Source organism: Bos mutus, chromosome 10, assembly GCF_027580195.1.
Source record: "Bos mutus isolate GX-2022 chromosome 10, NWIPB_WYAK_1.1, whole genome shotgun sequence".
NCBI classification, from domain to species: domain Eukaryota; kingdom Metazoa; phylum Chordata; class Mammalia; order Artiodactyla; family Bovidae; genus Bos; species Bos mutus.
The window spans coordinates 50,119,441-50,176,448 of record NC_091626.1 but is presented as its reverse complement, the minus strand read 5'-3'; the positions used below and the strand labels follow the sequence as shown (position 1 = coordinate 50,176,448).

The 57,008-nt window shown below is 41.6% G+C and overlaps 1 protein-coding gene across 1 annotated transcript; it reads right to left on the bottom strand.

Moving 5' to 3' along the window:
• Positions 1-881: 881 nt before the first annotated feature.
• TMOD2 (tropomodulin 2) lies at positions 882-56,743 on the bottom strand. The gene is made up of 10 exons (XM_070377899.1): positions 56,373-56,743; positions 39,805-39,999; positions 38,164-38,320; positions 34,592-34,714; positions 31,787-31,873; positions 25,443-25,573; positions 23,352-23,459; positions 17,522-17,665; positions 10,996-11,140; positions 882-8,713 (listed from the first exon to the last, which is right to left on the bottom strand). The coding sequence occupies exons 2-10, from the start codon at positions 39,928-39,930 to the stop codon at positions 8,679-8,681; spliced, it is 1,056 nt and encodes a 351-aa protein (XP_070234000.1). The 5' UTR covers positions 39,931-39,999; positions 56,373-56,743; the 3' UTR covers positions 882-8,678.
• Between the last annotated feature and the right edge of the window lie 265 nt (positions 56,744-57,008).

Below are 57,008 nucleotides of genomic sequence, written 5' to 3'. Positions count from 1 at the left end.
CTTAAATTCCTAACACTGTCAGCATAAAATGGAGAACTTTGTCATTAATATCCATGGATACTTATTTAGGTTAGAATTTTTCTAATATCTAAGTGCCTTCTATATGCCAGGAACTGCTCTAAATGTTTACATGTGCATCCTCATGATAGCCCTAATGGGAAGCTGGGTTGTGATTCTTATTTTAGAAGTGAAGAAACTGAGGCTGGGTAATTTGCAGAAACTCACACAACTAACAGAAGTCAGATTCTGATCCCAAAGTGCACACCTGTAATGCCTATTCATTACAGCCCCATAGACTGAAAGAGAATTCTTCAAATAATTACTATACTTCCTTGACCATGAACAGGTGTGAGACAGCAAATCCAGAAACTCGACACAGGCCTTCTATGCTTCTTCTTGGACTTTGTCATCAGTCCAAGTGACAAAGAGTTTGAGCATAGTTCAACAGGGCAGCAGAAAGAATAGGTTTTCCTGTTTTTCTAGGATAAGCCTTTACAATGTAACTGTTATTTTTAGTGTTCCCTGTTTTGAATTCCAGCCTACTTTACAAAGAAAGCAATTCCAAAATTAATATAAAAAATTCAAGGTAAAACACTTAAAACCTCTTTGAGTTACCTGTATTCTTGTTCCCATTTATTGTAACAAATGTGAACTGTTTAGCTGAATGTTGTATGTGTGTGTGTATTTTCATTTTGATAATAACGTCTTGTTTCTCCTCTGGCTACTTCTGGTTGTCTGTCTACTTCTTATCTTCTTCATAATAGGGACACTCTAAGGTCCTTTCTAGCAAATGTACTTTTCTAATATGAGAACACGGTGCCAATCATTTATTTTAAAAAGACCAGATGTCTTAAAATTATCCAGATTAAATCAGTCCTTGCTTTCATTTTTAAAAAGAAAAGTTTATTAATTCCTAGTGTTCTGTACATTTTCACTTGGAAATTTCATTCCAGACACAAATGAATACATTATTATCTTTAAAAGCAGAAAGATATTGATTAATTAAAACAGTATACATTTACCTTAGCGTTAGATCAGGCTGGCAAATTCCAAAGAGTCAAACACTGCATCTATTTATGCCACCTGGGATCCTTATTAATTATCATGGGAAAAGTACTTCACGCTTCATACATTTTGCTTTTTCACACATTTCCCACAAAATGTCCAATTTCACATTTAAAAGGCAAATTAGTTTTCAATTCCCTAATGAATATAATCAATATCTACCTTTGGAAAGTTTCAAAGTGAAAAACGAAACTATGTGCATTTTCCAATAACCACTTAGCCAAATAAATATTGCCATTATAAGTTTAAACAGCTTACAAAGTATTATTTCCTTTGTTCTCTTCAAAATAATACAGGGACACATCAAGTCACATATTACAAGCATCTGAACTGGGAAAGTATTACACACTGGTAGCATGCAAGTATTTTACATTTTTTAATGCAATGAAAAATGCTCTTGTTTTCTTTAAATAGATGAAACAGAATTAAGATAAAGTTTTAATTAAAATATAAATATTATTCCATGAATATAATGGGGTTTTTTAAAAAGCAAAGTGGCAGAGATGAGAATTTTAGTTCTGAAGAATTTCTTTCTTAACTAAAGATTGTCACTGGCAAAATTTGGTACTAAAATAAAATGTCCTCTAAAAGTACACCTTCTATCCATCTCACCATATGGCCAATTCTTATCTATCCACATTTAGATTATCCATGGGAAAGTGTTAATCCTGGACAAGCTTCTCTCAGTTGCACAGTGTACTGTGTGATTGGCTTCTATTATTCAGTCGATATGTGCTCAGACTCTCTCCGTCTTTAAATAAAAATCTATGAAAAACATGCCATGTTTACTATGCTCAGTTTCTTTACATTTCCTTCTTTCTTTTGCTACTAATTTTGAGGAGAAAATATATTTTAAAATGTCCTTTTTGAAAAGGCTGCTTCTCTAGAACTATTCTGAAGACAGTAAAAACCACTGAAGAGGAAGAAATAGCTCTGTGGAATGTTCAGACCCCTTCCTCTGAACAAAGCCTACGGAGGAGAGAAGGAGCCACAAGGGAGGCATAGAGCACCCACATTCACAGGTGACAGAAACATTGAGAACCACAGGATTGTAACATTTGGGAGCTGGAAGGGACCTTAGACAGCATCTAATCCACTCACTCATTTTACAAAGGAAATGAAGATTAGATGAAAGACCTGCCCAAAGTCAGACATAGTGAAAAAAGTGAGAGTGTTAGTTGCTCAATTGTCTCACTCTTTGTGACCCCATGGACTATAGCCCCACCAGGCTCCTCTGTCCATGGAATTCTTCAGGCAAGAATAATGGAATGGGCAGCCATTCCCTTCTCAGGGGATCTTCCCAACCCAGGGATCAAACCCAGGTCTCCTGCTTTGCAGGCAGGTTCTTTACCGCCTGAGCCACTAGGGAAGCCACACAGAGCTGACATCGAAATCAGTTTTATTTTCCAAAAGTATCACATGGTGGCAAATGGAGCATGATTCTTGCGGGGCTGGAGGACATTTCGATTCAAGCAACATTTATTAAGCACCTATTATGTACAAGGCACCTTACTAGATGCTACTGAAGATGCAAAGATTCATGAGACAGTCCCTGCCTCCCAGTGCTTATGAAAGTCCCTTGAGGCTATGTTTCAATATCTTAGCAGAAAATAATACTGATCAGGGCTAAGGTTGCTGGTGATAACAAAGCAGCTGATGCCTGGGAGAGCTGACCTTACAAGTGATAGTTTCTCCCCTTTGTTATTAGGGCTCAAGCCTGTTACACAGCTGCTGGGGCCCTAACGACAGTCTTCTTTCCTAGGCCTCCAATCACACCTCAAGCCTTAGCCGAACCCACCCCCTGAGTAGTGACAGAGCTCACTGGAGAGCAGCGGTGCTCCAGACCCTCCCCTCAGTTCTTAATTACTGTTTGTTTCCCCCTGTGTCCAGCCTTAGGCTCTCTGCAAGGGTCCTGACCATATCCCAGGGTGCTGTCAAAATGGCCCAGGAAAATGCGCCACCCCCCCACATACACACTTCACTGGTATGTCTAACACCGACAGCACCTATCTACCACTTCTCCGACTTCTATGTTGAAACTAAAATAACTCCAGTCCCCGACATCATACCCACGCTTCAATTCCCCGTATTCAAAAAGATGTGAAAGATGTAGTTGTTGCTTAGAAGAAAACAGATTCAAGAGGCAGTGGAAAACAGTAGTGAATCGATAATAAAAAATGATCTCCCACTTTTGTGTAGCCCTTTCCAGTATCGTGTTTTCATCCCAATAGCTGATATATTCTCACCACAACTCTGTGAGGTAGTTAGTGAAGGTTATTCCCATTATAGTATAACTGAAGAACCTTAGGTTTGAGAGACTGAGTGACTTGCCCCATAGTCTCCCAGCTAAGAAAGTATGGAGCCAAGTGTCAAGTGTCTTGACTCCAAATCCAGTGCTCTTCCCCCTATATAGTCTATAATTGTCAGGCAATTGAATGAATTGCCCATGATCATATACCTGCTAAGTGTTGGTGATGGGATTAGGAGTCAGTCTCCAAATCTGTTAGTATGGTGCCCTTCCACCATACCAACTAGCAGAGCCAATGTGCTCAGAATGACTACCATGGAAGATGTCAGAGAAAAGTCTAGTCTCCTTCACCCTCCTCCAAGTCAACGATGCATCACAGAACTGGGATAACCTCTGATATGTGTACAACCTTCCTAGAACAGGCAGGTTATAAATTCAAACCTTGCCACTCCTCCTCCATCCATCTTCTGAATGTTTAATCATAGCTGTTACGGGCAGAGGAGAAAGAGGTAAGCTGAGCAGAGCTTACTTCTACCCTTAGGCAAGGGAAAAACATGAATTTCCATCTACCTTCTCCACAGCACCTAGCCCCTCCACACTACTAAACTCCTGAACCACAAAACAAAATTTGATCTGACCTAGAGTTGGGAGCAAGAACAGTGACTACATCCTTGAAATTCTGGGTCCTTTTCTCTCTCCAGCTTGTTACCAGGGGCCTGATCATGTGATTTTCGTCCAGAGGGCACGCCTGATGCTCCCAAGAATTCGCACACCTTTCCTTTGCATGTGTCTCCATCCTTGAGTATTGAGGATGGCACAGTGAGTGGCAGGGATGTTTTAAATTAGGAGCAATAAGGGGAAACTGTTACTGTTACTGGAAGGCAAAGCTAAAATATTTCTTAGTTCTCTGTTCATTACAATGAATATAGCTATCATTGCTTCATTAGTGGAAGAGAAGAAGGAAGCTACAGAATCATGATTTCAAACCCAACTCCAGAAATAGTTCTCCTGGGGATAGGTAACACAGCACAGAACCCAGTGTTCACAGCTCCCTGCTAGTTTTTACATATGCAATCAATACTTGAGCTAAATAATGGTATCTACTTTCCAAAAGAGCACTCTACCCCAAAACCCAGAAGCACAGGTCAAATTATAATAATCTTACACTTCCTGTCTCCTTCACAGTGCCTAGAAGAGGGCTAAGTACATCATGACCACAAAAAAGGAAAATATCCTCAAACTCTTGGAACTTTTAAAGGGCTATCTTACACTTAAAGCATGTTGATGCTTAAATCGGTTTCAGGATTGACTGAAATGTTCTCATGGCAGTTATTCAGAACACACTGGTTTCCTTAATGCTGGTGCCCTGCCAGGGGCCACATTTCTGTCTGGAAGGGAAGCAGCCGTTCTTTTGATTTGATGTGCCAGGCTTCCCTTACGGAAATTGTTTTGAGGAGTATAGGCATTGGGATGCTTTGTGAGTTTTTAAATGGAGATGGGCTTGTATTGTAAGATGAAGTGCGTGCTTTAAGATGGGTGAGTTGCACGAGCCCCTTCAGGTTAGCGATTCTCTACCTAACCTAGGCCCGCATCAACTCTGACAGAGGAGAGGGGAGAGGAACTGGGAGACAGCATCTCCCTTCACTCAGGAGTCCAGCTTTGGCCAAATACCTCCTTTATAGTATTTGGCAATCTTTAATGTACAAAATATTTATATACAATATATCCTACAAAAATTGAAGGAAGGGGCCTAAGCATGTTGATGGAGATGAAAACACTTTCACTCATACACTTCAGGCATATGGAGAGACTTGGTGCTGGAACAATGAAATGATTTCCAAGCTTCCCTAAGAGTTATCTTCCATAGTGCTATGAAATTTGGTGGTTGGTGACTTAAGCTGCAATTTCTAGGGAGTAATTTCATATTTAACCTGGGCCTAAAGCAGCTCTAAAAAGAACAAGGGAAATGGGGCTGGGGAGAGAGTATCTCCCTTCAATCAGTGGTCCAGATGCAGCCAAATACCCAGGTAGATATTTGGCAACACGCACACACTCACATGACATTTATTTACATTATGCCCTACTAAGATGAAAGGCAGGAATTTAATCGTGCTGATGAGGATAAAGCAGCTTTCATTACACACTTCTGGCAGATGGGGAGATGTGCTGGACTAATGACATGATCTCTCTAGACTTCCAGAATATCTCCAAAAAGTTATCTTCCACATATGCTGGGATGGGTGTTGGTGACAGGAGCCTGTAAGTCCAGGTGAATGATTTTACACTTAGGGTGGGCCTGTACAAGTCTAACAGGGGAAAGGAGGTGGTCTGGGGAAAGATGACCTCCCTTCAATCAATTGTCCAGATGCTGCCAAATATCTTGACATAATATTTGACAAAATGCATATGCATAAAGATATTGTATATACATTATGCTCCACCATGATGGATGGTAAGGGATAACCATGCTCAGGATCACGAAGGAACTTCTACTTACATACACTGCAGAGATGGGGAAATGAAGTCCTAGGTTAATTAAATGATATATAGGCCCTCTAAATTTATCTTCTAATAGTTAAGTGAATACTCATGGAAATGCCACCTTTAAAGCTACTTCAAAAACACAGGTAATGATAAGTTGATTAGTAATAAATATTTGATTTAATAGATTCTATATACATTTGACCTAACTATTTTGCAAGCTAAAAACAGTGCTAAGTTTTGACAATATCCCATTATTTTGCTTTAATACTATCAACAACTGCAGCACAGTCACCATCAAGTCCTGACCTTTTTCCTTCTTCCTGCCAGGGTTTGCCTTTAGCCCTGGGACAACAGTATCTTGGGGCTGCAGGGAATACTCTGTGTAGGATCCAAGATTTCTTAGGGGAGAAAGCAAGAAAGAGAGTAAATGAGAGCAGAAAGGAAAAAGCCTTACTTAGTGGGGCATGTCAGGGACTCTGCACTTGAATATATTTGCAACAAATCTGAAGGGAAAGGAGAAAGACAACTGAGAAACAGAAGTGTTCTTCCCTTTGGCAACATGGTAACCAAAACATGTATACAAAAAAAAAAAAAAAAAGAAAAACTGTATACATTTTACCCAGTGCTATGCTGATGGTAGATGCATGAACCAGCAACCTGGGGACAGGTGAGATAGGGGAAAATCTTGATTTATAACATTTATCAATTTCCATGCCATGATCAATTTCAAACTACCAACAAGAAGTATGGAACTTCTTAGTTGGGAAGAACTAGCGAGTTGGGGAGAGATGTATAATAGCATACCACGATACAGTATTTCTGCCAAAAAAAATTTGTGCCAAAAACACAATAGGTGCAAATAATCTCAAGAGTACGAAAATGGCAAAATGTATTTTTGAGTATTACTTTTTTATATATAATTATTTAATTGTAAGTGCATGCCATTTAATTTTTAATAATGGTTGTGCTTAGCAACCAGTTTTCAAGATTCTTGATAATTTAATAATGGTGAAACCTGTATGAGTTGGCTCCAACATACCACACCTAAAGGGAAAGAAAAAAAATCAAATAGTAGTTACTACTTTTTTTTTAATAGATAGGGAAATCTAGCAGAAAACTAAAGAATCTTTGCGATTTCCAAAATTCAATATGCTCTGCTCATTATTCCCTCAAAAAGTATAATAAAATATTCTTACATCTTAAAGGATTTTATTTTGTTTTTTTTCTTTTTTTTTTTTCAAAAGATTTTAGAGCTAGAGATGTAGGCACTTACAAGTAAATATCTAATTTTATTGGGTTGGTCAAAAAGTTCATTTAAAGGTCAAAAAAGTTGGTTGAAAAGATATTACAGAAAAACCCAACAGACTTTTGTGGCTAAAGAAAGGACTTTCTCTCCAGTTTCTGTGCCTTTTATAAACTAACTAGAATTATGTATGAGTTGTTTTCCCATTTATTTATTTTATTGCTATCAAGCAACTCAGGAACACTCAATTACTTAGTGAATTCCTCTGCCTGAGTCAGCAACTCCTTTAGCTCCAGGTGTCATCAAGACGAAGGACACCACCTTTACAAGGCTCAGGATTACAGAGAAGAAAGAGAAAGAACTGGAAGGAAAGGAGGGGGAAGAGGAGGGAGAGGGGCCTAAGGCAATGTCAGAGGGCCATTAATTCTAGCCTTAGGCACTGACAGTAATCAAAGAGCTGGTGCCAGAGGCTGCAGTCACAAATGTCCTTAGCTTAACATGACACTGTTGGCTGCTGGAAAAAAGATTCAAGCATCTATCAGCCAGTCATCGAAGTTGTACTTTCACAGGCTTTGTCCTTGAGATGACAAACTCTGGATAAATAATAATTCACATTTTTTCCTGATGTTTGCAAATGTCTGGATGGATCATGCCATGTGAACAAAATCTACATAATTATCTTGAACGTTCATATCTCATCCTGTGATCTTGTTGCCCTAAAGACAAAGCAATAAATGCTTCTAAAATCTGCCAAAATAATGTAATCGTGTGTAACAGATAACCTTGAAGTGCAATTATTACTGTTTTACTTAGAATGTACTATTTGAAAAGCTTTCCTCTTATAATTTAAAAATTTCCCATCATGGCTGGAAAACTTTAACAGTTTTATAAAATGTTATCCATAGAGTGATGTTAAAGACCGAATGTATGTGCAATAATCAGTAAAAGTAGCTAATTCATTTTGCTATGCATGAATCTGGCTTAAAGCTATATTTGTGGGTGAATAAATATTTCATACTTATTTGCTAAAGCTGTGTTTATGTATCATAATGCTGTCTTCTTTTTATGAGGATGACACCACTGATCTTCAACCAGCAGGGCATTTGCATTTAGTGACTTTTCTGGAACTAAGGGAGAATTTGTGCCAAGCTGGTCACATTTTCTCACTCAGTGAAAGATTGGCAATACTAACTTCTTATGTGGTCAGGAGAACACTTCTGTTGTATTTAGCCTAACTCAAAGCTAAGCATGTAAACAGAGGTAGGCCTCTATCTTAATCACAGTTACAAACACATTTATATATTAAGTTCCTTTCAATGGTTAAAAAAAAAGTTCACATAAGAAAGCAAGATAACCCAATATGAAAATGGTTAAATCATTTTTGATTGCTGTCACCAACTAAGATCTGCATAAATCCATTGGTGCAAGTCGCCAGAGGTGTCCAGGGACAAATAAAGCAGTTGCATATGTTAAAAAATCCAAGACAAATATGTAGCACTAAAAAAGAATAACAGTTAAATTATTAGTTGCTTGGCTAATGGAAATGAACAACCTTTGATAAAATGGTCCCAGTGAAGAAGAAGAGCTTCTGTTTTTAAATTGCTGCCGTGGGGAAACTTCGCCTCTTTTTATGGAAGTTTACCTTCTGTCTCCTTCAACTCGCTTTTTACGAACTAGATGAGAAAGAAAAAAAGGTTTGAAAAGACAAAATGAAGGAGAGGGAATATTCCTTAAATTTCAGACAAACAACAATAATCACACAGAATAGCAATCCCACACGCTTGAGGACAGTTATCAAAAATTTCAATAATTATCCATGGCAACACATGGAAATGATCGAATAGCCCAGTGCTTTGTGGAATTTACATTTAAATAAAGCTATATCTGATAGTTGGGAACTTGAATCTTAGAGCTTTCCAATTTCAACGGAGTAGAAATCTGAAACAAACCCATGAGACGGTGAACCTCTCCTGTTTACTTATCCACAGCACGTCTTCTCAGCTTCTGTGAAACTCAGTCACCAACTGGCTAAAACTAATTCCCTAGGATGATACATTCACAATTCTGATTTTGAATTGAAGACCAGGAAGAGCTGCAAACAGAAGTTTAAAGTTTCTAAACCTGTTTTAAATGGAAACTTCAAAATAGCAACCTCCAAGGAAGGCGTGCTGAAGAAGGGAATGGCTACCCACTCCAATATTCTTGCCTGGAGAATTCCATGGACAGAGGAGCCTGGCAGGCTACAGTCCATGGGGTCGCAAAGAATCGGATACAACTGAGCAAAACAACAACAACAAGGAGGGTGTTATTCAGGTGTCAGCAAACTCAGAGATTAAGGTTCATTTAATCCAGTGTGAGTGTGTGAGTGCTCAAGTCACTTCAGCCTCTGTGCAACTCTGTGGACTGTAGCCCGCCAGGTTCCTCCAGTCTCCTCTGTCCATGGGATTCTCCAGGCAAGAATATTGGATTGGATTGCCATGCCTTCTTCCAGGGGATCTTTTCAACCCAGGGATCGAACCCACATCTCCTGTGTCATAGGCAGATTCTTGACCCACTGAGCCACCTGGGAAGCCCCCTGTAATCTGGTACTTAGTAACAAAGGAGCTAGCCTGACTGCCTATCCCAACTTCTACAACCTTCTTTCCCCTTTCACATCCCTACCTGCAGGCTCCTCTGGTGGGCAGGAAGAGGACTGCTCTAATCTTTCTGGATTTGGCAAAAAAAAAAAAAAAAAAAAAAAAGTGCCTTGGGCTGTGCCCTATCTCATCTCCTCACTTTACATAATCCAGACTGCTCCTGCCTCAGATGCAGAAAATCTGACAAAAGCTATTCCCATGATTGCTGCTCTTGGGCTCAGGATCGCCTCTCCATTTCCTCTAAACCTCCAGTTTTGCCTATTTTTCTTTGTTCAGAGGAGGACCTTCGTGTTTTCCCAGGTATCTTCTGACTGCTGCTCTAAGCATTCCCGTTTGCTGCCCACTGCGCCTCACCCTTTGCACCTCGGAGGTGAGCACCGCCGTATGCCCAGCCACCCTCTGGGTGCCATTCACTGCACCTTGGCTGGGCTTCAGGGCTGAGGGTAAGCATGTGTGGGCAGGGACCTGCACACTAACGTTCACCTGCCTCTGACAGTTCTAACCCTTAGCTTCCACTTTGTCTACCATCTGAACCCTCCCCAAGGTCAGCAATGTACTTGGTGGGACACCTTGTCCAGTTTCTCTAAGGCCTGGCATTCTGCCCCATACCTCTATTGAGGACTGAAGCCTGTTATTGGCAGGCTACTTGCCAAGTGGACTGCTGGTACCTGGATGGTCTTTTTCTACACTGTTTCAGGTGGCTAGGATGTCCCCAGATCAAGCCTTCCCAATCGGTGCCATTCTTTTTCACTGTGGTTGACCAGGACATTCCCCATCTCATTCTAACATAAGTCACAAAAGAGTGGGTAGGAGGAAAGATAAAAGAGGGACTAACTGAAAAAGCTACTTCTGAGTTTAACCGTTATAAAACATAGCTCTACTAGGTCATTTCACATGTAAATCACCAAGGTATCAGACATAACCATACTTACACACAAGTACAAAAACACAGGAGTCAAACATAAATGAACTGGGAATTTCCATGTCACTGTGTCCACTTTCCGGTGTAGATTAACAACAGAGGATGATTACACATAAGAAGTAAGTAAAGGAGAAATAAATATACAAAGGAAACCAAGTAAAAATCAAAGGCTGCTTGGGAAAAAAATTTTCTCTTGAAAGAATGCCACGATAAAACGTAAACACTGTAAAGATAATGTGGATTCCTATGACAATGTAATAATATACTTCCGATGAAGGGCTGACACCAAAGGCCAGTGGAATGGTTATCTATCTGTGAGATGTTATATCTGAAGTGGAGAAATGAATGGCCATCCTGCTCTTGTAATTACTAACAGCACATATTATGCCTGCATTACCCAGGTCATTATTCTTTGTGATGGCAGCTGCCACTCTTGTTCGTGGTCCTTGCTTGGTAAACTGATATCCAAACTTGAGGATCCTGGAATTCTCCTCCAGCATCTGGGCAATTTCCATCTCCACGGCTGTTCCCAACTGCTGTCTCTGATTGCAGATGTGGACACAAACAGAAGATGGCCAAGAAAGAAGAGGAAATAGTTACTCACATTAACTATGCATGGAAAGATGTACAGCTATTTGTTGGACAAAAAGGCAAAAGTCTCAATTTGAAACAAAGTCACTTGAGATATTTTCTCTCATACACCTGTTCCTTGTTTAAAAGCAAAATCCAACAGGCAGCTGAATCTGCTGGCATGTTAAATTGAAAAGACTAGGCAAATTATTTAAGAAAGAAATGACAATTCCAGATATAAAATTAAAGCAAAATTAACATGTGGTGTTTCCACTTTACCCCAGTATCTGTTGTTTAAACAAAGGATTTTTTTTTTTTTTAATAGTGACAGTCTTATAGCAATCAATCCAGTTAAAAAATCTTCTATTCTGGGATCCATATCCAAAGATATCTGAAGATCATCAACTAGATGGGTGGCCATTCTCTCAGAACAGAGTCTCAGTAGAAGATCCTCAAGAGGTTTTATTAGTGTGGTTTGAACCATGGCCAGGTGAATTATCAAACACTATCAAACACTAAATGGGTTATTGGGCTACAGAAAATTCTCTGTTTTTTTAAGTGGTGGAAAGAGTATTTTTGCTTTTGCTTGTTTTTTGAGAAACAGAACAATAATTTTAAAAGTAGGGTTTAAAATGGGGGCATGTAAATATAGGAATCCATAGATAAATTTAAGGAACATAGTACATTTTTTCCATAGTCTATCATTAATTTTTTTAAAAACTACAAAGAAAAGACAAAAAAATATAAAATAAAAAGCTCCCTTCCACCAGACTCCCAATTCCCATGAAGAAAGTCAGTTTGGCATGTAGTCTTCGAAACATTTTCTGTGCATTCATGTCCGTGTAATCACATGTAATGTCTATGTTTTCTTCATATAAATGGATTACACTAGAGTATTATTCTGGGTTTCCCTGGTGGCTCAGACGGTAAAGAATCCGCCTTCAATGTGGGAGACCTGGGTTCAGTCCCTGGGTTGGGAAGATCCCCTGGAGAAAGGAATGGCTGAATGGCTACCCACTCCAGTATTCTGGCCTAGAGAATTCCACGGACAGAGGAACCTGGCAGGCGACCCACAAAGAGTCAGACTGGACTGAGCGACTTTCACTTTCAGCATATTATTCTAGGGTTTTTTATTTTTCATTTAACATTAGGAACATCATTTCATGTGGGTAAATATATGTTTTCCTCATCCTTGTGAACAACTGCATAGCATTCCATTGTAGTAAGTGATCATACTTGATTTAGCTACATCCTACTGACTTACACTGCTTTCCATTCTTACAGTTCCAAACAAGGCTGTGGTGAACTTCCCTTGTACACAAAGTACCAATATGTCCTGGGGCATTTCTGCCAGTGTGCCTGTAGGGTACATGATAGTTGGCTCCAAGAGGAAGCATTTTTCAAATGTTGATAAATGATTGACTTACCCTCAAAGGTTATGACAATTTGTACTCCTGCTGATAGGGTCAGAAAGTTAGTTTTCCCTACTCTAGCCAACATGGAATATTATGAATCTTTTTCATCTTTTTCAATCCAAGGGGTAAGAATGTATTTCACTTATATTTAATTGCTTTAACTTGCACTTCTCAAATTATGACTAAGAACAATTAATTTTCTTATGCATTTGTATTTCTTTGGAAATTACCAACCTGTCATTTGTATATTTTTCTCCCAGCTTGTGGTTCCTGTTTTTAAAATTTATACATTAGGAAATTAGCTTTTTGTCAAAAATGATGAAAAAATTTTGCTCAGTTTGTCTTTTGACTTTCCTTTTGATTACAAGACCATTTTTCATTTTCATATGGTCAAATTAGTGTCTCTTAGATTCTATGTCATGCTGAGGAAACCTCTCCACTTCTGGTTTCTTTCATTTGTTTTATGATTTCATATATTTTAATATTTAAATCTTCATTTTACCTGGAATGAATTTTAGCAGAATGATTAAGATATAGCCCCAATGTCATTTTGTTCCAAAATGCTGGAGAGTCACATTGTAAATCAACTATACTCCAATAAAATTTTTTAAAAATGCTAGTGAGTAGTCCCACCACCTTTTACTTAATTTGTTCCCCTACTGAGTTAAAATGCTACCTTGCTGCAAAATTCTCAGGTGTACTAGGCTGTGTTTCTGGACCCTATAGTTCTGCCAAGACTATGTCTGTGCCTGACTCACGCAATTTTGATTAAATGTATTAAATTACATATCAGTTAAATACATTAAATTATATATTATTATAATACCTTTTAAATATAATACTATATTGAAACATATATTTTAATATATATACCTTTTAAATTTGGAAAATTTAAGTACTGAGTACATGAGGAAGAAAAGTTAGTGAAGGAATTTCTATGTCCTAGGCAAGTTCTAAGGATTAACTCTGCTCCTCTTTTTCATCCAGCAACCTATCAAATGAGTTTTTCCTCAAGAAAAGAACAAAATGTGATACTTCCAGTCAGACAATAACAATTCTGGATATCCACAACATAGAGATTAGTGTGCTCAGCAATCGGCAATGTAAGGTTATGGGAGGGAGAGGCAGCAAAAATGTTAAGAGATACTGACCTCAACGCTTCATGAGCAACTTTAGCTCATGACACGACGCCATGAACTGTAGCCCACCAGGCTCCTCTGTCCATGGGATTCTCTGGGCAAGAATACTGGAGCCGGTTGCCATGCCCTCCTCCAGGGGATCTTCCCAACCCAGGGGTTGAAGACCCAGGTCTCCCGCATTATACAGGTGGGTTATTTACCATCTGAGCCACCAGGGAAACCCACACTTTGGAAAAGCAGGACTGGACTAGGAGTTGAGACCTAGGTCAGGGCTGCCGTAGTTACGACTTATGTGCCCGGGGTACGGCACAGGTGCTAAGGGTGGAGGTAGCTGACCAAGGAGGGTGACATAAAGTCCCTCTCTTTCCTTTCACAAAGCTTAGGCATCTGGAGTCCTAGATTTGGGTAACACACAGGTTGGGCATGCGATGGTGTATATAAAGGACATAAGATCTGAAGACAATTATATTGGGAAAAGGGCATATAAAAGAAGGTGAGGAAATAATACAGCATAGAGCATCTTTCTCAGCCTGAGTCTTTTTTTTTTTGTTTTTCTTTTTTGAGATGTCTTGTGTTATATAAACCTAGGGCAATAAATGGGCACCAAAATTTCTTATAATTTGGATATATTTCTCTTTTTTTAAGTCACTAAATACAAAGAAAAAGAAACAAAATTTAAGCATACGGTTCTTCAGATCACCTTTTTTGAAGTGACCACTTTTCTCTACGCAGATTCATTCAGCAGTTACCCATCTGTTTCACTAATACGCATCACTGATTGTTCTTCTCACAGGGGCACCTGATTCAATCACAGCTTGTTTACCTGGAGCCTAGCCACGGCAGCCACCCCAGTGCAGGATTTTCTGCAGGCCTTAGCTTTGGTGGAGGTGCCTGCTGCAATGGTGCTAAATTGGTCTCAGCTGCTGCTCCTGCCTGAGACACTGTCTTAGAGATTATTTTATTTCAGACCCTTCATCATACAGATAAGGAAACTGAGGTCTGCTTCTAACAGTCTATGCTGCCGCTGCTGCTAAATCGATTCAGTCATGTCCGACTTGTGCGACCCCATAGACGGCAGCCCACCAGGCTCCCCTGTCCCTGGGATTCTCCAGGCAAGAACACTGTGAGTCAACAATAAAATTTGGATGGAAGACAGGTTTTGACTCTGAATTTCCTCCTTCTGGAAATAAAGCAAATAATTTTTCCAGACAAGAACTTAATCCTCTTGTCACAAGTGAAGAGAACCCATTTCAGAGGCAAATTAGGAAATGAAAGTTGAAAAAGGACACAAGTCCCTTCTGAGCTGACTAAGGAGGAGGTGGAGGTTGATGCTTCAGTGCAAGTTTGGACATTGTATGTCAGGGTCTTCTTCACATGCATTAAAAAAAAACCCTTTTATTTATTTATTTATTCTGGCTGTGCTGGGTCTTTGTTGATGTGGGCTTTTCTCTAGTGGTGAGCTTTTCTCTACTCTGTGGTGAGTGCTGCTGCTGCTGCTAAGTCACTTCAGTCATGTCCGACTCTGTGTGACTCCATAGACGGCAGCCCACCAGGCTCTGCCGTCCCTGGGATTCTCCAGGCAAGAACACTGGAGTGGGTTGCCATTTCCTTCTCCAATTCTGTGGTGAGTAGAGAGGGGCTACTCTCTATTGTGGTCCACAGGCTTCTCATTGCAGTGGCTTCTCTCGTGGAGCACTCTAGAGTGGCTCTAGAGTGTGCAGGCTTCAGCAGCTGTGGCACATGGCCTCAGTAGTTGTGGCTCGTGGGCTCCAGAGCACAGGGTCAGTAGCTGTGGCACATGGGCTTAGTTTTTCCGTGGCAAGTGGGCTCTTCTTGGACTAGGGATCGAACCCGTGTCTCCTGCATTGTCAGACAGATTCTTTACCACTGAGCCACTAGGGAAACCCCCACATGCATTCTTAAAAGGTACTCTAAATTTTCAGGATTTCAGCTCATTTACTAGGTATAAAGTTTCTAGATTTAGCAAATAAAAATACAGGACACGTGGTTAAATTTGAATTTCATAAAATAACAATTTTTCAGTATGAGTACATCCCAAATATTTCATGGGACACACTTGTATTAAAAACTCTTGTTTATCTGAAATTCCAATTTAACTATATTTTATCTGGCAACCCTAACTAAGTAGTATTAAATATCTTAAGAGGAACTAGAAACAGTATCTGGGACATTATTTCAGATGAGGGGTTTCACAATGGCCTAAACCAACACAGAAAGTTAAACCTGCTTTGGAACAAGGTATCCACTTCTGTCTTAGCTCTCCTGGAAACATTTACCAGGAGTCCTCTTAACTTCTTCCTGATACTAGTCTATTTGATACACATCCCTGAACCATCACTCCTTTTTACTCCCTTCCTATTTCCCTCTTGCTTGTCTTCCTACTCTCCACCCCTTCATGATTTTCTCTTAATTGCCTAGCAGCTGGACACACATCAGGATACAAGGAGTGAGCTTCCTGAGCGGGTACGGCCACATGTGCACATTCCTGAGGACTCACTCCACATCTCTGCACAGGAAAGCTGTTTTGATGATGCAGCCCTCTGGGGAGGGTGAGACTGAAAGGGTGCCTGTCTCCTGGTGGGGCTCCCCTGCTCCCCTGGCAACAAGCCTCAGGAGGAGTCTAGGAATAGATTAACCTACCTCTAATTAATTAATTCAAATTAAATTTGAATTTCAACTAGACAATGAATAATTTTTAGTACAAGTATGTTTCAAGAAATATTTGGGATGTACTCATATAGCACTGAAACAGCCCATGTGTCCTGGAGCCAAATAAAGGAGAGGAGAGCTATTCATGGGTCTTCCGTGGCTTTCCAAGCTTAGGTGATAGTTTCGGGTGGTGTCTAGACCAGGGATTTTCCCAGAAATGCAGAGGACACTCCCCCCCCTGCCCTTCCCATCACCCCACAGAGGGGATGCTTGGAGCACTAGTCTCCCTGTTCGCTCTTTCTGGTCCATTCCAGGGTTCTTTATTCCAACTATATTGTGTCTAGACCTTTCAGATTTCCTGAATCCCATGGCAGACACATCTCTGCAGCCAAAGGGACAGGGTACGACATCATGCTGAGAACAGAGAGTTGTTGCTTGCAGGCAGGAGCCAGCTGAAGCCGGTAGAGCAACTCCAGAGACTCTGTAGGCTGAGGCTGGGAAAAGAGGTCTTCAGTGTACAGGAGGGGGTGTCTCCAGGGAAAAGCAGCTTGCTTTGGCTGCCTGGACCCCAAGAAGTGCTGCAGCAGAGCTGAGACTGTGATCACACTGTGGGTGTGGCCTGTCACTCTAAACCAGGCTGTCTTCGAGAATCCCAACTCCTTTAAATAGGCTCTATGGTCAGCACCAGACAGGAGGAGCCTGGGATTGCTTCCTGGCTCTGACAGCCTCCAACCCAGGGCAGGGAGGCTGTTTCTGGGTGTGGCTACTCTGCTTTTTTTCCATAGTCCCAGTAAGAGGCAACAGCAAGACTGGAGCAGGACTGCGCCAAGGTTCCTACTAACAGGCAAGGATGACAAAGGCCGAACAAAGCTGTTGTCAACACCTCTGCCGGTCTCCTCTCTCTTTCCTCCGGTGCCTGACCAGCCCAGGGCTGGCTCTTTCTGTCCCAAGCTGCCCCACTAGACGTTGTTTAATTATTAAAACGTTCTCCCACTCACCCTCCACAGGCCAGAAGCTGTCCTAATTACCAGGAAGCCAGAATATCAAATTAAACTTTTTCACAGAACTTTGTCAACTCCCTCCATTATGGTACTCCTCCCTTTCACATGTACCCTGTGAGTTAACTCACCTGGTTGTCGATCTTGATCTCAATCAACGTGTCATTTTCCTTCAGTGCTTCTACAAGAGCCAGGATCCCAGCACCAGTGATGAAATTGGATTCTATGTTTAGACTTTTCAAGGTCTTGTTTACTTTTAGCATATCTGCAAAGGCCTTATGATGTGAAAAAGAAATAACCTTTAGGGTTTCTAAAGATTTATTTACCAAACTTCTCGCCACCACATTAAATATTTTTTTACAGTACTTAAAGAAAACCTTAGTTAAATCATACCTTCAAGTAACAAAGATAATAATTTAAAAATGCAATAAAAATAGTTCGGTTCAGCAGCTCAGATTTATAAATTCCACATACTTGCAAAATTTAAAAAAAAAAAAGATTGTTGTTGTTTAGTTGCTAAGTTGTGTCCAACTATTTTTGACCCCATGGACTGTAGCCCTCCATGTTCCTCTGTCCATGGAATTCTCCAGGCAAGAATACTGGAGAGGGTTGCCATGCCCTTCTCCAGGGGATCTTCCCGATTCAGGGATCAAACCCACATCTCTTAAGTCTCCTGCACTGGCAAATGGGTTCTGTGCCGCCTGGGAAGCCCCAATTAGGGTGTCTCACTACAAACAGGAACAGGTGGATCAGCGAGAGCAGGTGGAGGGCACACCAGCTCTTCCTGAAGCTTCCCTGAAAAAGAGCAACTGCCTGTACAGCCATCAGTGAGAAATCTCCCAGGAAGAGGCTTGGTGAGGGTGCTGGGTCCCAAGAGTAAAGCAGTGCAGAAATGGAGGCACCCCCAGATCTTCCACCAGATACAGAGTGGGAGAAGGGACAGGAGAGATGGCAATGCCCAGGATGGAAATACACTGAACCATGTCCCTCCCAGAGGGAAGCCCTCCCAACTTGAGCAGTTGCCAAGGACTCCCCGGTTGCCTGCTAGCTTCTCATACACACACTACAGAGAAGGCGGCTCATCAACTCATCTGCCTGCTTACAAAAGCACTCACTCATTCGTTCATTTATTCACTCATTCACTTAGAAAAGATTATGTGTCAGGCTTCTGCTTTGTGCTAGCTGTAGAGAAAACAAAATTCCTGTTTTAGGGAGCTTATATTTCAGCAGGAGAGGCGGAGTCAATAATTACTAAATAAAATGTATGGCCTGCCAGATGGTAACAAATGGAGAAATCTAAAGGGGCTTCCCTTTTAAGGGATAGGTCTTTTGGTGAACCAGATCTACATAACTGCAGCGGAAATAGTCCCAGTTTACACAAATCAATTTTGTTCTGTATTTGGAACTATGAACAGGCAAACAATGACTGCTAGACCTAACAGGAAAACCAACATCAGGAGAGAAAAGTTGAGTTCACGAAACAGGTCAGCATGCTATGCAGGGAACACAGAATATTCAGAGAACAGAAATATGTAAAACTTCTAAATGTTATCAATTCTCTCCACCTACTTCAAAATAAGACAGAAAGAAAATAGAGAAAGAAAAAATACTGTGATCTGCTCACAGAGAAACAAGAATCAGACTGCCATTAGTCACTAGACTTTAAGGCCCATAGAACAGAGGCTTTAATATATTTATACAGCCAGATAATTATAAATGCTAGTGATAAGTTCTAATTTTTTTTTTGGTGTCAATCTATACACCTAACTGAATATAATGAGACAAAGTATATAAAGCTCAAAGGTGTGAAACAATAGAATAACTACAATTTAGAGCTAGAAAAGGAAGATGAAGTAGAAAGAAGAGAGAGTAAAGAGTTGCCCAATATTTTCTAATGGAGAATCAAAAACTATCTGAGATAATAAATCAAAAATAAAAGTGCATATGTATTAGTGCATTTCTACCTGGTTGCACACTAGAATGACCTGGACGCTTTAGAAAAATATACCAGTGCTTGGGCCCCACCAGATGAATTAAATCAGAATCTCAGACTGTGGCCTAGACAGCTGCTTTGTTTTGCTTTTTATTATTGTAGTTGATTTTTTTTATTATTATTGTAGTTTATTATTGTAGTTGACTGCATTTTTCAAAAGCTCTTCAGTGACTAATGTTCAGCCAGGATTCAAAATCACTTTAATTGAAATCATATAGACAACAACAAAAGGAATGGAAAACAAACTGCTAACAGTGATTGCTCTCGGGAGAAGAACAAGGAACTGCTGAACTCTGTTTTTATGACAGAAAGGACAAGAAGAAGGAAGAGAAGGATTTCAACTTGGGACAAGAACAGGTTTTCCAACCTTGAGACTATCGACATCTGAGGCTGGAGAATTCTTTGTTGTGGGAGGTATCCTGTGTCTTGTGGGAGGTTTAGCAGCCTCTGAGACCCACAAAATGTCAACAGTACCCTCCCAGTCATGACAACCAAAAATATCTCCAGACACTGCCAAATGTTCCCTGGAGGGCAGAATCACCCTGAGTTGAGAGCCACTGGACTAGAAGAATAATCCTGTGTATTAGTCAAGCACTTGTTTGAACTACAAGGAAAGCTCAAGGGTTTGCATTGATGTTAGTGTACACCATGTAAATTAAAGTGTATTTATTCAGTGCTAGGTCTTTAATTAGAAGTAAATGTACACATTTTAATTAGAGCCCCAAAAAGGAATGTATCAGGTCTTTCCTTATGGATTCTCCAAGCTTTGGGATTTACTTCTGCTATTAGAATAACAAAATGTCAGAGCAATTAGGCCTTTATAAAAAACTTGCAGGACCTATTGGCAAGTAGCCACGATCTTGCCAATTTCTTTTAAACTGGAGAAAACACTTTTCTTATACCGAACAAAACAGGGAAGAGAGACCCAGCCAAACACAAGCCTGGGCTCCAGGCCCAGGTTCACTGCAGTTCAGCAAATATTTGAGCATCTATTACATGTGCTGGGGATAATAACGTTAGTGAAACCAAGACTAGATTTCTTAAAGGTTATATAAATAGTGTAGAAATACATTTTTAAAGAGAAGGTTTGCTTTCTGTACTTCACAGTGTTGTGAGGAAATTGCAGTTTCCTGCTCTGTCCAAATCTGTACCCTCGCAGGCGGTAGCCACAGGACTCACGTGGCTATGGAGGCCTTGAAAAGTGCCTCTTATGAACTGAGATGTGTGTAAATATTAAAATGCATGGGATTTCAAAGATGTAGTATGGAAAAAATACTGCAAAAGACCTCATTACATACACATTTTGAAATGATGGTATTTTGGATATGGTGGTTTAAATAAAATATATTATTAAATTTAATTCCACCCATTTTTTTTTAATGTGGTTACTGGAAAATTTAAAGGTCCATGTGTAGCTTACATTTGTGGTTCTCATTTTATTTTTATTTGATAGTGCTGTCCTAAACTTCTGATTTTTATGTGGCATCCCTATTAATAACAGCATTAAAAAATAACATATTTGGACCTTTTCTCTACATTGGCATTCACTAGTGTGGCAAGTTTCATTAACACTCCCTGCTATAGGAGTGATTATATGGAAATACTTGGAGCATGGTAAACTGAATTTGACTACAGATCACTTAAATTTGCTTCCTGGCTTGGTCACAAGCTGGGTAATCTTAGTTAAGACACTCAAACTCTGAGCCTCAGTTGCCACATCTGTAAAATGGGGATAATGTCATCTCACATCCACATATTTTGTCTGTATTCACTATAATCCCACAAGTATTTTGTAGAGTCTATTTCTGAACCTTACATAGAAAAGAGTCTCCAAGCTCTTGCTTTAATGCTGATTTGTAATTCTCAACACTGAGTTGTTCAGCCATAATCACAGTCTGAATATCTCTGCTGCCTGTGGGATAATCAACCAATCTTCAACCTATAGAACAGTTCTTTCCTGACGATAGCATAGCTGAAAGGGGAACCATCTGGGGTCAGCAGGTGAGGGCTGGACCTTGTGAAGCCATCCAGGTATAAGGCTGAAAGAGGCTTTTCTTTTCATTCTAAAGGATAACAGTTATTCCTTGCAGTTGTATGGTGTGCTTGTCACAAGGCGTACATGCAATACATAGTTGTTGGATTGAAAACTAGATCAAGCAGATTATTATATTTGATATAATAATATATATCTTAATATATTATTAATACATTTGGGCCTATATTATATTTTATATAATAATATATAATATAAATATATTATAGATATAATGTGTGTTAATGTATATTATTAACATATTGGGCTATGTAATGGATATATATATTATATTAGTCCATTTAGCAAGGTATCTATTTGACCTAGAGTAGAAATTAGATTATTTACTAGTGCTGACAGTAAACTATGAACTAGTTGTATCCCTGCCATTTTACTGTAAATATTATATTAAACATAAATTATAAATCATTTATTTATCCCTTTAGTTATTTACATACGAAATGCACTGTGAATGTTTTTGCTTAACTGAAAACAAATCTAGTAAAGGGCAGAGATTACACACAAAATCATGCACAGATAAGAACCCCTAAATTGTTAACTTTACCTCGCCAATGATCTAGTTCTGTTCTTTTTCTATTTCAATGATAGGCTTCAAATTCAAAACTGCTTTCAACCTACAAATTTAGACATGTAATAATTGCTGGTGAAAACATTGTTCTGTAGCTTAGCCCCTTTCTTACATGAGTGCTTACTTCACATTTGCTGTCGTCATCATGGAAATACTGCCTATTGCTCAGAGGTTAGAGGGCACATCCATTCATTCATTTAACAAGTATTTTTCAATACTTGTTTTTCAACATCTACTCTGTACCAGCACCATGGTGGATAGCATTACTTTCTTGCTGTCCCTTTTTAATGCTATTTTAAATCTTCCAAAAGACATGTTACTTTAAATCAAATCATCAAGTCGAGAAACTTTTATTTTTCAAGTGCTGAGCATCAGATCCTGTAGAACCATTGATGTGGCCTAATGCTCAGGCTTCTGACAACTGGCATAGTTTAGCAAACATTACAACAGTGAGGTAATGTATTTAAATATAGCATAGCTGGGTGGTTAGGTATTTTGATTGTGGAACCAGGACCCGGTGATGAATCCTGGCTCTGTCCTTTGCTGATTGGGTTACTTTGGAAAAGTTACTTAACCTTTCTGAGCCTCACACTGCTCATTTGTTAGAGTAGGAACTAATAACAGTTCACACCTCATTGTGTGTACTGAGGATTCAGTGAGATGACCAAGCAAAGGACAGGGATCAGAGCTGGCAGTTACTAATTGCTCAAGAAATGTGAGCTATTAATAGGAGGAATAACAGTAGTATTAATGTAGTAACAGTAGTAGTATTTACTTGGGCTCAGCTCAGGGGTTTCCTTATTTACCTGAATCAACTAAGGCGCATAGAAGAAATAGACCTTTTTGTTTTTTTTTCATCTTCTGGTTAACAATATCAAACAAAAATGTTTTAAGATTTGGTTGTTTAAAATATTTTTGAGACATATGAATCCACTTAAAAGATTAAAATGAAATATATGTTAACATTTTTTCTATGTGCTGAAGGCTTCCTATAGGCTTTCATGGAGGAGGGGTCTCATATCCATTTATTGTGATGGAATGCTACTGCAGGTGCAAACGTTTCAGAAAATTTGTACTAAGAATAGAACAAAATCTAAATATTTATTTAGCTAGATGCCTAATCTAATATCTTTCTCCTAATATTGTAGTGTTAACAAAATTCTAGTGAATTCAAAGTGCCTGACTTGTGGGTTCTTGTTTTACCATCTCATTATAACTAATTTTGTTTATTAATTATACAGAAAATACATTGACCAGATCTGAACATTGTTAATTGATAAAACAAATTACAAATAGCTTCTACTGAATTAAATATCTGAGGGCTGTATTTCTAGGGATTCTACTCACAATTGCCACAGGGTCATTGCTGCGGGTTGCGGCCAGACTGAACTTTTTCACGTGAGTGTTGGTCTCCAGAGCCTTTGCAAATTCCTTCAGGGTTGGAATTGGAATGTTCTATGAGAAAGACACAGATTGTTGATGAATCCTTCTATAGCACCTTCACCCTAAGCTCAGGACCCACAGCTTTTACATACAGCAGGTCCCGGACCTACGCATGAGTTTCGTTCTGAGAGCACATTCCTAGGTCCAGTGTGTACGTAACTCCAACAAAGTTAGCTTAGGTACCCAACTAACACAATCAGCTAGATAATACTGTGTAACAGGTGTATAATACTTTTTCACACAAATAATACATATATAAAAAACAAACAGAAAAAACAAATGTTTTTAATCTTACAGTACAGCACCTTGAAAAGTACAATAGTACAGTACAACAGCTGGCACACAGGGGCTGGCAAGTGTGTGTGCATCTTTGAAAGTTCACAATTTGAAGGTTCGTATTTTGGTGACTTAGATGTACCTTAGATTTTATCCTCTCTAAAAGACATCGATCGTCCATCTCTAGCAACCAACCTATCCAGAGCCAATAGCACCACTTAGTGTCCAATAAGGGAATCTAACAGTGTGACACTCGGGCATCACTTCTGTTTATCCTCCGAATTATGCACACACCACCCTTCCCTCTTTTTCTCTTTCATTCTCTATATTCTAGCCAGACTAGAATTAAACTAGCTCTAACTCATCTTTCAAGACCCAGCAGAAATATCACCTCCTTTGTTTATTGATTCTCTTAGGCAGAATCAACTTCCCTTACCTGCAATTTCGCAGAAATCGGGGGCTTACCACATCACGTTATAATTATCCGCCTAGTGTTTTGCTCCTAATTTAAGTTCTTCAGAATCGAGACTGAATGAATCTTATTCCCCCTTCCATAGCACTTAGCACAGTACTGAGCACCGGAGAGGCAGGCAGTACGGGGCACAGCTAGAGGCTACCATGAGTTCATGGAGCACTACAGGCCAGCTCTGTGACTGGGGACACTGGAGTCTTTTAAAGTCCCACTAAGGATTAAATGAGATAATGAATTTCAAGTATTTAGCAACGTATATGTCACATAGCTAGTAGTCAATAAAAATTAGTTGATATTATTAAATGCTAGAAATTGGTCTAATAAGAAGGAACACAAAAGTGTCAGCTAGTGTTTTCTCTTTCCCTCATTCTTTCTCTCTCTCCCTCTCACACACAACACAATTTCTCCTCCCTTTGAGAGTGCTAAGACATTGTCAAAGCAGAAGTGACTTCAGAGAATAGGCTATAAAAGACATTGTGGCTTTCAGTTTACTCTCTCTTTTTCTCCTGGGTCATTTGCTCTGGGGGAAGCAAGTTGTCATGACGTGAAGATATGTTGGCGGCCCTATTAAGAGGTCCATGTGCTGAGGAACTGAGGCTCCTGCCAACAGTCACATGAGTGCACCCTCTTGCAAATGGAGCCCCAAGCCCTGGTCAAGCCTTGAGACGACTGCAGCTCTGGCTGACAGCTTTACTACAGCCTCATCTGAGACCCTGAGCCACAGCTACCCAGCCATGTCACTCTCAGATTCCTGACACTCAGAAATTATGTGAAATAATAAACTGTTTGTCGTTTTAAGCCTCTAAGTTTTTGGGTAATTTGTTCCTCAGTAGTAGATAACTAATAACAGTTGTTTAACACAAGTACTGTAATTCTTTTCAAAGAATTCTAGAAATAATTCTCTTTTTTTAAACCTACTTAATTTATTTAAAACATTTATTATCATTTTTAACTTTTTATTTTATATATTAGAGAATAGCCAATTAACAATGTTGTGATAGCTTCAGGTGGACATCAAAGGGACTTAGCAATACATACACGTGTATTCATTCTCCCCCAAACTCCCTTCCCATCCAGGATGCCACATAGCATTGAGCAAATAAATCCACTCCTCTGAATAGGATATTTTGCCTCAAAATCAGCGACTATAAAGGATTTAGAACATGTGTAAAGGCAGGCAGTCATCTCCAGTAAGTTTTCTGACTGAACGATAAATCAAGTGACTGACAGCAATCATAATGAAATACCTTAATGTTGTTGAGGTTGACTTCTTGCAAGCTGGGGTCATTGGCTTTCATCTGCTGTAGACTTACTTCCACATTTGTGGGATTGGGTGGTTCCTCAAATACTGGCTTGACCTTTTCACCTTTGACCACATCTAAGACACAAGTTTAAATTTTAAAAATAAAATGTAAGGTCTCTCCCATAAAAATCAGAGACAACTTCTCCCCAAATGACCTTGTTTTCATATGTGGTGATTCCAATAATATTCTAATATCAGTGACAGCAAGCTTATTCTCAACTCAGCAAGCAGAGGAATGGCGTGGCTCTGAGTTACAGCCTTCCAGGTTAGTGTTTTCAGCTGCAATGAGAAGTCTCAGTGGTTGATGCTCCATGGAGCCAAAAGTGCAGGAGGCTCTACAGCAAACTCAAACTCCTAAAAGAATATCCACAGGTAGTTATAGCTGCTCCATACGGACCTCTTTCAAACTATAATAACCAAACCAAAGAATCTAAGATGCACAAAAATGAGTTCCTTTATTTCCTAAACCTTAATCTCCCCTGGCCCATCCTCTGATTTCCATCTTGGAGCTCTAATTTTGAGGATGGTATAGGAAGAGAAAGGAATAGAAGAGAAAAGTGGAAGAATTCTCAAAAGCAGTTAACACAAAATGTTTGCAATGTATGTAACACACAAAGGGTTCATGTCTCAATACACACAGAGCTTCTACAAGGCAGTAAGATAACCCAGTGGAAAATGAACAGCTAATGATCAGAGGAATCTCTACCAGTCAACCAAAAAAATATAAAAAGTAATTAAATTCCGAGAAATTTAAAAATAAGATACCGTTTGATTTGCCAAAAAATGTAAAAAGATAATATTCACAGTCAGCAACAACGTGGATGAAAAAGCATTTTCATATATTGTTAGTGGGAAGGAGAGATATTCCATGTACAGAAATATTCAGTGTTGTCAAGATATCAGTTTTTCCCAAATGCAATGCAATCCCAATCAAAATCTCAGAAATTTAGTTTGCAGATATTAAAAAATGATTATAAAGTTTATATAAAGAGGAAAACTACACAGAATAGCCAGAACAATATTGAAAGAGAAAAACAAATCCAGCAATTCAACCTAAAGAAGACTTAAAGCTATAGGAAGGAAGATAGTGATATTGGTGAAAATATGCAAATATATCAGTGGAACAGAATAGAGAGCCCACAAATAGACCCACATAAATAAAATCAATTGATCTTTGACAAAGCAGCAAAGGTAAAATAGTGGAGAAAAAAGTAGCCTTTTCAACAAATGTTGCTGGAACAACTGGACATCAACATGAAGGAAAAATAACAGAATCTAGATACAGACCTTATGGGCTTCTCAGGTGCTGCTAGTGGTAAAGAACCCACCTGCCAATGCAGATGTAAGAGCTGGTTCAATCCACGGGGTGGGAAGATCCCTTGGAGGAGGGCATGACAACCCACTCCAGTATTCTTGCTGGAGAATTCCATGGACAGAGAAGCCTGGCAGGCTACCTACCATCCATAGGGTTGCAAAGAGTTGGACACGACTGAAGTGACTTAGTACGCACACACAGACTTTACACTCTTCACAAAAATTAACTCAAAACAGATCATAGACCTAGATTTAAATGAAAAACTACAGAACTCCTAGGAGATAACATAGGATAAAATCTAGATGACCTTGGGTTTGAAGATGAAGTTTTAGATACAGCCCTAAAGGCTTAATCCTTAAAAGGAAGAATGGATAAACTGACATGCATTCAAATTAAACATTTATACTCTGCAGAAAATACTCTCAAGAGCAATGGGGAGAAAAAGCACAGACTGGGAGAAAATATTTGCAAAAGACACATCTGATAGACTCACAGATATAGAGAAAAAACTAGTGGTTACCAGTGGGGAGAAGGAGGAGGCGAGGGACACTATATTGGTATAGTGAAAAAAAAGGGTTGTTATGGGATTATTTGAAATCATGTGTGTGAATACATCAAGGCTGTATATTGTCTCCCTGTTTATTTAACTTATATGCAGAGTACATCATGTGGAATGAATGCCGGGCTGGATGAAGCACAAGCTGGAATCAAGAATGCCAGCAGAAACATCAATAACCTCAGATATGCAGATGATACCACCCTTATGGCAGAAAGTGAAGAGGAACTAAAGAGCCTCTTGATGAAAGTGAAAGAGGAGAGTGGAAAAGCTGGCTTAAAACTCAACATTCAAAAAACCAAGATCATGGCATCTGGTCTCATCACTTCATGGCAAATAGATGGGGAAACAATGGAAACAGTGACAGACTTTATTTTGGGGGGCTCTAAAATCACTGCAGATGGTGACTGAAGCCATGAAATTAAAAGATGCTTGCTCTTTGGAAGAAAAGCTATGACCAACCTAGACAGCATATTAAAAAGCAGAGACATTATTTTGCTGACAAAGGTCTATCTAGTCAAAGCTATGGTTTTTCCAGTAGTTGTATGGATGTCAGAGTTGGACTATAAAGAAAGCTGAGTGCCAAAGAATGGATGCTTTTGAACTGTGGTGTTGGAGAAGACTTGAGAGTCCCTTGGGCTGCAAGATCAAACCAGTCAATCCTAAAGGAAATCAATCCTGAATATTCATTGGAAGGACTGATGCTGAAGCTGAAGTTTCAATACTTTGACCACCTGATGCAAAGAAGTTACTCATTGGGAAAGACCCTGATGCTGGGAAAGATTGAAGACAGGAGGAGAAGGGAATGACAGAAGATGAGATGGTTGGATGGCATCACTGACTCAATGGACATGAGTTTGAGCAAGCTCTGGGAGTTGGTGATTGACAGGGAAGCCTGGCGTGCTGCAGTCCATGGGCTTGCAAAGAGTTGGATGTGACTGAGTGACTGAACTGAACTGTGTGAAACTTTTGCAATTTGTAAAATATTATATAATCTAAAAAATCTTTGATTCCTTAAAAAAATCAGAAAAAAGATACATATGATAAAGCACTTATCCAATATATACAAGAACTCTTAAAACTCAATGATAAGGAAACAACATGATTTTAAAAATAAGCCAAAAATGTTGAGAGATATCTCACCAAAGAAGATATACAAATGAAAAATAGGCATATGAAAAGATGCTCCACATCATATGTTATTAGGGAAATGCAAATTAAAATAGTTACACACCACTACATACCTATTAGAATGACCAAAATCCGAAACATTGACAAAACCAAATGCTGGTGAGGATGTGGAGCAACAGAAATTCTCATTCATTGCTCATGGAATTCAAAACCAAACATCTTACCATAAGATTCAGCAATCATGCTCCTTTATGTTTATCCAAAGGAGTTTAAAATTTATGTCCAAAATCTGAACATGGATATTTGTAGCAGCTTTACTCTTAATTTATAAAATTTGGAAGCAACTAAGATGTCCTTCAGTAGGTGATCTGATAAACTGTGGTATATCCAAATAATGGAACATTATTCAGTGTTAAAAAGAAATGATCTATCACTGCCACATGATTTAGCAATTCCACTCCTGGGCATATGTCTAAAATAAGCAAAAACACTAATTTGAAAAGACACATGCATCCCCATGTTCACAGAAGTATTATTTACAATTGCCAAGATATGGGAGCAGCCTAAACATATATCAACAGATGAATGATAATATATACACATATGTACAAACAAATATGGGCTACTACTCAACCATGATAAAGAATGAAATTTTACCACTTTACAACAACATGGATTAACTTGGAAGGTAGTATGCTAAGTGAAATAAGTCAGACAGAGAAAGACAACTACTTTAAGATGTCACTTATATGTGAATCTTAAAAGAACAAATTAGTGAATATAACAAAAAGGAAGTAAACTCACACATACAGAGAACAAACTGGTGTTTACCAGTGGGGAGAGGAAAGAGGGGAGGAGCAAGACAGAGAATTAAGAATTCTCTTAATTAGAGAATTATTTTAATAGAGAATTAAGAAGTACCAATTCTTATGAATAAAATAAACTATGGGATATATTATATAACATAGGGAATATAGCCAACTCCATGATAATATATAATAACTATTAATGGAGCATAACCTTTAAAAACTGAATCACTATGCTGTATACCCATAACTTATATAATATTGTACATCAACTGTTACTGTTACAATAAAAAAAAAGAAAGACTCTATCAAATCTTGAAAAGACACAGAGGAACCTTAAATGCATATCACTAAGTGAAAGAAACCAGTCTGAATAGGCTACATACTATATGATTCCAATTATATGACATTCTGGAAAAGGCATAATGATGGAGAGAGTTAAAAGATCAGCAGTTGCCAGAGGTTAGTGGGGAAGGAGAGATGAACAGGCAGAGCACAGAGAAGTTTCAGGACAGTGACACCACTCTGCCTGATACTGTAGTGGTGGAAACCTGTCATTGTGCATTTATGCAAACCCACAGAATATACAAACCCAGCAAAGAGCCCTGTTGTAAACTTTGGGCTCAGAGTGATAATGATGTGTCAGTGTAGGTTCATTAAGTGTAACCTACAATGGTTCATTAAATGCACCACTCTGTGCAGGATATAGCTAAGTGGAGAGGCTGTGCATATGGAACGGCATATCTCGGTACCTTTCTCTCAATTTTGCAGTGAACACAAAACTGCTCTAAAAAAATAGTATTTTAAAAAGTTAATGATATGTGTGTATGTGTATGTATAACAGCCCAGTAGGCTATGCATCAGACTTTTTTTTTCATAATAAACATGTTGTCAGAATGTTACATTTTGGTATTGAGATTAAAAGGATGAATATTTTTCATTTGTATGCATAAGAAACCAGAAGGAAAATAAAAGGAATATTGCTCACTGTCTGGGTAAATTACCCAGTATAAATGGTGGTTGACAGACACATTGCTGAGACTAGAAAGCATTGCCAAAGTCACCATCAGAGAGAATAAACTATAATTTTATTAAGAAAAGCTGTGATCTTCTGTGAGTTTTCCTAACAGCTGTATCACACTGTACTGAAATTATTTGATTATTGATCCGTCCCTCCCACAGATAGATAAGTTCCTTTGGGCAGGCACCATCTCTTTTACCTTTGTACCTAAGCCTAGAACGTTCCTGACAGTAAATATTTAGTAAATGACTGATGAATGAGTAAGTGAGAGAGGCTAATGAAGGGTACATTTCTCCAGAAAATGGTGACAAAGAAGAGAGTGGTCTGGAATGTTCTGTGGCAAATCCACACCAGTGTGTCTTTCATGCTCTCTGGGGGACGTAGGTACTCAAATTCTAATGACAAACATCCATTATTGAGACAAAGAGGCACTCGAACAGAGAAGGAAATTTATCTAAAATACTACAGGAAATCAACTCTAAATATTCTTTGGAAGAACTGATGCTAAAGCTGAAGCTCCAATACTTTGACCACCTGATACGAAGAGCTGACTCATTGGAAAAGACCCTGATGCGGGGAAAGATTGAGGGCAAGAAGAAAAGAGGGCAACGGAGGATGAAATGATTGGATGACATTGCCGACTCAATGGACATGAGTTTGAGCAAACTCTGGAAGACAGGGAAGCCTGGCATGCTGCAGTCCAAGGAGTTGCAAAGAGTCAGACACGACTTGGCCACTGAACAACAGCAACAATCACAAACATCCATAATTAAGACAAAAAGACGTTTCTCGAATAGAGAAGGAAAACTTAGCTAAAATACTATAGCTAATTAAAGCGTCATTATGACATAAAACTCTCCTTTCTGTGCTAAGCAAACCTTTTTATCTGTCATTTCCTCCTTTGACTGAACCTATCAGGAGAGAATTTGCCTGCAATGCAGAAGATCATGGTTCGATTCCTGGGTTGGGAAGATCCCCTGCAGAAGGGATAGGCTACCCACTCCAGTATTCTTGGGCTTCCCTTGTGGCTCAGCTGGTAAAGAATCCGCCTGCAATGTGGGAGACCTGGGTTCGATCTCTGGGTTGGGAAGATTCCCTGGAGAAGGGAAAGGCTACCTACTCTCGTATTCTGGCCTAGAGAATTCCATGGACTATATAGTCCATGGGGTTGCAAAGAGTCAGACACGACTGAGTGACTTTCACTTTCACCAGGAGTGTGTTCTGGGCAACACACACTGATCGGTACTAGTCACACTGCCAGACAGGGCTCCCAGTGCTGGCCACTTATTCTGATCTGATTACTCACAGCCCAGTGATCCTTGGTGAACTGACAAAATCCACCTTCAAAGCCTAAAAGAATTCCAGACTCCCCAGGGGCCCAGTCAACAAGCCTCTCTCCTATCAGCAACACCTGGAGGCTCCCAGGTTTCATAAAACCACATATTTCATGTCAACTTACTTCTCACAGGCCCTTTGCCACCTTTTGTGTTGGTTGTTTCTTCATCAAACTTGGGATTGTTGAGCAAATTGTGTACTCCAAGAACAGCTGAAAAGCAAAAATAATCTGTGAATAAAACTTAAGTTTGAGAAAGCTTGTTAAGATATCCACATTGTTAATTTTCCCTTTGCAGAACAATTCTTCATACCATAAAGATAAGTCTCTTGACCTCACTTGCCTTGCAAAGTGTGTGACACATGTATAGTATTAAATAAGCTTTTTTTTTAATCCCTCCTCCTAAGATCACTAGCATTCTTCACATCTTTCTACATCTATATATCTGGAGTCGTGTAGGATCTGAGGGACAACGGTCTAGTGAAAGTGAAATCAGCAAATGAAAATCTGCTTAGATCTCCTAGTTAAGTAGATTCATCCCTATGTTTTCTCATCTGTAAAATTTGAACGTGGGACTGAGTCTAATGATATTTTAAGCTCTAAAATTATATGGACTAGTATGTAGTAGTTTTTCTGGAGACAAAGGGCTGAAAGATCATGGTCCTCTTTCAGTGTAAGCCTCCCCATTGCTTTCATCTCTCAGTACCGAAAAGAGTGGTTCTTTTCCCTTTTAGAGCATCCCAGGGTGGGAAATAAGAGATGTCGGCAATAAAGGTCCGGTAAGCAGGCTGAGATTTTGAGTCACCTGTACTACACAGAACTCACACCAGAGGGCAGTACAGTATGCAGGAGACAGCACCGGCCATAACTGAACACGGAGCAGGCACTAACTGCCACTGCCCACCCAGCTTTCCCTTCCTTAACGAACTCCAGGTGAGAAATTCCAGGAGGCCTACTGGGGGAGGATCCCAGAATAATCTGCCAATGGTGGCAGGGGCCCACCTCTGAGTTCCTCATCCGCTGTATACTATACTCTAGAAGGACTGCCCATATAGCCAACAAAGGGTAAATGTTCAGAGCTAGCGAGTGTAGGGGTTTAGAGGAGCAGTCAGGAGCAGTCAGCCTGAGTTTAAATCCTGACTCTGTTATGTACTATCTGTATGGCTTGAGAAGTCATTAAATGCCGCTAAGCCTCAGTTTCCCCAACTGTAAAACAGGGATAATCATTACACTTTACCTATTACAAGGGTTAAATGACTTCCTATGTGTTACGCACTGTTCTAAGTGCTTTACAAATTCTTGTTAAATAAATAAGAATTTGTCACTGTGTTTTTGGCCTTGTCTAGGGAGAATAAACACAGGACTCTGAGACCATCCAACAAGCATATCTTGCTTTGGCCCCATATTCACTATGCAACTTATGATTATAATTTCACTCCCCTTGTCAAGTTTTACTTTTAGAATAAGGCAGAGTTGGTTCTCCTGGGAGGAAGGAGATTATTATTACTCATGTCTTCCAATGGAATAACAATGTGAAAATTCTTGCCAAAGCTGTGGACTGTTTTTCAAAGCACCTCTATCCTGTGGGGACCTAATGACCCTAATAATGCAGATTTCCATCCAATCAGCACACAAATACGTGGGTACATGCATGGAATCTTTTTCAAAGGAAATACAAGAAACGGGAGGAAGCTTATATAATTCATTACATATTATTTTGTACTATTTGGGTTTTTTCTTTAAAAAAAAAAAAAACTTTTTACTTTATATTGGAGTATAGCCAATTAACCAGAGAAGGCAATGGCAACCCACTCTAGTATTCTTGCCTGGAAAATCCCATGGACGGAGGAGCCTGGTGGGCTGAAGTTCATGGGGTCGCAAAGAGTCGGACACGACTGAGCGACTTCACTTTCACTTTTCACTTTCATGCATTGGAGGAGGAAATGGCAACCCACTCCAGTGTTCTTGCCTGGAGAATCCCAGGGACGGGGGAACCTGGTGGGCTGCCGTCTATGAGGTCGCACAGAGTCAGACACGACTGAAGCGAATGAGCAGCGGCGGCGGCGGCAGCTTAGCCAATTAACAATGTTATGACAGTTTCAGGTGCACAGCAGAGAGACTCAGCCACACATACACATGTATCCATTCCCCCCCCCCCGAAACTCCTCTCCCATTCAGACTGCCAATAACACTGAGTGGAGTTCCCTGTGCTATACAGTAGGTCCTTGTTGATTATCCATTTTAAATATAGCAGTGTGTACATTTGATCCGCAATTCCCCCCTAACTATCCCTTCCTGGGTTTTTTCTATCTGTATGTATAACCAATTCACAGTTCACATATAATAATAATTATTATTATACTGTTGCTATTGTTAAGAAAACTAGAAAAAATGAGCAGACTGGGCTGAATATGGATGTACTTTATTGGGGAAATATAACAGTAAAATGGGTTCTGCTCTATGGTTAGGTTAATATAACTAAGTGGGAATCAAAAACAGTGACTGTGGGAAAGAACAAGACATTTTGTGATGGAAATGGAAATTTTGTGATTATAAAACGCCAAATGTGAAGCTCTTTTGAAGGCATAAGGGCTGTTATTTTGTTGTTTAAATTCTCAACACTCCTTCATATTTCTTCTCTTTGACTTCTCACCGTAACTCTTGGATTTTGTAGGATAGGTGTTACTGTGGGTACTTTTCAAATGAAATATGATTTTACATTTTATAGCTGAGATACAGTGAAATGTTTGCTCAGAGAGCTTAGGTGACCTGCATCCAGCCTCTCAGCTGCCTAATGGCTGAAGTCAACTTGATACCATAGTAACAATCAACAGTGACTGACACAGGGGCTCAGAGGCTGTTCCAGGGGGTCAGTGCATGTCTGGAGGTCACAGAGCTAGACAGAAAAGCTTCCCAGAGCTGAGGACTAACCTGCAAGGTCATAGAGTTCAGTGTCGGAGGCGCTGGCCAAAGCTTCTTCCAGTTCTGGGTCCAGGGTCACCTTTTCTTCTTTATGAGTTTCTATGGGCTTTTCTTTGGGGATAAAGACTCTCCCTTTAAATCAGAAGAAAAACAAAAGCATTGTGTGCTGCTGCCTTGTTCTAGGGGAAGTGAACTAACCAGAGAATGTACAGCTCTGGTCATTAAGAGCTGAAGCATTAAACCAATGCAGGTCCAACCAGGATTAGTGGGTTAGTGACATTGGCATCATCTCAGAAATTAAGGAATCCTGGTTAGACATGCTCCTGGGTCACTGGTGGTCTTCCTGGGGCCCTGTACACACCTCACTCTGATCCTTCCACTCTTTCTGGAAAACTTGTTCTCTGCTCCTTTAACCCAATCATGTGGCTTCTCCTAAGCTCCCCTGAGCAGCTGTCCACCCCGTCTGGACCCCTATTTATTACTCTGGCTGCTCCTGGACACCTAACCCCCTAAGAACCATCTGCAGATTAATCTGGATCAGGAGTTAATTCACCATAGCTGCTCCCCAGACCTCTGCTCCGAGAACAGAAGATGACAGCTTTCCTCTTGTTATTCTCTCACTACCCTAATACTGCAAGCTAATTGGCCTTTTATTGAAGAGTTGACATTACAATTAATTTTTTCCTTCACCATTGGTCTAACAATAACCATGCTGCCATAGAAACAGCTCCATGTTTCCACTGCAAACCTTGGTTATTTGCCCAATTTGTCACTGCCCAACCTTACTTTCTTAATAAAATGACACCATCAGTGGTTCACGGGGCACTGGATGCACATGGTTCAGAGCCGCCATGACGCTGCACAGGGAAGGCAGCAGCCAAGGAGCTGGCACTCCTGCTTCCGTGGCCCCAGCACAGAAGCTGAGATGGCATTCATTCCAATCCATGTTGTCCAGTGCCTGCCCCATGCCAGTTTCTGTGCCAGGATGCAAGAGAGACACAGTCCCACTGCGGATCTCAGATTCATGTGACACACACACAAAACTGGAAGTAAGCAAAAGGATGAATGCTGTCACAGTGCTACGGGAGCAATAGAAGGATGTCATGATAGAAGGAGCATGTTTTAGACAGAGGTCAGGGAAAGCTGGAGGCCCTGACATTTAAGCTGGGACTCTCAGCAGGTAAAAAAATGGGGAGGCAGGTGAGAGAGAAGAAGACCTTGGGGTGGGAAAAGAACTTGGCAGGTTTGGGGAATGGAGTGAGGACAGTGGGGCTGAGCTTAGTGAGGGGAGGGGAGATGCAGTCAGAGAGGTGGGCGGGGTGAGCTCTCCATGACTCTGAGCACCGTGGCAATGGTTTGAGACAGTAAGCAGGGAATGACATGATCGGATCTGTGTTTTAAAAAGACAATGGATACCACGAGGTTATCAGTGATTCCAGTTGTATTTTGGGGACCAAGTCACTGTTACAGCTGAGGAACCTGGATAGGGGATTGGTAGCCACTTTTCCTCCAAAGGGGAGCTCAGGGTGGGGAGCTAGGGAGGAAGATTTTCCTGTCTTAGTTCAGAGCTCACTCCTTGCTGAAGGAACATCCTCTTACTCCTCAGGCCCCTTCCAGGTCTATCAGAATGTTTCTCACTAGACCACATGCTCCCTGAGGGCAGGGCAGGGTCTGCCCTGTGTTCCCAGCACCTGGCACAGGGCTCTGAGGCCAGGAGGTGGCTGGTAGGTGCTAGAGGAACAGATGATTAAGTGCACTGGCCTCTAGCGGAAGCATCTAACAGAGGCAGACCCGGGCAGACACCTGCGACTGAGACAGGCCCTGGTCAGGAGGAACACGCCAGCGCTTGATGCTGCTTTACACTTCCCAAACTGCTTCTTTAGGGCTTACATTTTTTTTTTTTTTTAATGAAACGAATTTGAATACCATTACACTCTAAGTATTCAGTTCATTTTGGGCTTCCCAGGTGGTGCTAGTGGTAAAGAACCCACCTGCCAATGCAGGAGACTTAAGGGATGCAGGTTAGATCCCTGGGTGGGGAAGATCTCCTGGAGGAGGGCATGGCAACGCACTCCGGTATCCTTGCCTGGAGAATTCTATGGACAGAGGAGCCTAGTGGGCTACTGTCTATAGGGTTGCAGAGTCGGACACGACTGAAGCAATTTAGCACAGCACAGCACATTCAGTTGATTAGCCTATGGGTTCCTTTTTCTGTCCCCTTACTCAAGCAGATTATTACTTTTTGTGGCTAAGCAGATTTTTTTTTTTTTAATAAATTATGGTTACCTGTGTGGGTTTCAGAAGCCAGATTCACACTTTTCTAATGACAATATTCTCTCTTTTGAACTGGCAGCTTCTTTTGTTGTTCTTGCTGTTCAGATCTTTAATTTCTCTGCACATTAGTCTGTATTTTTTAAAATTTTATTGAAGTATAATCAATTTATAATATTATATCAGTTTTAGGTATACAAGAGTGATTCAATATTTTATAAATTAATTATATTTAAAATTATCACAAAAGAATGTTTATATTTCCCTGTGCTATACAATACATCCTTGTTACTTACTTTATACATAGTAGTTCGTGTTTCTTAATCCCATACCTCTATCTCACCCTTCCTTTCCTTTCTTTCCCTTCTGGTAACGACTAGTCTGTTCTCTATTTGTAGCCTACATCTTCTGCCATGGTTCTTTTTTTTTTTTTTTAATAGACTTCATTGTTTGGAGCAGCTTTATGTTAGCATTGGGAAGTACAGACAGTTCCCATGACTGCCCTGCCCCTCAACCTCCCCTCTAATGACAGCCCACAGCAGTGTGTACTTGTTACAACGGCTGAACCTACACTGACATCATTGTCACCTAAAATCTACAGTTTATATTAGTGTTCACTCTTTTTTTAAAACTTTGGGGTAGCTGCTTTATAACATTGTATAACAAAGTGAATTAGCTATATATATAATATATAGATCTCCTTCCTCTTTGCCCTTCCTCCAACATGTCCCTCATCCTACCCATCTAAGTCACCACAGAGCAGCGAGCCAAGCTCCCTGTACTATGCAGCAGGTTCCCACTGGCTATCTCTTTACACATGGCAGTGCATGTATGTCAATCCCAATATCCCAATTCATCCCAGCTCCCTCCTGGGCCATGCCCACATGTCCATTCTCTAGGTCTGTCTCTATTCCTGCCCTGCACATAGGTTCATTTGTATCAGTTTTCTATATATGTATTAATATATGATACTCTTTTTTCTCTTTCTGACTTACTTCACTCCACCTAAATATCCATCAACAGATGAATAGATAAAGAAGATGTGGACTATATACAATGGAATATTACTCGGCCATAAAAAGGAACACAATTGGGTCATTTGTAGAGACATGGAGGACTCATCCTTGGTGGTGTATGGTCTGTGGGTCTGGACATGTGTCCACACACCTATGTCCACCAGCTACGATGCTTTTAATCCTACTGAATCCAGTTCAGGCTTAGTTCCCACTGTCAGGCCAGTTCCCTCACCTGACCCTCCACAACAATATACTGGGGTACTTACGTTGTCAGACTGCACCTGTGGTCCTTACCTTTCTTTTCTCCGGTGAAGGGCACAAAGTCTTCCCTGTCTTTCTGCTCCAAAGCCTCCTTCTCCAGGTACATAAGGAGGTGTTCGCGGTCAAACGGGCCCGTGGCTGCTTTCTGTGTCTGGTCTTTCTGTCGAAATCCAGCTGGCAGCAGTGCACTCTGATGAGACAGAGGAATGAGCAGGAAAGGGGGTGTCTGATATGTTTTCCCTCCCTGACCCCTGCTGTGTAGGGGGAACTTGGGCAGAGCACACCTCGCAGAGATGAGGGCTGGAGCTCTGGCATATCTTTGAGGCCCTATTCACTCTAACATTCTGTGTTGACGGCGGGTGATCCCAAAGAGTCAGGCAGAACTCAGGTGGCTGAAACAGCCTCAGATTGCTGCAGCTGCCTTCTAGAACAAGCCACCCTTCACAGCCTCTTTCCTTATAGATCCCACTTAGGTTTGTCCAGCAGTGCTCCCAGGGATGCATATGGAAGAGCCAATATGGCCACACTCTCTTCTTTTTTATTTTTAATTTTAAAAAGGTTTTTTTGGCTGTGTTGGGTCTTCATTGTCTTGTGGGCTTCTCTAGGTGTGGCACTCAGGCTTAGTTCTTCTGAGTCATGTGGGATCTTAAGTTTCCCATCCAGGGATCGAACCCATCTCCCTTGCATTGGAAGGTGGATTCTCAACCACTAGACCACCAGGGAAGTCCCCACACTCATTTCTAATCTCTCCTGGGAAACATCCAAGCTGGTAAGTGAACATTATGATAGCTATTGATATCTGCTTGATGAAACATAGAGGTATCTCTTTTAAGTTTAAAAAGCAAAAAAAGATACTTGCATTTTTTAAAGTAAAAAAAATTCCAAATTATCTGGCATTATAGAATATCATATAAATATTTTAGTGGATGTTTTTATTTATAGTAAAATCACTATTTTAGATGTCTCTGCCTCTGAGTTTGAGATAATACTAGCAGGGCTGAAGAAAGTGCTTGATAAACATTATAACAAGCTATTTACCTTTGTAAGAGCTCATAAAAACATGAAATGCTCCATTTAAATCTATTTGATATTACAGTTACAGTTATTCTAATATATCCATTAGTGTGAGATCACCAAGATTTTAACTTGTTTATATATATTCAAGAAATGAGATATTAAAAATATCTGCTTTGGGGGCTAAAGATTTGGTTTAAATACCATCTCTGACATTTACCAGGTTACCAGTATGGGATCTTATGTAAATTACTTTTCCTGGTCTGTCCCCTTATTTATGAAATGGGGATAATATAATTTAAGTCAAGGACTCCTGGGCCCAGCAGAATACATGACTCAGAATAAACTTGGTCATGTTTCTTTCCTCTTTCTTTTTCCTTTCTTTTTCCATAAGTCAGTCTAGTCTTTCTCGGAGTCAATGGAAAACATTTTCTGGCATTTACATTAAACTGGTTTTTGAGAAATGAAATTGCCATATCAAATATGTCACTACTGAGGTTCTCCATGGTTTATAAAAAAGTAAGTGATTCAGAACCAATTAGGGAAGAACACAGAATCTGCATTTGGAGCTCAGGGATTCCTATACTATTGTTTAAGGACATGCTATATCATGCATCCCACCTTATCACTAACCACCTGCTTCAGTTCCAGGTCACTAACCTCAGGATCTAGGTCATCAAGAACATTTTCCAACTGTTTCAGTTCCTCTTCTGAGAGTTTGCCAAGAAGCTCATCTTCATCAATATTCTTGTATTTCTCCAGCTCTTTTTGAAAAGGGAGTGCCATGGTTTCTTATATGCCTTTCTCATGGGCCACGAACATTTAACTGTGCCAGCTTCCTAAGACTTCAGAATACTAATAAGAAGAAAGAAAGACTGTTACCTCCTTTTGATAAATAGGACTTATTAGCAGGAGACAGAGCTATGCTATCTGCCCATGGAGTCTTTCCACTGGACGAAACAGTCAACAAAATAAGTAGTATTATCTTCATCACAGCCTGTGTGCTTACAAAGTATTTTCATGCATATTATCTCCCTTATTTAGATTTTTACAATGACGTGGAAAGGAAGCCTGGAGAGATATAGATATCACATTTTACAGATGAATATTCTGAGGCCAAGTGAAACATGAGGCAAGGGGGCAGGGCACAACTTTTAAAAGAATGACATAGCCATAGGACATGACAAAAATTGGTTAGAACCAACAAGGTCCAAGGTGGCAGAAGATGTGACTTCCAGTAAACATTGAGCCTTATTATATGCTCACTGTAACACATTAGCATCTAAATGACACACCCACAGGAGCCAGGACAGTTCTGAGGTCAACCAGCAAAGGCCAAAAAGTGGGCAGTGGCCCATTTCCTGGAAATCTCCACCCTTTTCCCCAAACAGCTAGAATACTCCTCCCCCTTATTCAGTTTCAGCTTAAGTTCAGTCACTCAGTCGTGTCTGACTCTTTGTGATCCCATGGACTGCAGCATGCCAGGCTTCTCTGTTCTTCACAATGTCCCGGAGTTTGATCAAGCTCATGTCCATTGAGTCAGTGATGCCATCCAACCATCTCATCCTCCGTCATCCTCTTCTCCTTTCGCCTTCAATCTTTCCCAGTGTCAGGGTCTTTTTCAAATGAGTCAGCTCTTCGTATCAGGTGGCCAAAGGATTAGAGTTTCAGCTTTAACATCAGTCCTTCCAATGAATACTCAGGACTTATCTCCTTTAGGATGAACTGGTTGGATCTCCTTGCAGTCCAAGGGACTCTCAAGAGTCTTCTCCAGCACCACAGTTCAAAGGCATCAATTCTTCGGTGCTCAGCTTTCTTTATAGTCCAACTCTCACATCCATTCATGACTAAGGGAAAAACCATAGCTTTGACTAGATGGGCCTTTGTTGGCAAAGTAATATCTCTGCTTTTGAATATGCTCTCTAGGTTGGTCATAACTTTTCTTCCAAGGAGCAAGCGTCTTCTAATTTCATGGCTGTAGTCACCAACTGCAGTGATTTTGGAGCCCAAATAAATAAAGTCTGTAACAGTTTCCATTGTTTCCCCATCTATCTGCCATGAAGTAATGGGACCAGATGCCATGATCTTGGTTTTCTGAATGTTGAGTTTTAAGCCAATTTTTTCACTCTCCTCTTTCACTTTCATCAAGAGGCTCTTAAGTTCCTCTTTGCTTTCTGCCATAAGGGTGGTGTCATCTGCATATCTGAGGTTATTGATATTTCTCCTGGCAATCTTGATTCCAGCTGTGCTTCATCCAGTCCAGCATTTCTCATGATGTACTCTGCATATAAGTTAAATAAGCAGGGTGACAATATACAGCCTTGAACACTTCTTTCCCAATTTGGAACCAGTCTGATGTTCCATGTCCAGTTCTAACTGTTGCTTCTTGACCTGCATACAGATTTCTCAGGAGGCAGGTCAGGTGGTTTGGTATTCCCATCTCTTTAAGAATTTCCCACAGTTTGTTGTGATCCACACAGTCAAAGGCTTTAGTGTAGTCAATATAGCAGAAGTAGATGTTTTTCTGAAACTCTCTTGCTTTTTCCATGATCTAGTGGACCTTGGCAATTTGATCTCTGGCTCCTCTGCCTTTTCTAAATCCAGCATGAACATGTGGAATTTCACAGTTCATGAAATTTCACAGTTGAAGCCTGGCTTGGAAAATTTTGAGCATCACTTTGCTAGCATGTGAGATGAGTGCAGCTGTGCAGTAGTTTGAGCATTCTTTGGCATTGCCTTTCTTTGGGATTGGAATGAAAAGTGACCCTTTCCAGTCCTGTGGTCACTGCTGAGTTTTCCAAATTTGCTGGCATATTGAGTGAGGCACTTTCACAGCATCATCTTTTAGGATTTGAAATAGCTCAACTGGAATTCCATCACCTCCCCTGGCTTTGTTCATAGAGATGCTTCCTAAGGCCCACTTGCCCCCTCCCCCTCATTAGCCTATGAAATTACCCATTGCTATAAAAACTGACAACCCATACCCTGGTGCTGCTCTAGCCTCCCGGGATGGCCCACACTCTGTCTGTGAAGTGTGTTTCTAAATAAATCTACTTCGTACCTATAACTTTGGAGAAGGCAATGGCACCCCACTCCAGTACTCCTGCCTGGAAAATCCCACGGACGGAGGAGCCTGATAGGTTGCAGTCCATGGGGTCGCTAAGAGTCAGACACGACTGAGTAACTTAGCAGCAGCAGCAACCTATAACTTTGTCTCTCACTGAATTCATTTTGCAATGAGACATCAAGAACCCAAGCTTCATTAAGTCCTGAGACCAGGTGTGTGCTCTCAGTTAAAAGATCGCAGGTTCAAACCCCAATCAGAGTTGCATGGTTTACGCAAGCGACTGAGAGCCTTGCTTGAGGTCTCACAGCTGGGATGTGCCAGGCCTGTGGAGTCCCCGTGGAGTAAATGCCTTCCCACCAGATTACTTTGCCTCCTTCAGCTTTCCACAGAGAACAACAATGAAAAACAATGCGCTAATTGTAAGGCAGTTGTAAGGAGCAGACTTGTGTCTTTTCAGAGGGAGAGTGATGTGAAGAATACAAAATGGGGCTCATTCAGGAAAGAGAGTTTGAACCATCCATGTGAGAAAGCATTGTCAAGAAACTCCCCTGCAACTAAACTAAGACAGAGTCTAAAATTCTGGCTACTCTCTCCACTCTTCTCCCTTCTTTTCTTCTTTCTCCACCTCCCATTCTCTTTCTAGTCTCATTTTCTTTTTGTTTCTAAAGCCATTCTCCCCAATTCTTAGTGCATGCTAAGTCACTCCAGTCGTGTTCGATTCTTTGCGATCCCATGGACTGCAGCCTATCAGGCTCCTCTGTCCATGGGATTCTCCAGGGAAGAATACTGGAGTGTGTTGCCATGTCCTCCTCCAGGGGATCTTCTCGACCCAGGGAATGAACCCACATCTCTTATATCTCCTGCATTGGCAAGCAGGTTCTTTGCCACCTAGTGCCACCTGGGAAGCTGTAATTCTTTGTACCCCTAGACTATTCTTTTTTCAACTTTCTCTTTTTATACTACCTCCCTCCTAAACTTCCACTCAAAATGAAAATTTTCTCCAATCCCTTCTTTCTGGCAGAGGGACTTTACTAATCTCCTCTAGAAAGATAATACTGCATTCAGGAAATAGCAATGTGCTTAACTGACTGTGTTTCTCTTTTGGCAGTATTAATATCAAGCAGATATTTCAAGGCAATAAATACTTGTGTAAACCTACTGTTTGCCAGGCATGGTTCTAAAAAACAGGAATACACAGATAAATAAGATATGACCCCTTCCCCAAGGAGATCACAGCTCAGTGATATATACGTGTGTGTGTGTGTGTGTGTGTGTACATATATATGTACATATGTATAGGATGTCTTCCCTATACATCTTGCCAAAGAACCAGGGCTTTATTCTGTTCCAGATGGGGAGTTACTATACATTTTTCAAGAGATATATAACCTTTGAAAAATAGGCTGCAAAGCATGTTACAGCCACTGCAGCCAGCCCAACGGTGCGCCCTGAGGGGACACAGGATAGGAAAGAACAGAATACTGGCCCTAGAAAAGGTGCATATCAAAGGAATGATTTCAGTGAGCCCAGTCTTTTGCAGCTCCCCACATATAAAAAAGTGCTAAATTCATTAACTTGAGATGTTTGGTTTTCATTAATTAATAGTAATCTTTTGATGGTCTGATTCCCTGGTTTTTGTAGCAAAAAACCCTATATATATGGGTTCCTACGGGTTCCTAGCATACCTCTCGGAGAAGGCAATGGCACCCAACTCCAGTATTCTTGCCTGGAAACTCCCATGGACGGAGGAGCCTGGTAGGCTGCAGTCCATGGGGTTGCTGAGGGTTGGACATGACTGAGCGACTTCACTTTCACTTTTCACTTTCATGCATTGGAGAAGGGAATGGCAACCCACTCCAGTGTTCTTGCCTGAAGAATCCCAGGGACGGGGGAGCCTGGTGGGCTGCTGTCTATGGGGTCGCACAGAGTCAGACACGACTGAAGTGACTTAGCAGCAGTAGCAGCAGCAGCATACCTCTCAGAGTTATCTGAGAGACTTCTGACCAGGTTTGAGTCCTCAGAAAGTCCACTGAATAAGACATAATTCTCAGCTTTGAGGTTGTGCTTTTTTTTTTTTTTCAGTCGACAAGTGCTGCAGCAGAAGTCATGAACACAGTAGGATGGGTGGGGGAGTTGAGTGGAAACTGTGAAAAAAGTTGTGTTCGAGTCTTGAAGGGAAAGGTCATGAGGCGGATGATGTATGCAGGGAATGGCAACAGCATAAACAAAGGTACAGGATAAGGAGGGACTTTCCTGCTGGTTCAGTGCTTAAGACCTTGCACTTCGACTGCCAGGGACTCTGGTTCGATAGCTGGTTGGGAAACAAAGATCCCATATGTTGCAAGGTGTGGCCAAAAAAGCAAAACCAACAAAGACGAAAAAGAAAGTACATGATGCTTGGTGAATGGCTGGTGTGGCTAGAGGGGAGGAGCAGGGGGGAGAGGAAACAACAAAAGACAAGGTGGGGACGCCTGTGAAGGGCCTTCCCTATACATCTTGCCAAAATCTGGGCTTTATTCTGTTCCAGATGGGGAGTCACTACACATTTTTCAAGTAGAAGAGTTGGTCTGAGAAGACTTGTTTTCAATAAGGTAATTCAAATGGTAAGAATGAAAACCAGGTTGTTACAGAAAGAGATTGGATGTGGGTGGGCCACTTAAGAGCTATTGGAATATTGTTCCTCTCTCCTTATTTCTACTGTTTACCATGTACCAGTTTCTGGTTTTCTATTTTGGTGTCTTTTCCATATCCAATGTAACTCTCTTTCCCTTCCATCTGCCTCCCTTCTTTTAAACTTCTATTTTGGTGTCTTTTCCATATCCAGTGTAACTCTCTTTCCCTTCCATCAGCCTCCCTTCTTTTAAACTTCTTTTAAACATCAGCCTCCCTTCTTTTAAACTTCAATATTCCAGTAAAAAAAACAAAACCAAAACAAACCAGAAAAACCCTAGCCTACTAAAGTCAGAGAAACCAACTGGACTGTATACACTGTTTTCTGGTCCCAACTACCGCTAATTTATTATGTGAGTCTGGACAAGAATCTCAGCCTGCCACGCTCTTAGCTATCAAATGAAATGGTTGAACTACCCTATGGAATAGATTCTAAGACACACGGTTTCTCACATTTAACACTTGGAAATTGAGGACTGTCCCACAACTGATGGTCCTACAATTACTCGTGACCTAGCAGTGGTCAAGAAGTCATATCTGCCATGCCTATAAATACATAAATATGAAAAGCAACAGCTTCGAAACTAGCAAAAGGGGTGTCAGGGATTTGCAAAATGTCCCAGGGACTTTTTAAAAGAGTGAAACACTCTTTTAAAACTTATCATAAGGTTTAAGAGCCAACATCAAAGCCTTTTAGATTTTTTACAGGTTTTTAAAATTTAAATAATTTACCATTTATTTAAAATTTAAAAAATTACCACTCTTCATGGCACGGAGGAGATATTGTGTGGAAAAGACGAGTGATTCAGAAAGTTGGAATCTGAACATGAAGAAGCTTTAAGACTATTAACCAATTCATTTCCACTTTCCCTTTTTATGTATGCACAGAGGTGATATATGATTTTTTTTAAACTATGCGTATCCGTAGACACTTTATTTGTAGTAGCCAAAACCGTAAACAACCTGAATGATCATTAGTAGGTGAGGAGATAAACAAATTGTGGTAACCCACCTAATGGAATTGAGAAGTAGAATATTTCCTGCCATATCAGTAAACAAAGGCTCTCACAGTCATCAGTGATTGCAGCCACCATCAATGCTGAGCCCCGAAGGAACTCGGGAAGGAAAGAATACCTGCCATCTAGCAGCCATCAGACCAGTCATGCTCCACAGTAAGCCTTGAGGAAAGTCAGGATGTGAAAACACAGGATACTGGACCCAGAGAGGTGAGGTATATATTAAAGGAATGATTTCAGTGAGCCCAGACTCCTGCATCTTCCCATACATAGAAAACCACTAAGTTCCTTAATTTGAGATATCTGGTTTCCCTTTAATTAACAATAATCTTTTGATGTTCCGATTACTTGCCCTTTGTTGCAAAACTTCTATATAATCTGCCACCCCCATTTGCCTCCTCAAAGTGGTCTCTCAGGATTACTTGAGATGCTGTCTCCCAGGCTTGACATCCTAAAAATCCCCACTGAATATAACATAACTCTCAACTTTTAGATTGTGAATATTTTTTAAGTCAAAAGAATCTACTCAGAAATAAAAAGTAATGAACTATTGATACATACAACAACATAGATGAATCTCAAAACAATTATACTGAATGAAAGAAGCCACACCAAAAAGAATGTATGTGGCATGGTTCCATTTGTCTAAAATTCTAGAAAATGTAAACTGATCTATATGACAGCAAGCATATCAGTAGTTGCTTAGGGATGGAAGAGAGGTAGGGAGGGGAAGAGGAGTATGAAGAGGCATGAGGAAATTTGGTGGGTTTCTCATAACGGCTTCACAGGTGTATGCATTTGTCAAAACTCGTCAAACTTTTGCTTCAAATATGCGCAATTTGTTGAATGTCAATTCAAAAAACTATGTGTAAATCTAAAACAGCTCTTCAATACAGTAAAAAATACATTTTTAAGAAGGGTCACTTTCTTTTTGGTAATGCTGTGTGCCTTTCAGGATCTCAGTTCCCTGGCCAGGGACTGAACCCAGGCCCTGACAGTTAAAGAATCAAGTCCTAACCACTGGCCCACCAGGGAATTCCCAAGACGGGTCACATTTTATTTGGTAGCATGGGCACTTCCCTAGCGGTCCAGTGGTTAAGACTTCATGTTTCCAATGCAGGGCGTGCAAGTTTGATCCCTGATGGGGGGTGGGGCAGAGGGAAAAAGATCCCACATGCTGTGAGATGCAGACAAATGATGAAAAAAATTAAAGACAATAATTGGCAGAATTTTTCTTCACAGTGCTATGTAAAATATTGGTATATTTTATGACTCAGGTATCTTAGATAAGATTCTATTTGTAGTTCTGGTCCAGAATTCTACAAGTATACCCCAACTTCTTATCTTCCCCTGAAACAGACTAGTTCTGGTTTTCTTGATCATACCATTAATTTACCAATCATGAGTAAGTGTTCGTGTGTGTGCTTAGTTGTTCAGTCGTGTCCGACTCTTTGTGACCCTATAGACTACAGTCTGCCAGGTTCCTCTGTCAATGGGATTCTCCAGGCAAGAAGACTGGAGTGGGTTGCCATTTCCTCCTTTAGGGGATCTTCCCTACCCAGGGATTGAAACCGCATCTCCTGCATCTCCTGCACTGGCAGGCAGATTCTTTACCCCTGAGCCACTTGGGAAGCTGAATCTACCGCTCACTTCCAAAATTCTGATCAGCTGAATGTCCTCCCTTTCCACCCTTGTCTCACCGGTTACCACTTCCACTGGATTCTTCCTGCATGATACTTTTCACATCATCCTTTTCTGTCAGTCTTGTTTTAGATCTTTGTTCCTTTGGACTTGGAGTACCCTCATTGCATTTTTAAAGGATTCTATTCTTCCCTCTAAGCCATCAGAGTACTATAGTTAGATCATCTTTCTTCACACTGCAAACAAGCCACTTCCCTGATTAAGGACTTACAATGGCTCCCTTTTGTCTACAGAATGAAATTTACACAACCTAGCATCCCAAGCTCCCACTGTTTGGCTTTGATCTGCACTTTGCATTTTCTGTCTTCATAACTTTCCTGAGGGAGCCCTCCAACCCAGCCAAAATGGTTTATTCACTCTCTGTGGTAGGCAGAATAATGGTGCCCTAAAGATGCCCACATGCTAATCCCCAGAATCTGGGATGTTACTTTACATGGCAAAGGACTCGGTGTGATTAAATCAAGGATCATAAACTAGGGAGACTATCCTGGATTATCTGGGTGGGCCCACTGTAATCACAAAGGCTCTTAAAAGATGGGACAGGAAGGTAGAAGAGTCAGAGAATGAGATGTGATGACAGAAGCAGAGGGACAGAGTGATGCAATTGCTGGCTGTGAAGATACAGGAAGGGGCCAAGAGCCAAGAAATGTGTGCGGCCTCTAGAAGCTGGAAAGGTCTGGGAATGAATTCTCCCCAGAGCCTTCAGAAAGAAATGCAGCCCTGCTGACAGGCTGATCTTAACCCAGTGAAACCTGCTTTGGACTTCCCACCTCCTAAGCAATGCCATAATAAATTGTGCTGTTTTAGGCACCTGCATTTGTGACAGCAGCAATCAGAAACTAATATACTCCTTTATTCATGGACTTCCATTTTCCCAGATAATTTTTCTGGACACTAGTTTGTCCCTTCCCTCTGCATTCACTCCCGGCACTGCTCTGTGCCCCAGGAAAGTGATGTATTTACACAGCATCATCAGGCTTCCTTGCTCTCTGACTTGTTTGGCCAACAGGAGGCACTAGCAGGAAACTGGAGGGAGGCTGGTGCAGAAGGCAATACGGCCCACTAGCAAGCCTTCCCTGTAGGGCTGCCCCCACCCCTGTCTTGCTGACTTGAGGCCTGGGGGTGATGAAGGGTCCCTGTGTGGCTGGTGCCAGATTTCCGTCTTGTTGGACTCCTTACACCCTCCCTACAACTCTGTAAATAGGATCCTTATTTAAATTCCCTCAAATTACTCAGTTGAGTGTGTCCTCTGTTTCTTGTTGGGACCTTGGCTGATACTGTAATGTCACTTGGAATGCTGTTCTCTGCTCTCATGGCCAATCCATGAGCTTTGCTTTGGAGACCTGGCTCAGGTCCCAGCTCTGCGGACCACAGAATGTCAGGGCTGAGTGAGGCCTGAAAGGTCATCCAGTCCAGCAACATAGATGGTTTTTCTCCTACTTCTCTGACCACTTCTTCTTGGTCTCCTTTGGCAATTCTTCCTCTGCCTTAACTACTGGCATGTTACAAGATCCTGTCTTACCATTTCTTTTCTGACATTGCACATTCCCCCTGGGAGAAACTTGTCCCCTCCAAAATTCTCATTATAATCCACATCCTGAGGACCCTCAAATCTTTGATTAAGACTTTGTTCCTTGAGGACTAGATCCATGTATTCCCACTGCTGAACCAACACTTCACTGAATCAGGCATCTCAAATGGTAGAAGTACTTGCATCATCTTTCCTGCCAAATAGCTTCTCCTCCTCTGGAATTTCCAATTTCAGAAATTTGGCCAAGGAAGCAGGGAACCATCCTTGACATCTCCTCTTCCTTGTCTCCTCCTCATTCATCAATCCAGTCCTTAAACCTAAACATGTTGAGGATCCATCTGCTTCACTCATCTGCACTTCCACATCCAGTCTCAGTCCATTTTGATCAATTCTTCATACAAATGGCCAAAGTGGTCTTTTAAAATAATTCTTCCCTAGTTACTTAAAATCCTCCTGTGGCTTCCCTTTGCCTTGAGGATAAGGTTCAGACCCACAGTCTGACCTCTGTCATCCTCATCAGCCTCATCCTGCTCTGTATCCCCAGCTTCCCCTGGCTCCAGCCTCCTGGACTGCTTCCAACTCCTGGATCACGCCTTATGTTGTTTCCTCTGCTCAGAGCACTCTTACCCCTTCTTCCTCTGGCTGACTGCTAGCCAGCTCAGCTCATCTTCCAGTCTCAATGTAAGCTTCAGTCAGTTTGGTGCTCTGTAATAACCTAGAGGGGTGGAATGAGGGGGCGAGTGGGAGGGAGGCTCAACAGGGAGGCAAGGTGATACACGTATACATATAGCTGATTTGCATTGTTGTACAGCAGAAGCTAACATGACACTGTAAAGCAATTATACTCCAATTAAAAAATAAATATGAATGTAAGTTTCAATTCCTCGAAGTTGCCTTGTTTGTAATCCCAGGCAGGTCTGAGTCATTCCCCACCCCAAGGCACACCCCTTGTTCAGAGCTCTTCTTGACTTTATTACAACTGCTTGTTTTATCTCTGTCTTTTTTGCTAAGCTCTGTGAGGGTGGGGACCGTATCTGTTTTAGTCACTGTTATGGTCCTGGCTCCCAGCACAGGTCTTGACCCAGGATAGGCATCCAACAAATATCAAATGAAGGAAATGAGCTCAGAAAGGTGAAGTGACCTGTTGGTTCAAAACTAATCCCATCATATCCACAGCCTCCACTTTCTGTCATGGAACTTTCTGAGGCCACTTAAGCACAAAACAGTTGCTCTGTTCCCTAAATTCAACTACACCGCCAAACCCTAGAGGACAGGGATGATGTCATGATTCTTCTATTCCTAGGCCTCTTGTAGATTCATTCAACAAATATCTACTGACAGCCCACCTTTTTTCACTGCTGGGACAAGAGCAGTGAGCAAAACAGATGATATCTCGTACTGGACCGGAGCTGAGCTTACAGTTTGGCAGTAGGAGAGACATTAATTAGGTAGTTACAATAACATGTTAATACTATGTGACAGTCCCTGTTAAAACAAACTGCATATGTTGCACTCGTGCATCAGGAGGGTGTGAAAAATAAAAATAATGCACCCTCCTGAAGCACAACTTTGAAGATTTGGGGGAAAGCTGGTTTTATTTTTAATAACAAATATAGATGTATGTGGACATATTATTCACACAGCTTTTAAAGTCAAATCACAGATTTCTGGCTCAAGGATGGCCTGCTTTAGCCCCTACTCAGGGCTCCGAGTGTTCACACTTGCCCTCTCCTCCTATTAGTGATGCCGCAGTGGAAAGCTTCCAACATCACTGCAGTCTCACCTCTGGTAGAGTGCTTGTCCCATGGCGAGCTCTCAACCTGCAGCAAGAGACTAATGGGCACACTGGAGCGAAGCAAGTGCCAATCAGCGCTTCAGGAGTCCAGGTGCACATGCATACCAAGAAGGTTAGAAAACGAAAACAGGAGCAAGGACTGGAGCTGAAGGAAGGATGACTTGGGCCCTTCAATAACTCTCCCTATGAGAGACATGAACCCTGAGAAGGAGAGCAAGCAGTGTGGCTTTCTTTACTTCTTCTCCCACTACCTTACTTGTATATGTATTTCATAACTGGCATGAAAGAGGAAAACCAGGTACAACACAAAGTGCCCAAACTTTGGCCTCACCTCCACGCAGACTTGGAATCAAACCCAAATTCAGCCCTATTTAATAAGCCTGCTCCAAACCAAAGACCCATTTTTACAGAAGAGTAACAAAAAACACTTGTAAAACCTAGTGAAAAGTTTTTTAAATGGGTAAAACTGCCATGAATTGCTTAGGAGTACATATGTATCTGGGAAAGCTACAAAGGACAACACATGGAAAGGACAGACATCTCAGAAGGAGGGGCGGGGGATCTGATGGGGAAAGGACGACCTGACCTTCCACCTCACTGATGATGATTTCATCCCAAGAGGGGAGGTCAGTATGTGAGAAGTTATTATTCTTTATTACGTATCTTCAATATTTTATAATAATCTTTAAACAATGAGTGAACCAGTTTGCACAAGACAGCCAAATCTACATTTTCTAAAACTAATAAATTAGAAAAAAAATCAGCTTAGCAATATATCCTCCAACAAAACAAAACAGGAATTTTTAAATTGGAGTATAATTGCTTTACAATTTGTGTCCATTTCTGTTGAACAACAAAATGAATCAGCTACATGTATACGTATATCCCCTTCTTCACCCCCCCATCCTACCCCCCTAGGTCATCACAGAGCACGGAGCTGAGCTGCCTGTGTTATAAAGTAGCTCCCCACTAGGTATCAAAACAGGAAGTAATCCTACATATTTAATTTCTTTCTAGCTGCAGGCAAATACAAAGATGTGTACAAAACACATAGCCTGTGTTTTGGAATCTAGCTATTTCAAGATGGCTCTTTCGAGTCTGTTTTTTTTGTTTGTTTTTTTTTAAGTAACCGAGTGGCTCCTGCCATATCCTCAAAAATCTGTGCAGGAGATGCAGGACAGAGAATGGGGTGTGATAAGGAGGAATTTCAGGCAAAAAATATGAGAAAGCAATTGGAAGGGGCAAGCTGAATGGAGAATGAGGAATAGATCTTACCAGAATGAAAAGATCTCACAACACAAACGTGGCCATAGCTTAACCTGCTCAAAATAGTCTCCTTTTAAAACAGTGTGCCCACCAGTAAGCACTCCCTCCAGGTTCAGAAGAGAACAGGAGACAAAAAGCATAGGTCTTGGAGTCAACTAGCCCGGGATCTGATGGCTACAATCCATGTGCGAGTGACAGCCTCTCCGAGCCTCTGTCTCATCCTCGGTGAAACAGGCAGAGCAGTACTTATCTCAGAGGGTGGGGGTGATGTTTAATGTGGTGACGTATGTACTGGGAACAGCTGCTAACACATTCGAGCCCTCAGTCAAAGCCATTTCTCTTTTGTCCTTGGGTGCAGTCTTCTACGTGGGCTATTTGTTCCCTCCATTATCCTTGTCAGGATCTGTTGAACGTGGAGAGGCAGCACCCTATAGGAACCCTGGGTCAGCGCTGCCAGGTGTAGTGAGCTGCCATGGGGAGGCTGGCCAAAGTATGAGATAGGTTTCCACCTGGGCAGGAAGTTGCCAAGAAGCTTCCTGGCGGGGGCAGAAGGGTTCTAACATGGAAAATCTCACTGTCTGCTCAGACCGCCACCTGGTTTCTAATTCTCCTGGCAGGTCCTACTCCCTGTCGCTGCCCTATCCTTTGTCTGGCCCTATTCTCTGCTTTCTAAGGAGTTCCTGTTTATGGACTTCTGTGTACCTCCTTGCCTTCCACTTGGGTGTCTGGGTCTCCAGCTGTCTATTGGTTCTAGCTATGTCCCCTCATCTTGGCTTTGGGAAGTTATGGGCTTCTCACTTCCTGACTGGCACCAAGGGTTCCCTACCGTTTGTTGACAAAAGCTGGCTGCTGTCTGCTTATGAATCTTTGACTCAACTATCTTCTCTCCCTCTCTGGCATCTATCTCCTAGTTTGATTTTGATCAAAGCTTTGTTAAGGGTTACAGGTGCTATGTGCCCTTTGACTCATGACTGCCCATCAAGATGATATGCAAAATATTTAATAACTGGTGTGAAATGGGCATTGGGCATCAGAATGGATGTCGGCTATAAACAAGAGGGGTGGCTGACCCTGCATATATTGGCTGAACAGCATCCCAGCTCCCTAGACTCCAGACCCCTCCCCTCTGCTCTGACAAGAGGCCTCCTGGTTCTTTCACTGGACTGAAACCTCAGATTTCCTCCTTACTCCTCACATCCTGGCTTGCTGCAGCTGGTCTTGTGCCTTGTGTCATGAGCTCCTATTACCCACAGTCCTAGGGCTGACCTTCTCATTCCCTCTCTATTCAGCTATCACCAGGGAAACCCAGGAATACAGATGATACACAGGAAAGAGATGGGCTAGCCTTGGTGCCAAACCAGGGGGGCAAAACATAAAAGCATATGAGTGTGTCTGTGTGTAGGAAAAAATCCTTGTAGCAAAAGATTCAGTATAAAATTAAAGTGTTATATCTTAAGAATTGGTTTCTTAAAATATAATCTTAATCTGTTTTCTTAGTCTGGTAATAGGAAATCTCTTCTGCACTTGCCTTCTATGAGCTCCTTTGATCCACTTATAGTCTATAAGGAAACATTTGGTTGTATGTGATTCACAAATAAAGCGAACAAGAGGAAATCCTTGAACTTCTGTCAGAAAGCTGGGTCTGTTTTTCCTCCAATGTTCCCCTAATTCAAAATAAAAAGAACCAGCACCTAGAACTTCCTGCTATAGAGGCGCAGTTCTTGAACTCAGAGAGAAAACGGACAGCGCTTTCAGGATGGTTTGTGGGGAGGGCTAGAAATTCTAAGGTATGGGAATTTCAGAATTTGAGGTTGGAATTAGGGGATGGGGTGTCTTAAGAATAAACGATTGATAGTAGTTAAAGCAAGAAAGAGAACTTCCCCTGACCCCACTCACTCCTCCAACAGGACTGAAGTCTTGAGTGAGCGCAGTGAGACACAGACTCACTGTGAGCTCCCTGCAGGTTCACTGCAGGCGTCCACACTGTCCTCCGCAATCCTTTCTCTTTGTTTGCTTGTCTATTTGATCGATCACCCCAACTTTTAATTTAAAAAGTTCAAATCTACACAAAAGGTACAAGAACAGAACACCCATATACCATTCTCTTTGATTCACTGTCGTCATTTTGCTACATTCTCCAGCTTCCTCCCCAGCCCTTTACTCCCCCTACCCTGAACCAGCTGAAAGTTGCAGATGTCATGCCGTTTTGCCTCTAATGCCTACATCTCAAAAGAAAATGACAGTGTCCTACATGACCACCGTACCATCGCTGCACCTAAGGAAGCAAAAAGTAATTCCATGATATTTATCTAATATGTAGTCCATAGTCAAATCTCTCCAATTGTCTCCAACTAATCAATCATAGCCTTTTTTTCTTCTTCTGATTTAGGATCCAAAGTTCATACATCCCAATTTATTGTTAAGTCAGTTGAATATTTTAATCTACAATACCCTGGCCCCACCATCTTTTTGGCAGGAACATTACACAGGTGAAGTTATGACCACCTCATTGCATAACCCAACAGGAAACTCATGGTATGTGTTGGTATGCTTGATCATTCAGCCGAGCTGATAACTTTCTCATCTCTCTATTGTAAGGACACATTTTCCCTAGGTACTATGTGGCAAGATACTTTGAAATAATGTCAAAATCCTCTTCCCTAACAACCTCTGGCTCAAAGGTTTTGTCATCTGTGGATGAATCCTTGCCTGAATCAGTTACATTAGAGTTGCAGAGCACTGGTTTTCTGATTCTCTCATTCCTTCTATTGTGTATTTATTATGCAAACAATGACCCATCAGTACCCATCCTCTCTATCCTCAGTGTCTGAACTCTCTGGTTACTTTCTCTGCCGTTCCTCCCCTTCTCCTTGCTCACCATCTCTGAGGGCTCCTGCCTAGCCCTGGGGAGCCATTTACATCTCCCTTTACCTCTCATCAGTTCACCTTCAGCCAATTAAAAACAAACACAGAAAATCCACAGCATGTTGTTGTCTACATATTTATACTAATTCACAAAAATTAAAACAGTTGTAATGCATATTTATTGGATTAGACTGCAGAGAGTAGAGAAAACCAGTTCTATTTTTGAAAAAAAAAATCAAGTTGCCTAAACCCTGAAAACTCTTTCTTCCTCACTAGGTAAAACCTCCTCTTCTGTCAGTGTCAGGCTTTCTATAATGGTGTTGAACAGACGCACCCTCCTCTCCTTAGTTTCTTGATATGAGAGCCTTGGAAGAACAGAGGTTTAGAAATCATTTAGGCGGAATACCCGGTTTTACATGGAGAAAGAGGTTAACAGAGGTGAACAGACTTGCCCAGGGTCCCTCAGCTCCTTAACGGCAGAGCTAGGGAAATGGGTTTTTATGATACCTGCTCCGACCTTCTTTTCATTCCCTTCTCAAGGACCTGGTGATCCCGATGTTTAATAGGCAAGAGGAAGCCCACTGCATTCACAGCCTTCGTTGCTAAATCGCATTTTGCCTGCATCACCTTCCCATCTTTGAATACTTCAAAAATTCCCATTAGGAGCCATTATTGTCATTGTTATTATTAAAAACTAATTTTCACTCCTGCAGGTCAACAAGGAAAATTTAGGAAGACTCAAGGGAGCACATGCTAACATAACTTAAACCAGAAAAAAAAAAAAAAAGAGTCTCACGACCTGCATCAGGCCGCTCTCATAACGCTGCTTTCTCGGAGGCTGAAACACCCTGCGGGTGACAGTTCCAGCCGGAGTCCACCCTTCCCCGCCGCCCGATCTAACGCTGCAGTGACAGGCATTAGGCTCCAGGAGCTTGTCAAACGTTCACAGGAGAGAAGTGGGGAACAAAGCCCAGCGTGGAAACACCCGGCCCCGCAGCTCAGGGAGGACAGAGACCGCGCCCTCCCTGCGGCGGCTGGGGGATGCAGAGACTGCGGAGCCGCAGTGCAGCGCGTGGGACCCACACCCGCTGGGCGCCTCCCTCCCGCGCAGCCCTCCACCGCGCTTTCCTCCGCGCCGCGGGCCGATCCGAGGAGGCCAGAGGCGGTGCCGGCTCCGCACGCCCTCCCGGCTGAGCGCCGACCCCGCAGAGCATCCTTCCGCGGGCAGGGAGGGCGCGGCCGCCCCGCGCTGCTGGCCTGGGGGCTGCAGACGGCACCTCTCCCGGGGGGGCCCCCACCCACCCCCGGCGCGCTCACCCGTGCGTGCGCCCATCCCGGAGCGGGCGGTGCGGGCAGTCAGTCCGTCTACCCCGAAGTAGCGGGGCCGGCGAGCAGGGCGGCGCCGTGGCCCGGGAGAGCGCGGCGATCAACAGGCGGCTCCCGGCCGGGCGCGGCGCCGGGGCGCGCGGCTGCCTCGGAGCAGGCTGGGAAGCGTAGTTCGGAGCGGCGAGCGGCGGCCGCGCGGAGGCTGGACCCCCTGCCCCTGGCTGTCACCCCGGGCTTCCCCACCCTCCGCTGCAGGTGTCCTCGCCCGGAATCTGAGTCCCGACCCTGTAAGCGCTGTGCGGGCGAACAGGACCTCAGCCTTGGGACCAGGCTGTAACGGGCTCTCTTGAGAAGCCCGGGGCTACGGATAGGGTGGGTGGCAAAGGCTCTCCAAGCTCGTGAGGAGCAGCTGGGTGAGTGAGCACCGTTACTTCGAAGCCGTGAGAACACCGGCTTAGACACAGACGAGGCCTGTCCTGGGTTTTACTGGCTTTACGCCGGCCTCAGGCGGAGCGTGGGGAGTAGTGGTTGGGGCACATGCCTGGGCGTAGGGAGGTGGGGTGTGGCGAGGCTGATCTAAAGTTTGTGGGTGAGGATGTTCGCCAGCCCATGCACACGTGGTGGCTT

Excerpts from the sequence above, each read along its gene's own strand:
- TMOD2 (XM_070377899.1), bottom strand. The coding sequence starts at position 39,930 with ATGGCACTCCCTTTTCAAAAAGAGCTGGAGAAATACAAGAATATTGAT. Across the intron at positions 38,321-39,804 it reads TTGATGACCTAGATCCTGAG|AGTGCACTGCTGCCAGCTGG; the intron begins GTTAGTGACCTG and ends CTGTCTCATCAG. Across the intron at positions 25,574-31,786 it reads TGGCAAAGGGCCTGTGAGAA|ATGTGGTCAAAGGTGAAAAG; the intron begins GTAAGTTGACAT and ends CTTGTGTCTTAG.